Source organism: Lactuca saligna, chromosome 7, assembly GCF_052625555.1.
Source record: "Lactuca saligna cultivar CGN05327 chromosome 7, ASM5262555v1, whole genome shotgun sequence".
Classification (NCBI taxonomy): Eukaryota; Viridiplantae; Streptophyta; class Magnoliopsida; order Asterales; family Asteraceae; genus Lactuca; species Lactuca saligna.
The window spans coordinates 129260962-129333050 of record NC_136423.1 but is presented as its reverse complement, the minus strand read 5'-3'; the positions used below and the strand labels follow the sequence as shown (position 1 = coordinate 129333050).

Here is a 72089-nt window from a genome sequence, read left to right as displayed (position 1 = left end):
TGGAAAGTATTTTAGCTAATCAAAAATGAAAATTTTCTTTTAAAATTTGGGTCATTACACGTACATATCTAGAATGCCTCAATCCAACTTAGAACAAAGAAGTTAGGAAACACCAAAGTCTCATTATAGAACTGACATGGCTACAGATAATGTAAAAAGTGAATTTGAGTTAGATTTCTTTTTAGCTTAGGAAGTCAAAACAGAATTCATAGATGTCGTAAAAGAGAATTCATGTGTATATGTATCATCTAAATCTGACTTCACTAGAGGAAGTTATGATTTTTATAAAATTCAACGCAGCAGTATGCACACTGATATCGAATTTTAGATCGATGGATTGTTAGCCAAAAAATCTAAATGAGAGTTGAAGATCTCATTGTTAGGATTCCAACGATATAATCTCCATCAAAAACGTACATCGGATGTGAGAGTTATGTATTTTATACGAGCTTTAATAGGCTAAGCCTGTGTAAATAAAATAAAGTCAAACTTAGCTGACGAAATCTAAAGGAGGGTTGTAGATCTCGTTGGGAGCTTTCGGTAGATATAAAGAATGTCAAAAATGGAGCTCGTATGAAGGAGTTATGTGATTTTTGAAAATCTCAAAAAGTCTAGTGTGACATCCCCATTTTCACGGCCAGAAAAGACCGATTTTGTTTATGCTTTATAAAAATCAGAGTACCTTTTTTTAACTAAAAATGTATGGAATTTGTTCCCAGTAACATGATAAATTCGTTATCAAATCATTTCCGAAGAAATGTATTTTTATTCATTTAAAACATTGGGATGTCATCGTGAATACATAAACATAAGCATAAACAGAACTTACATTCGTTATCACTAGTGATCTATATCTCCTTAATCTCTCAGTGTAATGTGACTTCAAATCGATGCCTGTGATATAAACAAATTGAGTGGGTTAGGTTAGGAAACCTGGTGAGTACATAGGGTTTTCAACCTACAATAATATAATTATTATGTTTAATCATCAAACAGTTAACCCAATTTCCCATCCCTATTATCTTCTTTAATCTTAAGGATCTACCCTAAGAATCAACTATTTCTCATTCATTCATTCCTAAGGATTTTCCTACGGAATAGGTACGAAGTCCATCGTTGTCAATGACACAACTGTCAAGCACAACTGCTAGTTCTATCACTTTGGCTCAGCTGCCAGAATTGTGACATTCTATATGAGGCGCTTCTGCCAGTATTGTCCTTTAGATGCTATTGTCAAAGTTATCATGTTCTCTATTAGGCGCAACTGCTTATATTCTTCTTAGAGCGTAGCTGCTAGGATGTTTATCGTAGATCAACATCTACAGGTTGTGGTGCAGCTGCCCGTGCTCATCTATAGGGTACTAGGTCCATTACTGCCAATGTTCACCTATAGGGCACTAGGTCCATACCACTAATATTCCTCTATTTCAGCTTTCACCCCTCGTCCTTCATCTACCCATGTTTTAACCAACATATTTTGTAGATATAAAAATACTTATACAGTTTAAAACATTTAAAACATGTATAAAAATCTCTCACCCAGCATACACAGCAAGTATTCAAACAATATGCACACATAGCACATAATTTATATTAAATACTTCATATCTATGTGTAAGATGAAAGTAACTATGCACTCACCTAGTAAGGTGGTGAGTCGGCACTTGGACAACACTTCCTTACTCTTAAAACAATTATCCCTTGACGAAACCTAGTATCATTACCACTAGAGTTTAGTCTAACGTTTGACGAGACTAATTTAATAATCTAGCTATTATGACTATTATATAAGCGTTAAAAAATACTTATATAACCCATAATAATATCCCAAATACTCCTTAAAAGGTCCTAATATCATTACTATATTGAAACATAAGTTATACTAAAGATAGGGTAGGCATAGCTCACTTACAGCGGGTTTTCTCGAAAACCGAGCTTCGCTGGAGCAGTGTTCCCGAGCTGAAAGGCTCTTTTCTCAGGACTTCGGGAGCCTCGGGGCTTCCTTCGAGTGCTAGGGGGTTTACCTAGGCTTTTAGGGGGGGGGGGGGGTAGGGGCTTTGGAGAGAGAAACTAGAGAGAGAAAGAAGGGTTTCAAGGTGTGAGGAAGTGAGGGAACCCGACACCTTTATTTATAAGGGTGCTGATTGATGGACTCGCCGAGACTTGACTCAGACTCGCCGAGCTGGTGCATGTGGCAGCCTTCTGGTGGTGCCACGTGTCCAATTCTGGTGGTGCCATGTCACCCCCTATCGTGTATCAGCCTTCAAACTTAGAAAAATCATAATTCTCTCATACGAGCTCCGTTTTTCAAGTTCTTTTTTTCAACACGTAGGTAAAATTAATATCAGCAACTTTCATTTAGACTTCGTCGGCTAATTCTTGACCGATCTCAAATTTTAGAGTAGGAGGCGTTTAGATTGTTAAATGACCGCGAAGAATTCGTAACTCCTTCATACAGACTCCGTTTTTGTCTGTCTTTTTTCTGTTGAGTTCCTATTAATGATATCTTCAACTCCCATTTAAGTCGTGTGAGCCAAAAACTGCTCGAACTAAAAATCGAGTTTCAGGTCGTGCACTACTAAGCCAAATCTTAGAAAATTCATAACTTCCTCATATGAAGTCAGATTTGGGTGTTCTTTTTTTGTATGTTCTCGGTTTAACATATACTACAACTTTCGTTTAGATAGATAAGGCTAAAAGTCGCTCCATCATAAATTTACTATTTACGCTTCCCAGTGTTGTGCTAGTTTTGCCGTAAAACTTCGACAGGCCATAACTTCTTCGTTATAATTCGGATTTCGGTGCTCTTTATATGTATGGAACCCTTGAGACATATTCTACAACTTGGTTAAGATTATTTATTCTAAATAATATTTTGTCAAAATGTCATTTTCGACCCCTATTATCTCTAAATTGACTAGCTCGAATCTACGGGCGTTACATCTAGCTTGCGTGCGAAGGCAGCCACGTATCCCCAACCAGATCGTGCGATATGTCGGCACCCCAGTGGATTGAAGTCACCCTTATGTGTGGCGTACCTCCTGTTGCATGACGTGTATGACTTCAAACTAACCTATAAATACCAACTCGTTCTTTCACTCCTCCCCACACCCTCCAGTCGATATCTCTTTGAAATTTTTGATAGTTAGCCTATTTTTCTTCATTCTAGCCTACGACAAAGCCCTGCGACACCCTTGATTGCCCAGTTTGCCATAATCTTTGTGTACAAAGGACCTAAGTCAATATTCTGCCTGTTGAGATCCCAATTCTCTTCTATTGTACTTTGTAAGTGGGCTACACTTACTCTGCCCCTGTGTAATTTACAATTATAGTTGTAAGTCGTTACTAGGATCTTATAATTAAGATTTATCAACGATTTCAAGTTTCTATTGTTGGATTAGGTGTCTAAGCTCATAGTCTTGTTGGTTTGCCCTCAAACCTAACAATTGGACAGGATAATTTGTGGAGAAAGAGATTAATTTATTATGTGAATAATAAATTAAATAAATGGTTTATTAATGTGTTATGAAATTCATATATTAGTTAGAAATCATATTATTTAATTAATAATTAATCAAAAATTGATTGGAATTAATTTTGGGATTAATTGGAAATCATATTATTTAATTAATAATTAATCAAAAATTAATTGGAATTAATTTTGGGATTAATTGGATTAATTAAAAGTACATGGATTATTTGGTTATTTATTGATAGTTGAGAAACGAAGACTATAGAACCTCATGGAATGAGGTGGATGAATATCTCTAGGGTAAGCCTAGGAGATTTCATCCAAGGCACCTTGGATAAGGGGACTGGGTTGCTTGGTCACCAAGCAAATGAATCTAGGGCATATCCCTTAAGCTCTAGCTTTGGCACCAAGTTTCCTCAACTATATAACGATGTACCTAGCCCTTGATTTCATATATAACTTCCCTCCAAAAGCCTTGGATGGAATTTGTTCCTCCCACTCCTCTTTCTTATGTTATCCTCTTGCTAGTTTGGGCGTGATTCCATTAGATGCACCACACCTGTGGTGCTTGCTTCCAAGAGATCAACAAAGAGTAAGGATTATAGGGTTTCCATATTTTGATAATGGCAGGCTTATAAGGTATCCATATTTTGATAATTGTTAGTTTAATTTGATTAAAAGTGATAATTATAAAATTGGATAAATCCTATACCCTTATTTTTGAAAATTAAAGGGTAAGGATTATGATTAAATTGTTTGATTAATTAATTAGATAATGCTTAATTGATTTAATTTATTTAATTAATTATTAATTAAAAAATAATAATTAAATCATTATTGGTTTACTTTAAATTTAATTCATTAGATATTAATTTCGAAATTTAAAATACAAACCCTAGTATTTTGAAAAGTTTTAAAATACACCTTATACTATATGTAAAATTAAAAATTTAAAAATTACTCTATGTATAAGATTAATTAAGTTAAATATCTAGTACACATCATTCATAAAGCTAGTGTATAAGGGGGTATAAGGAAACTCCCTATAAAATGGTAGTTGAATGGGTGTGTACTCTCACCCATCGCTTTCTTGATTAGTGAAGGGTCATTAGCCGAACGGATTTGATAGGACAAATTAATTCTAATTAAAAGTATAATGATATTAAAAAGTACTAGAACGTTTTATTAAAATCCCAAATATAATTACTTTAGGAAAAATGTAAAAATTTATGCTAATCCATGAAAATGCACATCATGCTTTATATGTCGTTGATGCAGCATGTGTGGTTAACCGACACATCAATGTAAGATGATAAATAACAACGAGGTTGCCAAGCGGGTTTGCATGGTTATTCACATCTCGTTTATGATCCTCAGCATCCCAATCACAAAAGTGAGAGCATAATCTGAGCTTAAACATGTCATTGATAAGAATCAATGAATCTCAGAAGATCTAGGAGTTTCATAGGATTGGAATTGGTAAAATCCTTATTTACCTAAAATAGATTTGAATTTGATTACAACATCTCTCTTCAAAGTTCAAAACAAAAATATGGATCCTTGCCTTAATTTAAATTTATGGGTCAGAAATTAATGACTAAAATGAACTAACTTGAATTCTTTTTTCCTCCTATTTTAAAGTATCTTATGAAGATAGAAATGGTCATCGTCATTCTTAAGGAAATAGTTTTCCTCGATCTTCTAGAGATGGCCTTCCAATTTCAAGTCAAGGTGAAATTGTTTTCCCTTCCTTAGGAAATGATGGAACTAGACATCATCTTGGTTTCCTTTCATATCCTCTTCCCGTGACTCTCCCAACGTCACGTTTTTTCAAGTTGAAAGATACGAGATTACTTTCCCTATTGACATATAAACATCAAGATGGAAAATTTATGTATACACATGTTCTAAAAAGAAATTGTAAGAAATTGTACATTGACAGGTTGGATAGAATGTGTGTTATTTTCCTAAGGGAGAAAGCCATTGATTTGTTTTTCCTCTTGCTTCCTAAGTCATATGGTTAGTTTGTTAAAAACTTTCATATGAGGAATCTCGATGTGACCCTAATTGATTTGACAAAAAAAATTTATTTTTGATGTAGCCTAAATGATTAAGAGCACATTTAAAGTAGAAATGCTTATTGGGTCTAATTCCATGGTTTCCATGGACATTGTCAATGGTGACAATGGTGGTCCAAAACTGATTTCTCTTCCCAATGGAAAAGGGACCATCCATGATCAAACTGTTTGATCACATGGTAAAGAGAAATCTAGTTCTAGGATCATTCCATGTGTTGACCTCAAAGAGTCCATTTTTTTACACTACCAATTGAAAGGGACATTGGAAATGAAGCTGTCCAAAATATCTGAAAGATCATAAAGATAGAAAAGTCAAGTCATGTAACTCTACTTCAGGTAGATCCATTATGTGAATCCATTGTTTTATAATTTCATATTTGTAGACCCATAATAAATGATGTAATGATCATATTTTGATAATATTAAAGGAGCTAATAGAAATAAGGAAGCTTGAGCAAGGTGAGCTACATCTGATCGTGAGAAATGGACTTTGGTCACATGGTTCGAAGATCAAAATTTGGAGCTACTATTAAAGAGTTAGGATAATTTAATATATTTCTATTACTCTTCATAAATGTCTAGAAACATACTTTTCATTTTATGTGTTGTAAGGACAAGTTCCAAATTTCGTTTATTTTCAATAAAGTGGAATCTTTGTTTATCTGGTTGCCTTATTTATATTTCCTTACAATGACATTTTTGAAAGTGTTGGTTACATTTATAATATTGGTAATATTAATTGTGGATTTGATTCTTAGATGTCACTTGTGGTATTGTCATAATTGATCAAGTGAAAAGAATTCTCATCACCAACTAGACAAATACCTGGTGTTGTACAAGTTGCATTGTATAGTCTATTCGTATCTTGTTCATTGGAAAATTATGACTAATTCCTTGATCAAACGTTTATGTGAGTCAAGTGAAAGACTAATGGATCTAGTACATGTTGATATGGAGTATTCAGATCCACCAGAAAGGACAACAAATCTATTCATCATGATTTAATGATGTTTCCTTAAATATGGTTGTGTTTATAAGATTAAGCATAATTCTGATACTTTGAAAAGATTCAAAGAGTAGCAGAATGGAAAACAAGAATCTATTAGGAAAAAAGGATAATATATTCTCTAATATGAGAAGAAAGGAGAATGATTTAGTATCATGTTTTATGATCATCTTAGTAATTGCGAAATTCTATCACAATTGAATCCTCCAAGAACATCTTAGTACAATTGTATGACTACGATGAGGAATCGAACAATGTTCAAAATGGGTCGATCATAGATGAATCATACTTTGTTCCCATTAAGTTTTAGAGTCACACTCTAGTAACTACAAATCATATCTTGAAACTTTTTTTAAAAGAAGAAGGTTGAAAACACCTCAAAATATATGGAGTAAATTTTTTTTTCTTACTCTAGAACATATCGAATTGGAGTTATGATGTTTTTGTTAATCAAGAAACAAAAAGATAAATTGAGACCTATTCTATAAAGTCTTTTCTTGTCGAGAATCCACATGAACTTTTGAATATTTGCTTTAGCTTGTCAAGGAATATTCCTTGAGAGAAAACGCATATGTCAAGAAGTCAATGAGATTCATATTGATCTTAAGAGTTTCAAGAGTCAACCGACAATAAACCTTTTAGCTATCACTAGCACGCGACCTGAGGTTGATAACCTATCATGTTTGGTTGACCCATTCTTATTTGTATGTACTTCCAGTTGAGTTGGTAATGCTTATGAGTTCTTTGTTTTCATTTAAGTGCAAAAGCAAAAACCACATTGGTTAGTGAATGTACATTGATCAATATGGATGAGCTTCTAACAACTTCCCTTGTGCTACCAGAGGGCAAGAAATTTAAAATAAGTGAAGTTCAATCCATGAAAGGAAAGATAAATTTGAATTTGGTTTAGTCTTAAACTTGGTCTTATGATTATAGGTTGGAAATGGTAGATTCACATGGATGGGAAAGTATGCACCATAAAATCTAGATAGCAAAGTTTTCGATCTAATTCATGAGTATGATTGTGAGGAAATACTTTCGCCAATAGATTATAAGATCTGATAAAGATCAATGTTGATATTGTCTATGTTAATTGCATCCTTAAATTCATAATATGATTACGACGTCCCTTTTCATATTTCGAATTATCGGGAATGACAATGAATTTTTTGAAATTTCATGACATATATCTACTAGTTTTGAAAGGATTTGAACACACAACCCACTACTAAAATTGTTCAAATCCAAACAGAACCCATAACTAAGCACTAAGCTATAAACACCAATCTTGGTAACAGGTGACGATCTCCTATTGCCCATGATCAGGTTCATTCTCCTAAGGTCTATATCCTCACTTCTTCTTATCCCCTGCAAATCAGAAGAAATGAAAAAACCACATCCTATATCAAGGACCCAAGAATGAGATGATGAGTTTTTGGATAAGATAATGTAAATACTTGTTGAGGTTGGCTTCACTTTTCCATTCTTTATGTCTTACAAGTATTTGGGGCAGCTTCGTTTCCAGTGCCCCTTATCATAACCATAAAACTAAGTAGCCACTTTAGGATCAGAAGCGGGAGGAGCATCAGAATTGGACATTCCTTTGGGTTCATTACTTGAGGACCCATCATGGGACTTTCCACTCCAATTCTATTTAGGAGACCTTTCCTATTCTTCCCCTTTCCTTTTCTAATGTCCAAGATAGGAGCAACAACAATAGGAGTGGAGGCAATACTTTTTCCTTTTAGTTTTCTTTCATCGGTTCTCAGTAGGTTCTAAAGTTGAGCTAATGTGGTCTTTTGGTTGTTCAGATGATAAGTCAAAATAAACTTATCATAACAACTGGACAATGAGTGCAAGACTATATGAATAGCCAATTCCTCATCAAAGTTCACATTAAGCTTCAACAAGCATTCCACATATCGTTGCATTCATTGTACGTGGCTGCTGATGGACTCTCCATCTTTCATCTTCTTGGTAATGAGGGACTTTACTACCTCGTATTTCTCTTGATGAACTCATTGGTGGTACTTTTCCACCAAGTCCTTGTTCATCTCATAATGCCAGTAATCCTCGTAGAACCTCTGTAGCTCAAGAGTCATAGTCGCCACCATAATCCAAGCAACCTTTGTTGTATCATTATAGTGTTGCCTATAATCAGCTAGTTCTTCAGGAGTAGCTTTTGTTTCATAAATCTCAAGGAGTTCCTTTTTGAGCACATACTCTTTGTCCTCGAAACGTAGAGTAATCTTGATGATTTGTATCCAGTCATTATAATTTGTGCCATCAAGAGTGACCCTCGAGCAGATGTTCAAGAGTGTGAAGTTGTTGTTGTAGTTGGAGGAACCAGAAGCATCATTGGAAGTTGACATCTGAAAAAGAAGAAGGATAAGTTTTGGTTAGATAAGAATATTCCTCAATATAACACCCAAATGAAATATTAAGGTTAGGATCCAACTAGATATTACACAACTTATAAAAAGGATGCCATAATCTAATTGTGAAATAAATAAAGGTAGGTAAATGACAGTTTACCAATTTCACCACGAAAACAAAATTTTAAATGAATTTGGTTTTTAATGAAATTCCTAGATCTTTTGAGATTCAATGAACTATTTAATGGCATGTTTAATCTCGATTATGCTCTTCCATTTGTGACTAGGATACCGTGGATCACAAACAAGATGTGAATAACCATGTAAATTAGCTTTGTACTCTCAATGTCATTTATTATCTAATTAATGTGCCAGTTAGCCACACGCTCCATCAATCAATGATAATTTATGAGACACCCATTTCCACCCTTTATTAGTCCATATTAGTGTGTCAATTAACCACACACGTTCCACTAATGACTTATATAAAGTGAAATGTGCAATTTCATGGATTAGAATCAAACTCACATTTTTCCTGAATTAATTAAGATTGAGAATTTTATAAAACATTTAGTTACTTTATAATTTCATTATACTTATTAATGAGAATTATTTGTCCTATCAAACCCGTTCGGCTAACGACCCTCCACCAATCAATGAAGCGGGGGTGAGAGTGGACACCCAGTCAACTCCCATTTTATAGGCAATTTCCTTATACCCCCTTATAGACCGACTTCGTGAATGAGGCGTATTAGCGGTTCAACTGACTTGGCATATACATATCGTAAATATTAAACATTTATTTTTACATATAGTATAAGGTGTATTTTAAATATTTCAAAATACTAGGGTTTTATAATATTTTAAATTTTCGAAATTGAAAACAATTTAATTTAAATTTAGAAGAAATTGGTTTAATAATTACCATTAATTAAACATTTAAATATTTATTAAATCAAATAAGGATTAGCCAATTATGTTAATCAAATAATTTAACCTAATCCACTCCCCCTAAAATTTGAAAAACATGGGAGAGATATTCAAATTTTATAATTATCCAAATAATCACTTAAAGAGATAATTACCAAAAATAAGAAAACCCTATCATGAAACCCTGATTTTCAAAAATCACAAATCTTGAGGAGGAAGGAAAGGATTTCAGTCCTTTCCATATTTTCGAAAATCCATTGGCTTGGGAAACCCTAATTTTTCAAAACTTGTAGGCTAAGGGAAAGGGTTAAAACCCTTTTCCTAATTTTAGAAATCTAGGGTTAGGAAACCCTAATTTGCGAAAACCCTAAAACCAAAGGGTTTAATTGCCATAAACCCTAATTGATCAAATTTAACTAATTGTAATAAAATTCAATATAAAAAATCCAAGGCTCTGACACCACTGATGGGTTTTGAGCATAACAAACAATCCCTATGTGTGTATGCAACCCTAATTTTCTTGGATCTATGTTTTCACTAATTGAGCATACAAGTACTGAACATCAAAAAGAAAAAACCTATGAGGCCTTTACTATTTTCAAAATCTATAAAAAAAATATAGTAAACGTACCTTTAATTATTATGTGGCAATAACAATTTCAATCCAAGACTTCTTCAAGCTTGAGAGCAAGTGCCACAAGTGTAACACCTCTAATGGTTCACACCCAAACTAAGCATGAGGATGAGAGAGGAGAGAGGGGAAGAAGGCTTGATAAATTCGGATATTCTTCTAGGGTTAGGAGTAGCCAAAAATGTGAATGAGTATAGCCCTTTATATAGTTGACGTAGCTTAGAGCCAAAGCTAGGGTTTCAAGGAGGAAACCCTAATTCCTGAACTTAAGGCTTAAACAGCCCATGGACTTCCCATCCAAGGCCGTTGGATGAAAATTCTAGGGCCTTCCTATAATTTTTCATCCAACCCTTCTAGGGAGGTCCATGAGCCCAATGTCTCAACTATCAATAAATTGCCAATCAACCCCTACACTTTTAATTAATACAATTAATCCCAAAATTAATTCAAATTAATTTTTGATCAACTATTAATTAAATAATATGAATTCTAATTAATATATTATTTTCATAATACATTAATAAATCATTTATTTAAATTTATTAATCAAATAATAAATTCAACATCTTTCTCCAAAAGTCATCATGTTGAGTTGCTAGTATGAGGGCAACCCAAAAGGACTGTGCTACTATCAATTCAAGTACATAACAATGATAGTTATGGGCTTAGACACATAATACAACATCTTTATACCCCGGTCTAGTGAGGGGTTTCACGAATCATAATGTTTTGGGTGAAATGCAAGTGTATATCCTTGGATCTCGGGTTATGACTTAAGTATCAAGTTGGTTCTTAGTGGGAACTCACGTTGGGAATCACAAGTATTTATGTGCAAGGCCTTCATTTCATTAGGATATGAAATAGGCTATATGTATGCCAAGGGCATCAGTTGAAAGGGTTCAGAGCTAAAGGATGGTTTCAGCTCTGATGATAGATCAGGCTCTTATGATTGTGTTTTGGATTGGTTCTATCCTTGTAGGGGTCAGGAAAGTATGGAGTTTTGGAATTTCAGCAGTGATATATTGGTTTAGAAGTTTAAGGAAGCATTGTCTTGTTTAACACTAGAAGGTTTATCTCCCATCTCGTCTCGCGCTGTTCATTGTATTCTTGGAAATGTTATCATCAGGATGAGCCTTCGCTCGAAGGAATATCGGTCCCTTTGGTCAAGTGAAAGGTTATCGGTAGTAGTGTTTGCTCTGTGAATCTATTTTCTAGTGGGAACCTCCAGTTATCAGAAGTTGAGTAGTTGGTTGGGGGATAAGTAGAATGGAATTAACAATGGTTCGGTATGGGCGGTCTGTCAGGGAGTCAGGCTATCTCGAGACTTCAGATTTCAGGATTGAGTAGACGTGGTTATTTTGAATGGGATTGTTCTTGGTTGATAAAGGATTCGTGAATCTTTAAGATGGAGAGCCTTGATAGGGTTGGTTTCGGTTGCATTAGGAAGGTTGTGATATGCTCAGGGTTGTGGTCGTGTTGCTCAGGTTGTCTGACAGGCCAAGGATGGTAAGGAATGATTTCAAGGATAAAATCTAATTTAAGTGGGGGAGAGCTGTAACGCCTTGTTCTGAATTGTTTCCTATTTCAGGGTGGTGATCAAGGATTGGGTATTAGTAGACTTAGGACCCTTGACGAATTGAGATCTGGACTCATTTGGAGGTGGATGATGTAATTTAGATGATTCGGGTTTTTGGTTTGTGTTTTGGAGCCAAAGGGTATTTTGGTAATATATCAGCTCGAGCTTTTATGGAAATTAGATTTTGTTTGGGAAATTGTAAGACAAGTATGAGTTGATTAAAACATAGAGCTTCTCATTACCTTTTTATGGATATAAGGATTGTCGAAATCGAATTTATAATGAGGAAGTCATGGCCTTCAAAATATATTGGGGTTTAAAGGAAACCCTAGTACACGGGGCGTACCTAGGGAGTACACAAGACATACTGTTGCGAGGGTTGTTACATGAGGCATACACTTGTGTATGCATAGCGTACTAAGAGGTTCTAATCGTAAATGTGAGACCTCGTATGCTGGGCGTACGAGGAGTATGCGGGGGTATTAGGAGTTAGTGAAAACCCTAATTTATGGTGTTGTACCCTATATAAGCACTTTAAATCTTTACTGATGGCCTCTTTACTAGCCTCCAGGCCCCCAAAACCCTAGAAATCGTTCCTTAGCCTCCATTGATGTGTTTTTGAGCTCATTGTGTGCATCTTGCTGTGTTTTTGTTCATATTCAAGAAGAAGGAGTTTGGTGCAAGGTTGTGGATTAAGGAAGAGCTTGTGGATCCTGATTCTTTACTGCATTTCTAGCTTGTTTGAGGTATAAAGCTATGACCTTGCTTATTAGAAGCTTTGGTATATTTTTATGGGTTTTGGACCCTTTTTGTCCCTATGAATGAGATCTAGTAGTTTGTCACCACTCCAGGAACTAGGAGTTGCCACTCTTGGTGTTTTTGAGGTTCAAAGTCCATAAAGTTGGCACCTTTAGGGTTTAGAATCACCCATGCATGAGATTATGTCCAAGTAAAGTGTTATATATTGAATTTGGGTCCTTTTTGGGCATGCAAAGTCACCAATTCAATGACTTTATGGTTCTGGATGTTTATTGGGGATTAGATATGTGGTTTAGACTTATGGTCTTAAGCATTAAGTGCTTAATGAAGGGTTTTGCTTAATGGGGGAGTATATTGGGCATACAAGTCTGTACATATGGTGTACAAGCCATTTAGCCTGTACTCTTTGCATACAACTTAGTACACCCCGCTTACTCAATAGGATTGGACTTCGGTGTTTGGGCTTCGGTTTGGGCCATCTATTGGGCTTGGTTATTTTGGGCCCTGTTGGGCCATCATGTTTTGGGCTGATAATTATTTCGAGAAGGCCTACGAGGTTTTGGGCCCAATTTGGAAATTTGGGCCATGTTTGGGCCTTGTGTGATTATTTGGTTATTGAACCTTTTGGATTAGAGGTTGTGGCTTATGTCTTGGTCCAAACTAGGAGAAGGGGTAAAATGGTCATTTACCTTATTTATGGTATGCCAGTTGTGGATTGGAATTTAATTATTAATTAGATGTTATTTTGATATTCTTAGTTCGGGGATTTGTCGGACCAACAACCAAGATTTATTAGGGTGATTTGGTAGTGCGAGGTGAGTTTCCTCACTGTGTTTAGCAGGTTGAAGGCACCAATGCCGACCCATGAGCTGCTATGTTAGAATACTCATTGTCTGTGTGACACTTGTATGTATATGTGCTTATATGATTACTGGTCGGGGACTGATGGTTAATCTATATGCTATTACCTGCTATGCTTATATGAATTATATGTGGACAGGGCCTGTTATGCGAATTAGGGCAGGGCCCGTTATACTCATTGATCAGGGCTCATTATGTGAGTTAGGGCGGGGCGCGCTATACTCATTAGGCGGGGCCCGTTATGCGAGTTAGGGTGGGGCCCATTATACTCATTGGGTTGGGCCCATTATGTGATATATATGTATGGTATTTGGTATCTTGGGGAACTCACTGAGATTTGTTCTTACGGTTTTCAGTTTGTGTTTTAGGTAATTCGAATTTTAAATGGAAGAGCCTGGGATGATTACAGAGCACACACAACCGCGTTCCACATTTTCTTAATTTCCTCTAATAAGAAATGGTGATTGATACAATTGTTTATTTGGATTTGTATGATGATGTTTTGAGAATTTTGGTTTTTATTAATTTAAAAATCTAATTTTTGGGTCTTACTTTTGGGACATTATATACCACCACTCGCCTTTTAATAGTGTCTTGGTTTCACAAGTACATCCTTCTTCCGCAATTACGATCACACTCGACACTCGACATTGTTTTCGTATGGTTGTCAACTCATTAGGATTCCTGTAGATCTCATTGAGTCAATGATGTCATACTCCTTCCCAAGTTGTCTCAGTCGCGCTCTCTAGTTTTATCTCTATTTCATCATCATATCACCATTTCACTAATTAGTTCATTGTGCTTACATTCAACGTCTTCAATCACATCCAAATATTTACTATCATCTAAGGATGGAATTCATGGTTCCATTATATTATTTTCTCAATAAACTAGCTTGTAACATGAAGTTATCAATCATATGTTATAACATAATATTGTCCCAAATAACCAACTTCAACTAATTTCTTAATCATAAATTTTGAATTCTAATTCTTGTCTCCCTCTTGACTTTTTCCAAAAGTTAACTATATCCCCTTTTAGGTAATTGTTTGTTAACAACTTTAATAGCTCATTTTGTTTTATTCCTTGGTGTTTCTAACTCACTACCAATAATACTAAATGGATACAAGCTCAATTTACAACATGTATCAATTGTATCCCAAGTAATTTCTCATTTTCATACTAGATGTTTGACTTTGATGGAAAAGTCAAAGCTATCAAAATTTCCAATTGTATATTATCATGCTTTAAACTCATTCATGACTCTTATTTTACACGATGCATGTGTTCAAGTCCCTAGTTTACCCGAATCCTTACCACATTTTACAAAACCCTTTCATGGTTCCACCAAGTTCGGGTATGTATCATGTTTGTATAATAATACGAGCCCTATACTACCATACCCACATCATACATAACCGACCTTAACTTCACCACTAAAAGGATTTGATCCACTAGTTCAAATTGTCCATACACTAGTCTTAATTCCATCACTCAATTTAGAAGCACTCAATGTAGCATTCTACAAGTTCATCTAACTTATCTAAAGCTTCATATCATCTAGTATGACAATCCCTTTCTATCACTTGTAGTATAAGATTCTACCTAACTCAAGGCATAGCATCCTATGACTTATTCACACTTTCCATAACCAAAGTCTAAGACTAGGAGTGGAATGATCAAATCCTAATTCGGTTAAACTATGGCTCTGATAGCAAACTGTAACACCCCAAAATTTTCAAACCTTTTCAATGCTATGGTCTTAAAATCTTTTTGGGTATTAAATGACATTTAACAAAAATTGGTCCCATTAAGACATTTACAAACACCGGGTGTTACCATTAAGCATCATACATACCATAGCAAGCAAAAGAGATTTAGATCAATACAATAAACAAGGAACTTAAGAAGTGTCACTCCATCCTCTATCCTTTGACTTCTAACTTTTATTTATCATCCTCTCTCCTGAACTGAAACCTAAGATACATGGAATTAAAAGAGGTATATAAGACAATAATTTCTTTTGAGCTACGTGGGTTTGTGACCCAAAACATTTATCATATTTTCATCAAAAGTATTTCATCTTTGCAAAACATAGTTTTATAAAATAAAATATTTTCCAGCATTTTCAAAGAAAAACCTTTTTCATACACATCGTAAACATCATTTCATTTCAAAAGACATATTTTCACATTTCATTATCTTTTATCATTAAGGCCTCATTCCAGTATTAAACGGTTGCCATTTTTATACATAGGGTCTACATCCAATAAAGGAACAACACCCAAGTCTAGACCAAGGTAGAAAGAACAAATCAATCTATCAAGACATAATTTATATTAGGAAATCTATCTCACAAAGGGGAAGCTCCACCCCAATTGATTCCTTTAGTGCCTATTACAAGGTATCATGGCTCAGGCAGTTTTCCTATCACTACTTTCTGATTCTTGTCATTACTTTTTCATTACTTTCCATTACTTTTCATTACTTTCCAAGCTTTACACAGTTCATATGTTAGTATCAAAATACTAATTTCAATATTAAAGTATCTATATTTCAAACACCTTTTCAAAACAATTGATCTTCAAAAACATTCTTTGCTTTCAAAAACATTCTTGCTTTCATGGCATTCATTCAAATTATCCTTTCCAAAAACATTTGACACTTTCATTTAAAAACATTTCATATATCAAACATTAGTGTTTCATTATCATAAAATCATTTTTTCCATGTATCCTAAAGTGGGAAAATTCCAACACATACTTACCTTAATCACACATAGGTTAGCTAGTGCTCTTTTAGCTTCTTTCCGTAAATCAATCCCCTTCAAACACTACCTACACCATATATGGACATAAGTTATTAAAATGACCAAAAGACCCCTCAAAGGTTCAAATACTAAATTTTATTGCTTCATACTATTCCTCACGAACAATTATGAACATAGACAAAAATCACACGTAAAACAGAGTCTGTATGCAAAAGTTATGAAGAAAACAAGTATCTTCACAGTCAGAGATATCCATGGCCGTGGAAATTATGGGATGAATTTCCGTGGGCCGTGCTTTCACGTCTGTACACATACAAAACTCGATTTTTCTGAAAATAACACTTTACTTTGCATAGTTCTTGAATACCATTTTCCAAATCAATTTGTACCATTTGTTTAGGTTCTCACACATGATTAGAAGGTGTTTTATCAATCTAAAACACCCCACTTAATCCATTAAGTGCTCATTAAACTCCTTTTAAGAACATATTGGTTCTCATATTACATAAGAAGGGTTAAGTAGCCAATTGTTCAACTGATCATTCAAAACTTACAAGGTTTGTTCCTAATTTATTGAACACTCATATGAAAATTGTTAAGCATATAAAACAACCATTAATCTCATTGAAAATTTCCATTCTAACTATGGAATCCTCAATTCCATTCCATGTTCCAAACTTGCCCTTGGATTATAACAATCACTGGAGCTATATATTATCTAACATTCCTTAATGTTTATGTTTCACTAATATCTCTAGAGTGTCAATTCATGCTCATAAATGTCATTCACTTATTGTATGAGATTCATTATGTAATTATCAATAGATTTCCCAAAATACACTTGACCAATATTCTATACATCCATCTAAAGATTATTCAAGCCTTCTTGTTTTTTAATCCAAATCATTCAAAAGTATCCATTCATGACTATGAACTTCCATTACTCATTAAATACTTCAACTACAATGGATTCCATTGATTTCATCATGTTGTCCCTAAATCCATTTCAATATAAGTTTGTGCACGATTCTACCATCATAGATGAGTTTGACCAATTCAATTGGGTTCATTGTCATCAAAAATCATTTAGATCATTGAATCCATTCCAATTTAACATACAAACATGAAATCCCTAATTTGAATTTCTAGGGTTCATGAAGGTTTTCACCCAAATCCTCAAATCCATCAATATGATGATTGGATTGAGGTTGCGATCATCAAAACAACTCAAGGGAGGTTAGAAAACCAAACCCTAATCAATGAATCATATTGATTTCGACATTGGGGTTTACCCACCTCACAAAATCGATTTCTAGGTTGAAATGAAAAGAAATTATACCTTTCAAGCCTGGATTCCTTCTCTTCTTTGCTTAGTTGCTTAATTCCTCACTTGGAAGAAAACCTAGAAGTCCTTGAGATCAAAATAGACACATTAAGAGGTGGTAAGAAGCTCAAATACGTTTTTCTCCATATGGGGGAATGGATGCATCTTATTTCTCCAGATTTACAATTTGGTCCCCCAAGCTTGCTTGTTTTGGTCAACATTCACTAATATTCAATATTTTCGATTTCAACTCATCTTTTGACATAATATATCCTTCCCCATCCTTTATATAACTTTTATAGTCTCTTCCATTAATTGAGTCAACCCTTTAGTCAACTTATTTTGTCAACTTGACACTTTTGGCCCTTTAACCTTTTAAAATGTTATTATTTTTACGTCTAACTTTCTACATTTCATATAAACTAATAATATGATTATTCCTTAACGGATTAACTTTATAAATCATTTTTATTTTTTTGATTTATTAATTTAAGAACCTAGTCTTAAATTTTAGGATATTACAACTATATGACCATCATCAACCAACATCATTATTTTGCCTCATCATTCGCATATTCATCAACATTAACATTACGGTCATCCTAAACAACTTTACCTTTAGAACTATAATCACCCCCATGTATAGAGTCCTCGTAAGAAGCAACATGGTAGGTTTTCATATATAATAAATTACAAATTTGGTTACTTCCAGCACTGGAAGAACCATTGAAGAATTATTTTCCCCAGAAAATCTATTAGTAGCACTATTCATAACATTATTAACAACAAACAATTGTATTGTGTTGGGAGGTATAGTAGTAACAAAACTAAGAAAATATCTAACATCACTATCGTCAAGAATCTACATACCTATATTTGATCCAGTACATTGAAAAGATTGATGAATTTGATTTGTGTGTAACCTAGACTTCGAAGCAACCAACGTAACTAATTAACCTAACAAAGTTGATATCACTGGTTATATCTACACCAAAGAATGTGTAATCCGGAGCAAGATACTGCATACATATGTCGATACGCTGCCATTTCCCTCAACTAGAAACTGGAGCTCAAAAAAAATCGTATACGTACTCATTCTGGAACGTTTTTCGAAAGTATCGGACACACAAATATACTAAAAACACAATTGTATTGCATATTTGGAAGAAAAACATAAAAAAAACCCTAATTTTGTCTCTTCGAAACACCACTCCGGAATGTATGACCGTTCCGAACGTCAGTTTGGAATGTACTTTTCAAATCGGAAAGGTATGAAGTGTTATATTTCGGACCTAATCTCCACCAACTGGCAACCCCTCTAGAACAATATCATAAATACTCCGAAATATCGTGTTCCGGAGTGCACCTCCAAAACAAAACATCGTGCTCCGGAACACGATATTCTGGATTGAGTGGTCATTTTTCCAAAAAAAAAAAATTGTTGTTTATTTTTGTTAAAAAAAATGATTGTTTATAAGGGTTAGATTACTCAATTTCCTTTATTTTAAGGGTTTTCGCCTTTTTGGTGCATGACATATAGTAAAAGGATTAAAAATGTTGTTATTTAATACTTGACAGGTTTTGTATGTAATTTGGTTTTCTAAATAACAAACATGACCCATAATTTTGGTTTTAGCTCCTTTGCTAGGGTTCCGTAAATCCCCTATTCCGTCAACTTTAGAGCCCTTTCAAATCTTTCTCTTTGTAATTCCGTGATCACATCAAGCGGTATTCATTTTCCTCCTTCCTGTTCCATTTGATTATTTTGATTAGACGTATCTTTCTGATTTCTGTTGTAGATTTGATACAAATTTTGCTTGGAATGAATTAGAAATGTAGATTGTTTGTGATCGGAGTCTTTGAAAATTCTTCCATTTTGATCGTTAACTCGTGTAAAATTTGGGGATTGTTCTGTGAATGTGCTTGAATTCCATGTGCGTGATCGTGTGAAGAACTCATTTTTTCATGAACTTTTTTATAATTCGTGATTAGGGTTCTACATGGCAAGTTGGCAACTATGTCACCCAAGTCACTTCGATCAATTTTTGGGTTTGGAAGCGAATACAATCAAGTTTATTCCGTGGAAAGTTTCAGCGAATTTGATGTTCATCTCGACAATGAACTCAAATCGTTTCAACATCAAGTCTTCAGCCAATTCAAAACTCTTTCAGAATCACAAGATGACGAATTCCTCTCCCTCCATTGGCTATCCAACCTGTTAGACGCTTTCATTGCTTGTCATCAAGAGTTTAAAACCATTCTAACAAAGCACAAGGTAGATTTCACAAAACCTCCTTTAGATGAATCCCTTAAGGAGTTCTTGAATAAGAGTATCAAGTCTCTTGATATATGTAACGCTATTTGTTATGGGATTGAGAAGATGAAGTATTGGCATAAGTACTTAGAGATTGTTTCAAGTTCTTTAAATTCAAAACACAAGATTCTGATAAGTCAAGGGCAGTTTAGGAGATCAAGGAAAGCATTGATAGATTTATACAATATCATGTACGATGATAATAAAGATTCTAGATGGTTTTCTTCAAGCAAACTCAAATCTTTAAAATCAAAAGAACTCAATCGCGATAAATGGCTCTCAAAATCTCTTTCTTGGAGTGTTCCTAGTTCATGGTCAACAAGTAAGCAACTCCAGTCAATGGCAAAAGCACATGAAATCACCAACACATGTGGCCTCGCAAATGTTGTTTTCACCATGAGTTTTGTTAATTTTTTTGTTTTGTGGGTATTAATGGCTGCGATTCCTTCTCAAAATAAATGTCTTTACACTAATATATCCATACCTAGACATTTCTTATGGAGTACACCGTTTTCGTTGATTTATGTTAGAATCATGGATGAATTCAAGAAACGTGATAGCATGAACAATGTTGGATTGTTAAAGGAGAATTACCAGATGGAAAAATCCATTCGCTTTGTTGCAAACTTGGTTGACTATGGTCAAGAGTTTTCGTTGACTGAAGAACAAAGGGCAAAAGTGGAATTAGGAGTTAATGAAGTCGAATTGATTAATGATGCGTATGAGAATTGGTTGCGTCCATTGAAGTGCCAAGTGAGATTAGTGTTTCGTGAAATCATGTCCATTCGCTTCGAGGGTCTTGAGATCTTGACCAAGTCATGATCTTTAAGATCTACTATTGTATGGATCTCTTGAAGGTAATTAATTGTGTATATAATTAATTAGCTAGCTTTTTATATGAATAACATATGCTATCTTTTTGAGAGACCATTGATTCTTAGATGCTCCGAATGTAGTTCATATATGTCATGTCTTTTCTTTCATTCGTCTTTTGTTGATTCAAGTTTTGTGTTAAAATTTCCATTCTTTGTGATATAAGAAAAAGGGTGAACCATTAATGGCTGACTTGCGTAACACTAATGTTAGTGGGACCTAAAATGGTGGAACTGGTGGAAAAAGACCCACCATCATAAAAGTCGTGATCTTTATTGTTGTAAATAACTCTATCTATTTTCCACATACTAAGGTTAATTTTAATGTTATGGTCGGTTGAAATAGATAAGTTTTTTAGGGATATTTTTGATTATTAGGATGATAATGACATTTATGTCCGGCACACAAACAAGTGAACATGGTTTTTTTTTTTTTTTTTTTTTTGGTAAATTACTGAAATGGTCCTTGTGGTTTGGTCAAAATTATATTTTTGATCCTTAATTTTTTTTTTACACTTGGATCGTCCATGTGGTTTGATTTTGTTGTGTTTTTCGTCACTTACATACATAAAGTCAGGGATCAAACGTGCAATTTTGACCAAACCGTATGGATGAAAAACACAACAAAATTAAACTACAGGGACGATCCAAGTGCAAAAAAAAAAGTTAAGGACCAAACATGCAATTTTGACCAAACCATAGGAACGATTGTAGTAAATTACTCTTTTTTTTTTTTAAGAATAATTCTTGAATTCATAAGAAAGATTTACATAGATGTAGCAGGTAAACGAGCAACAAAATGTATCGCAACTTTTTTTTGAATGACAAAACTAATTCTTTTAAAACAACATCTATAGATCTTGAAGTCATAACTTTACTATGCATGATCCGTTGGACTCTATTGAGTAGCTTCACAGCTTCTGGCGCAAGTAAACTGAAAGTATCAAATGCAAATGATGTAAACGTATGTTGATTTTCTATGTACGTTTTTTTTTTATGTTTTGTCACTTTGCTTGATCTGGGTAGAGACCAAAGATCTTAAGTGACCGATCTGGCAAAACAACTCAAAAGATAAAGAAGTATCATTAATTTCTTCATGCTCGTTCCAAGTTCGAAGTACCAATTGTACAAATAATAATCCACTTCGTTACATGATTTCTTTTTCATATAGATAGATATAGGATCTATGGGGCAATTACTTAAAAGTGTATTTTGTGCTACAGCCCTTCCTATCTTATAGAAAAGGATCCCAAGATCCTAGACCAATCTTACATGGGATCGCAAATCTCAAATTTATCTATGAAGAACGGTTGCACTATAGTGAAAACTTCATTCCTCAAGCTCACAAGAGGAAACCCCTGTTAGATCCCTACACTATATTTAAAATAAATAAATAAATAAATAAATAAATAATAAAAAAAAAAAAAAAATAGTTTAGATGCACCAATCTATTTTTATTCATAAAGATGACATATTTTCTTCTATCATTATATTAAAAAAAAATTTCACTAAAATGACTGTGACTTAATATACCAAGACAACTAAATTCTCAAAATGTATCACATGTTTTTTCTAACAAAACTCTTAAGAACTTTAGCTAGTGAATTTATGAAGAACTTTAGCTAGTGAATTTATGAAATTACTCACAATCGAAAAACTTTCAAGGTAATATTCACTAGTTTAAGACTAAACGGTGTCCTACCTTATTTGCCGTCGGCATGCCTATGTGGCATTTAATGCTGACGGTAAACAACACATCAACCTTTTTTTTTTTAATGTTGGTGGCAATTTTTAATGGTAAACATTTACCGATCGCAAATTGTGAATGTACGAAGGTTTTGTTTTCATTCTAGCTATTGATTGGATATTGCAAAGTTAAAGTTTTATTTTTACTTTTTTTATTTTTTTATTTCAAAGGTAAAACGGCAAAAATGGTAGCTCACTTGGAAAGTCATTTTTTATTGGCCCAGGATAGAAGTATCGAAGCAAGGATAGAAATATAAAACCAGATGTCCAACAATGTACCACACTTTTATCATCTTACACTTTTATCATCCTAAAATAATCACCACATCCTTTAACCTAATATCTTTTTAGACTATTACACCCTTTAGCCTAATATGTTTTTAAACTGCGTTGAAAAAAAAAATCTCAAAATTAGGTAAATGATTTTTTTTTTAATATATAACTTCATAAAGTGTAACAAAAATGGTTAAGGTGTAGTATTTTTAAGTCTTAGACTAAAGGATATGATGATTGTTTTGCCAATGATAAAAGTGTCACATAAAGAATGATAAAAGTGTCACATAAAGAATTCAGGTAACATTTTACCAATTTGCCTATTTTCGCTTATAACCATGGTGTGGTGATGTATTTGTTTATAATTTTTTTTTTCAATTAACTTTTTTTTATATAAAAACTACAATAATACTAATTAAAATAAAATATAAATTTCATTTAAAATTCTAGAAAATTAAAACAACATGAAATTTAAAAAACTAAATTCTTGAAAATTTAGAAAAAACATAAAATTAAAAATACTTAGAAAAAGGTAACATTGAAATTTCATTTGCGTTGAAGATTCTATTTTTCCCGAATTGACGTTTTGACCGCCTTCGCCGTTTCTTGATCTTTGGGGTCGAGGTGCCTAACGTCTGATATTAGCAACGAATATTCCATGATTTGGACGGTTTCTGCCATATGTGTCACCAATGTTGTATTTAACTGTGCCATCATTTCCTCCGATTTTTTTGACCGCCCGTTTCCGTCCGTCGGGAAAGCCACTATCACAACATCGTTTAGCCTTAGGCTACCTGGAGTAGATGGCAAAAAGAAACGTGAGAACTGACATGTCAGCCCCCTTCATGCGTGAACACGGGCCCAACCTCTGGTGGGTTGGGTGTGACGTGAAGATGGAGACGGAACAAGACGCATGAATTGATTGGATTTCTTTTTTTTTTTTACCGTTGAACGTTGAATGTTACCGTTTGTAAAAATAAATAAATAAATAAATAAATAATTATCACACTCACCCTTATATATCTTTACTATCTTATAAAAGAAATCTAACTATTTCTAAAAATAGATTGATTATAATAATAATATTTTTTTAAGACGCCCAAATAATGAAGCTGATAGTACAAGTAACATTAATAAAATAATATTAAATCTTAACCACATTTTGAATTCAAATATTTATCATCAAATCTCCTTATATTTCTCAGCAATTTGATATTGTTCCCTCAAATCCCGGATTCATTCAAATTTTGAACCCTTTTAGATATCCTTAAATTTAGCATGTTGATTCAAATATCCTTTCAATCGCATATACCTCTTTGTTCCCTCATCTGCTATAAAGCCCACCGTCTAGGAACAAAAAATGACTTCATCTCCCAAATAACACCATAGTTTGATTATTTTGTTTTTGACATGTACTTTCTTTTGTAACATAACATTTTTGTAGAGGAAACATATCACCGAAAGAATTTACACACCCCGCCGCTTTGTGCGGGTACGCTGCTAGTATATATATATATATATATATATATATATATATATATATATATATATATATATATATATATATATATATATATATATATATATATATATATTGTTGAAGTATATCATGTTATCCTCTTATCTAGTTTTTATGTATTTGAATGTAATGCTTATCTCTAGTCTGTTTTGAAATCTAATAACTGTAATCTGATTCAAACGGATCTCTGATGTATAAATACCAACATTGTGATTAGTGAAAGGCAGATTAAAACCGGCTACAAACTTGTGTCGATTATTTCATGGTATCAAAGCAGGTTTGTACACAAACCTAATAACATGACAGGAAAAACAGGAGAAACACCTGGAGAATCATCGACTCCCAAAATTGAATCTAATTCTCCTTTCTATCTTGGTCCTCAAGACCAACCTGGTGATTACATCACGCCGACCAGACTACGTGGTGATAATTACGATGACTGGGCGGGAGATATCTAGATGGTTTTGGAAGCACAAAGAAAATTTGGGTTCCTGGATGGTACAATCACTGAAAGAACTCCTCCAGTCACAGAATCTGATTGGAATACCATTAATGCCATGATAGTGTCGTGGATTATGAACACGATAGATCCTGAAGTAAAATGCTATCTGGTGAAGCATAGAAACGCGAAGAAACTGTGGGATACGCTCAAGTCCCGCTATGCTATTGTTAACGGACCAAGAATTCAACAGCTCAAGAGTTTGATCGCCAAGTGTGAACAAACAAAAACAATGCCAGTGTCGGAGTACTTTGGGAAACTCATGGCGCTGTGGGAAGAACTTCACAAGCATGAATCGGTGATTACATGTACCTGTTGTAATGCTTGCACTGCTGGAACCAAACACGAAGAAAGAAGAAACACAGACATGCTCCATAAATTTCTTATGGGGTTGAACTCTGATTACTTCTCTAGCTTACGTACAAATATACTTTCGCAAGACCCGTTACCATCACTTGACAAAGCATTTCAATTGGTGGTGTAAGATGAGCGTGTAAGGACTGCTAATATGGACATTGAAGAAAAACCTACTGATGTTTTGGGTTTCTCTATTCGAACCAACACCAACAACAAAGGAAGGGGCGAGGGGAGAAGACAGACAAGTCATCTCTTATGTGTTCTCACTGCAAGAAAAATGGGCATGAGGCGACGAATTGTTTTGAGTTGGTTGGATATCCAGAATGGTGGGAACAGGATCGAAGTAAGCCCGATGGTGGAAGTAGAGGTGGCATATCTGGTGGACGTGGAAGAGGGTCGGCACGAGCAAACGCGTTGACTACAAACTATCATCATGGATCAGGAGGTAATACAGGTTCATCTCCATTGCTTTTCACCGCTGAGCAGTGGAAGGCACTCACAGGTTTGATGAGCACCTCAAAAATCCCTGAAGAACGATTTCATGGTACGTTGCAAAAGAGACTTTGGATAATTGATTATGGGGCAACCCATCATGTTACAGGAGATTTTTCTTGGCTTCATAATACTCATAAAATCTCAAGTTTGTTAGTAGGACTGTCGAATGGTAGAAAAGTTATTGCTACCCATGAGGGTAGTGTGCACTTATCTGACAAAATTACCCTAAAAAGTGTTCTTTTGGTTCCAAAATTGAATTGCAATTTGATCTCAGTTTCTCAACTGAATGATGATATGAAGGGTAGTACACTATTTAATTCTTACATGTATGCTATACAGGACCGGTCGAGGAAGCTGATTGGAACGGGAGTTAGACGGGACGGACTATACTACTTTGGAAAAGGCGACTCTATTCAGCATGTCTCAGTCAATCAAGCTTCATCCTCATCGACTCTTGAACTTTGGCATAGAAGAATGGGTCATCCCTCAGAAAAAGTGGTGAAATCTCTCATTCCTACTAGTAGTTTGCAGGGTAGTTTGAATAAAGCATGTGAAGTCTGTTTTCGGGCTAAACAATCTAGAGAAAAATTTCCTTTAAGTAGTAATAAAACCAGTAGAATTTTTGAAAAGGTTCATTGTGATTTGTGGGGACCATATAAATATTCTTCTAGTTGTGGTGCACGCTATTTTTTTAACCATAGTTGATGATTATTCGCGTGCTGTGTGGATATACCTCCTGATTGACAAAACTGGAAATTTTCAAATGTTCATGTCATTTGTTGCAATGGTCCATAGACAATTTTCCCAAAAGATCAAGATTGTTCAAAGTGATAATGGTACATAATTTAATTGTTTAATGAATTATTTTTCTACAAGAGGCATTCTTTTTCAAACCTCCTGTGTGGGTACTCCACAACAGAATGGTCGTGTAGAATGAAAACACAAACATCTTTTAAATATCGGACGAGCTCTCATGTTTCAAGCTAATTTGCCTGTAAGTTTTTGGGGAGAATGTGTGCTTACCGCCTCTCACTTAATTAATCGGACACCATCCCCATTACTAGACAATCAAACTCCTTTTGAGATCCTGTTTGGTACTTCGCCATCTTACTCTACCATCAAAACCTTTGGGTGTTTGTGTTTTGCTCATAATCAAAAAGCTAAAGGGGATAAATTCGCGAGTCGTAGTAGAAAATGTGTCTTTGTTGGATACCCGTTTGGCAAGAAAGGATGGAAACTTTATGATTTAGACACTAAAACATTTTTTTGTCTCTCGTGATGTGAAATTTTTTGAGGATATATTTCCTTTTAGTGATTTGTCTATTCATTCTAAAGATCAGCCACCTATACTTCATGACCTTCCCAATTACTTTGAGCCTCTGGAGAATGCCTCAAATGACAGCTCATCAACACAACCCATACCTGTTGATGAGTCCACATCGGTGTCCGAGCCCATTTCTACCACTAATCCCACAGTGAATCTTGAGCCCGTATTAGATCCTATTCCTAATTCACCATTGGTGACATCTGTTCCACCATCAAACACTAAACCTCCAATGGGAAGAGGGCACCACGAGAAATTTCCATCGGTACTTCTTCAAGATTTTGTTACTCACACCAAAGTAGTCAAATGTCCATCCCGTCCTTGCTCGTCTCCATCGGCAACCTCAGGTACTTTTTATCCTATTTCTCATCATATAACTTGTGATAAGTTTTCTCCTACATATCAGAAATTTATTGCTACACTCGTGGCTAGTCAAGAACCTAGATCATTTAAGGAGGCCATGCAACACGATGTTTGGAAAGCTTTTATGCGAGAGGAGATTTGTGCACTTGAAGATAATGGTACCTGGATTTTGACTTCTCTCCCACCTGGGAAAAGAGCCCTTGGTAGTCAGTGGGTTTACAAAATTAAATATCACTCTAATGGTGAGATTGAGCGATATAAATCAAGATTAGTCGTCTTTGGTAATCATCAGGAAGCGGGAGTTGATTATAATGAGACATTTGCTCCCGTCTCCAAGATGACGGCAGTGCGGGTTTTCCTAGCCGTGGCAGCATCCAAGAAATGGGAACTTCATCAAATGGATGCCCATAACGCGTTTCTCCACGGGGACCTTACCGAAGAAGTTTCTATGCGTCTTCCACCAGGTTTTCAAAGCTCTAACAAAAATCTGGTATGTCGATTACAAAAATCTCTCTATGGCTTAAAACAAGCTCCTCGTTGTTGGTTTGCGAAGCTTGTCAAATCTCTCAAAGCATATGGTTTTCGTCAGTCTTACTCTGACTATTCTTTGTTTACACTTACTCGTGGTGACACTCAAATTAATGTCCTCATTTATGTGGATGATCTTATAATTTCGGGTAACAACTCTGTTGCTATTAAAAGATTTAAAGGCTATCTCAGCAATTGCTTTAAGATGAAAGATCTGGGTTCTCTTAAGTACTTTCTTGGCATAGAAATGGCTTGAAGTCCCCAAGGTCTGTTTTTGTGTCAACGTAAATACACTCTTGACATTGTCAATGAAACATGTCTTTTGGGGGCAAAACCTTCGATTTTTCCCATTAAACAGAATCATAAACTTGGTAGGGCTCATGGTGCATTTTTAAAGAATCCCGAAGCTTATCGCTGACTCGTTGGACGACTGATTTATCTTGCTGTCACACGTCCAGACTTGGGCTATTCGGTACATATTTTATCTCAATTTATGCAGGCTCCTCGCATTGAGCATTGGGATGCAGCATTGCGAGTGGTCAGATATCTTAAGGGCACTCCTAGACGTGGTATTCTATTGCGTTCGGACAGTACTCTTTCTCTCAAGGGCTGGTGTGACTCGGATTGGGCGGCATGCCCCATTACTAGACGATCTCTCACAGTGTGGATTGTTTATCTCGGACATTCTCCAATTGCCTGGAAAACCAAGAAACAGCACATGGTTTCCCACTCTTTTGTCGAAGCAGAATACCGGTCCATGGCTGCTATCACATGTGAATTTAAATGGCTGAAGAGTCTACTTCTTAGTCTAGGAGTCAAACACCCTCAAGCAATTACTCTATTTTGTGATAATCAGGCGGCTCTACATTTAGCAGATAATCTTGTGTTCCACGAAAAAACTAAACATATAGAAGTAGATTGTCACTTTGTGCGTGATGCTATTGTTGACGGTCTAGTGGCTCCTTCATATGTTCACACATCAGAGCAACTGGCAGATATTCTAACCAAGGCACTTAGCAAAACTCAGTTTGACAAATTGGTGGACAAGTTGGGCATTTTTTATCCTTATGCTCCAACTTGAGGGGGGATGTTGAAGTATATCACGTTATCTTCTTTCTAGTTTTTATGTATTTGAATGTAATGCTTATCTCTAGTCTGTTTTGAAATCTAATAACTGTAATCTGATTCAAACGGATCTCTGATGTATAAATACCAACATTGTGATTAATGAAAGGCAGATTAAAATCGGCTACACACTTGTGTCGATTATTTCATATATATATATATATATATATATATATATATATATATATATATATATATATATATATATATATATATATATATATATATATATATATCAACCTTTTTTTTATCATTTCAAACACACAAAGATATTTTCAACACAAACACTTCACAAAAAAATATTCTTTCATCATGGATCCAAACCAAAATAAATATCCACCCCGAACACTCCAAATGATCCATTAACGAATATTGACTATATGCAATTGTTATCTTCTCCCATTCAACAACAACAACCTCTATTCACTAATCTTTCATACCACCCACACTACTACCAACAACAATAACCACCATAATTCATTCAACCCAATTTCAAGTCTTTCAACAACAACCTTCTCCGCAATTTCAACCCAAAACTTCACAACCATCTCAAGTTCCATTATCTCAATATCAACCCGTAAACCTCGACAATAATGACGATGACGAACGGGTCCAAGAAACACAACAACCAACACGTCGAAGGAAAAAAAACAAAAGACCCAAAAAAAAGAACTACCGCATGGAATGAAGACGAGGAGGAAGCTTTAGCGAAAGCTTGGATTTTCATATCACAAGACGGGGATATCGGCAACTCGCAAATGGGTCAAAGTTTTTGGTGTCGTATTTTAGACCACTTCCACGTGTTATTAGGAAACAAAATATAGTGGACTTACAACTTGACCAACGCATAATGGCGTGATTTAAGAGTGACTTGCACCAAATTTAACGGCGTATTTGACAAGCTTAAAAATATGTATCGAAGTGGTAGCAACGATTTCAACATTTCATCAATCGTGTTGTACTTATACAAAATTACTAACAATGGTAAACCGTTTGCCAACCAAAAAGCGTGGGAAGTGTCGAAATTGCCAAAAATAGGTCCTTTATCCGGAAACGGCACATTCAGGATCTACCACCGGTTCCAACAAAAGACCGAGAACGTCCGATTCGGACATTGGTGTTAACCTCGACCTCACTGATGAGTTCGACGCCACCGAGGGGGAGGGTCCACCAGACGTCCAACTTCGTCGACCACCGGGAATGAACAAAGCGAGAAAGGGGGTGTCTTCTAGCAGAAAATCAACCAACGAGGATGGATTAGCGGAGAAAATTGACAAAACTCTAAATGTTTTAGAATTTTTTTTTTGAGTCAACGGAGGAACAATATCGACGACAATTGGCACTCACCGATCTTCAAATTATAAAAAAGGTACCGCAACTGAATCTCGACCTAGAAAATTTAAATGCGTTTTTTTTTTTTTTTTTTTTTTTTTTTTTTTTTTTTTTGCAAATTCAACGAGAAGTTCTCGACAAATATCACGATTAGATTCTATGTTTTTTAGTAATTTAAGTTTAATTTTCTATGTTATTTTTAGTATTTTAGTTTTCATTTTTATGTGCTTTTATGTTTTTTTTAGTAAGTTAGGTTTAATTTTCTATTTGTTTAGTTTTTAAATTAATGTAATGTGATTTCATTTAATATAATTAATTTTTTTATTTGTTTAGTTTTTTAATATTTTATTATGTTTTAAATTATATTTTTACTTAATTTAATCATAAAAAAAAATAAAGATAATTGTGGAGTTGTGACCATTTCCTATGTGTAGTGGGTTGGTGAGCTGAATGTGAAGCTGACAAGACGCATAAGTGACACCATTTTTTCGGTGGGTTGATGGTGACTCATCCCCACAACCTTAGTAGGTTGCGGGTTACTTTTTCTAATAAAAACCTCATGAACCACCTTTTCTAACAAAAATCTCATGAACCTTGAGCACTTTTTTACTCCTATACATTTTCAAGAAATATTCATTTTACCTTTGACATTTTTTTCAACCTCGAAATATTATTAACCTTGTGGAAATTTCATGATTTTGATTTCTTATGCGAATTTCCAACTAATATTCGCAAAGTTTTCAATTAACAAAGGAACTTCGTGAATTCGTAGACCTTTTTCACAGAGAAAATGGTGATAAACTCTGAAAATACAGTTTTCAAGCTATATATTAAGCCACCTTATTAACTCTTAAAAAGGCTATGTGAATGCTTTGGGTGGCCTTCTCTATTGGGCCAACCCAATTCCATAATCAAATATTTTACTTAACCATTAACCATTGGATTATTTTTAGTATTTCAAGAAACAATCACAATTCATTTGGTTGAAAACTTAAAAAGACGATTAACTCCCTTGTACAAAGACATGAAATAAAAAAAAACAAGGTTTCTAAGTTTAGTGGATATGAAGAACATTAAGTATTAGTGAAAATACATATGAATTAGTCGAGGGTATATCAGCTTTTTGGCCCCTAACAACTATGCACAAAAGATAACTTGGTCACAACTTTTTTTACTCATCTTTTTCCACCGCTCTTTACAAATGGGTGAACCAAGAGAACAAGAACAAACCCTATGTTTTTCATTTTAATTTTAAACTTTAAAAATTAACAAATAAACCCTAATTTCACATCGAATTAGTTCTTCGAAGTACTCTTGGTGGCCTTCTCTTCTCCAAAACCGGCACCAGATTCTGCATTAGCTGTTCGTTCCACAACAAATCAATACCAGATAAAAACAGACCTTCAGGGCTTTTATGTCTTTTTACACAGTCTTAATGAAGGATTCATTATCAAATTTTGATATTAGGGTCAAATTTACTGAACTTTGTGAAAAATTGCTAAGGATTAATAAGGTCTTCTCATTTGGGTGACAGTGGAGCTACCAACAAGAGCATTCAAAAGGGGATTTTGAATAAATACATGACAATGATAAAGATAATTAGATAACTATCAAAATCATCACTGTTTTTATTTTCTGAAAAGGAAGAATCTTGAATTGATTTAAAAGGAATCACGATGATGGGTTTGAAAGTAAGTTTTGGTAGGTTTACAAGTTTATAAGGTGTGAAACTAACCTGTTTAAGCCTCTCCTTGTTCAGTTCATCCTGCAAGTAGATTTATCATTCAGAATCTATGAGGATGATGGTCGATGGATAATCAGAAAGTGTGTATCGAATTTCACATAAAATTATACCACTTCTTTTAACAATTTGGCATGTTCTTCTTCCAATTGAGTCACCAGAGCTTCTAATTCGACTGTGTAAGCCTGAAATTTGTACATAGATTTCAAATCAAAATACTAATACTACAAAAAAAAACAAAAAAGGTTTAGTAGATTAACGAGAAAATTAACCTGCTTTCGCTCCCTGGACCTTGCAGCCGATTCTCTGTTCTTGATCATCCTTCTCTGTTTCTGCTGCGTTGCCTTGTCAACTGGCGGATCTTCCACCACAACCTTCCTCTTACCTCTCCCACCGCCGCTTGTTCCCGCACTTGTACCAATCGCACTCCCAAATTGCATGTGCTGCTGAGGCATGACTTGAAACGAGGCTCCAGCTCCGGCACCGGCACCGGCATCGCCACATATAATCGGATTAACAACTCCAGCATATTCCGAAATGACCGCCGAGGCAGATACCGGCGGCAATTTCACTACATCCTCCTCCCTAACAGCTCCGGCCTTGGTCAGAAAATCCTCTAGAGTCATCTCTGGATCACCGACACTTCCATCCACGATCTCCTTTAACCTTTCATCCATCGTCTTTCCACCACCAGCACCGGCGGGAAAACTCCCTGGCGCCTGACGCGAATCCTCGTAAATGTTCTTAAGGAGATCGTCCATATTCATTGAAATTAAATTGCTGTTGTGATCGGTGAGACCGAATGCTTGATGACGTTGTAGATCCTGATTCGCCGGCGATGATGATGCCATCACCTTCGACGACGCCATACAAATAATTCAACCAATTCAAATCGAAAAAAACTAAATCAAATCTTCAGGGGTTTATAGTAGGAATAGAGGAATCAGTTGGAAGAGAAGAGTGGAGAGGGTGAAAAGGAGTACGACCGAGAGACTCGCCGGCAGTTCGGATGTTATACAAATACAGAAACCATTTTTAGAGAGAGAAGGAAACGGAGAGAGAGAAAATCGACTGTATGGACGGTTATGTCCTCGTTCGGCGGAGGTTAAAGGCGGAAATAGTGAGGGTACTTTTGTCATTTGGACATGAAAGAAAGCCGGCAGGGGATGGTCACGGGTAGATGCGTGTCCAAATTTTCTTTCTATGATTCTATAAAAAGAAAAAATAAATAGTTTGCTGGACTATTTTTTCTTTTAATTTAATTTACGTTTTTTTTTTAAAGTAATTTCATTAAAACCAGAAAATGACAAATCAGTTTCCAGCAATTAATTTTTAAGAAATAACCAGTGATCAGTAAAATGATCCAAATACCATGATTTTTAAGGATCATCTCATGTAAAAATATGTAGCGGTACTGGGTTGCAATTTTATTCAGGAATAATTTTATATATGTATTCCTTTTAAATTTTAAAATATCATATTTATTTAGTTTAATTTTTAATATTATATTTACCTTTCATAAACCTTCAAAATATCATATTTACCCAAATCATTTTTTATAATGTTTTTAATATTTTATAATCATTTTTATATATCATACAATTATTATAAAAAATAAGAAATTTAACCATATTATCCTTACGTCTATGATAATGGAATGCGAACTTCTAAATTGTTGGAATGTCGGTCTCTTAACAGACAAAAAGATTTATCTTTAACCCTTTCTATGAAATGTATATTTTGATTATTTAGTTTTTATTGTTGTTGATTATTATCATTTTGTAGATAAATGATATTTTAGATATTATCATTGATATTGTGATGTTTAAAAAGTGCATATACGATATTTTGATATTTAAGAATGACATATATGATATTTTGATGTTTAAAAAGGACATATATAATATTTTGATGTTTAAAAAGGACATATATGATATTTTGATGTTTAAAAAGGACATATATGATATTTTGAAAATTTATGAAGGGTAAATATGATATTTACAAATTAAGTTGGGTGAATATGATATTTTGATGTTTAAGAATGACATATATGAAATTTTTTTTTTTTTTTTTTTTTTTTTTTTTAGACGACCCATCAATAAAAATATGAGTTTTATTAAATGTATATCTGTAAAAATCTAAGTTTTAATATATATATATATATATGAAAGTCATCTTTAAAAATTTGATAAACTCAGCTTTATTTTTTCAAAAATAAGCAAGTAATGTTGTGTCAAATGTACTATACTTCAAAAAGCAGAATTTGTATTGTGAAAATTAGAATTTGCACTGCAAAAATGAGAGTTTCTATTATGAAATTAGAATTTGTATTGAAAAAAGTGAAATTATACCAAAATTTGTAGTGTACTTGATGAATCTTTTATAAGAAATCATTTTGTTAAAAAAAACTTTTCATCTTTATCTGTCTAATTTTGTTAGCAAAACTTTCCACATTCCTTGTCTTATTTTGTTAGAAAAATTCATTTTGCTTTTGTTAAGAAATATGACTTCAAACATTTAAACAAAACGTTTTATTGTTGCTTGTATTGGTGGGTCATGATTGTCGGAAAATAAAGGATATATACGTTTAATTGTTTTGTCAAAAACTTGTTTATAGAAATTTCATCAGATATAAATTTTCAAGATTTATTAAATTTGGTCAACCATAAGAAATGTTTGGATAACATACATAATATCAATTTGTCTTTCCAACCCAAGTATTTTATAAAGATAGTTGACAAGGGTGATGTTAAGCACTTAAATTAGATTATTCAGTAACTTTCAACTATTGTACATCTATATCTGGTGGATAATGATATGTAACAACAGTGTTCTAGATTGGTTTAGCTTAATGTTTATTAGAGAACAAAGATGGAATTTTGGGAAAAACTCTGTGCCACGACGTGGTGCAAGGATGCCTACGACGTAGCATGGAACAAATGTAACACATGTTTTATTGAGTGTCACAAAGTGACAGTAGGTTGGCCACGACGTGGTAGCCGTTATGGACCAAGCCCTGTAATTTTATGGTTTCCTCCCATATTTAAGCAATATTTACAGAGGATTAGGACATCCTCTGCAGCCTCCAACCCTCTACCTCAAAACCTTATTCTCCCATTTGAGAGTTTTGGTTTATTTTGATACTTTTGATGGTTTGAAGAAGAAGAAGAAGAAGAAGAATAAGAACAAGAATGTGTTTTAGTGCATTGATCCAACAAGCAAGCTTCATCGTCCTTCTCTTATGCATTCTCTAGACCTTTGTATGTGTCTAAGATCCAATATTTTGTTACTTGCCTCTAGATCTAGGCCATTTATCCCTTACTCTTCATGATATGGAAGTTTGGAAGGTTAGATTCCTTAAAGTTGGCAACTTTATAGATCCTTGAGGTCATCTTGGTGTTATATGTCCCCGATTTAATGATCCTTGGAGTTTTGATCCCATGCTTAAGCTTTGAGTACACATTTACCATGTTTTTGACCTAAAATGGAAGGGGCATGCATTGGACATGCATGTCCATAAAGCTTTGATTTTTATGGCCCATAATGTTTAGGAAACCCTTCTAGAAACTTTAGAGGAGTAACTCTATTGATTAAGTGCTTAATGGGTATTTGCATGCCTTAAGTTGCCTTTAAAGACTTAGGGCGTGAGATCTTAACTAACTGAGGTGCCTTAATGGATAAAGTTGGAAACTTTATCCATTAAGAACGTGGGAATGATCAGATCTGAGCTTTGAAACTCTTAAAGTTGTTGGAAAACAACTTAATAGGTTAAGTTGTTCAAGCCAGTCCCCACAGCGTGACCTTAGGCTGCCACACTGTGGCGACTGGGAAAGGTCTCAATTGTTTTGTCTTTACGCTACCATGACGTAGCGATTTGCTGAGATGATTTTTGGGCTGGTGAACTTAAGTGTTGACCATTTACTGTTGATTTGGTGGCCGGTTTGACTTTTAGAATTAGTGTTGGAAGGAAAGGAGGTTTAATTTTGAGCTTAGACCTTTCATGGGCCAGTAGTTTCCTTGATTGTTAAGTAGAGTTTTATTGTGGATATGTTTAGCAAGAGGAGCATTGATATCGACGACTCGAGTGGGTGGTTTATCTTGTCTTCAAGGTTGAGGTGAGTCTTATCAATGTACTCGTGGGTCAAAGGAACCAATTGTTGGATTAGTGTCTAAGTCCATAACTATTTTGGTATGTACTTGACCCGATTGTGAGCATGATTCTTTTGGGTTGCCTTCACACTGGTGACTAGACATGATGATTGTTGAGGAGAGAGGTTGGTTTGTTGTTAAGAATAATAAATTGGGGTATAAATATGATTTTTTTTAATATATTATATGAATAATATATTAATTTCGAATCATATTATTAATAAGTATTTAAACAGAAATTAATTAGGAATTAATTTCGGGATTAAAGGAATTATTAAAAGTATAGGGGCTGTTTTGTAATTATTTGATAGTTGAGACTTTGGGCTATTGGATCACCTTTATGTAGGCTTGAACAAAAATCCTAGAAAGATCTAGGAGTTTTCTTCTAAGGGCTTAAGGAAAGGAGTCCATGGACTTGCTTAGGCCCTAAGCTAAGGGATTAGGGTTTCCACCTTAAAACCCTAGTTAGCCTTAAGTATAAATAGCACCCTAAGGCACTAAATTCGGCCACTCCTTGGAGAAACCCTACTAGGGTCGAATTTTAGAGCTTCTTGCCTCCCTTCCTTTCTCTCATATTCATCCTTTCACCCAAAGTGTGTTTGTGAGCCATTAGAGATACTACACTTGTGGTACTTTCTTTCAAGAGTTAAGGAAATTCAAGGAACTAGTTGTTATTGCTATATAACAACAAAAGGTATGTATTATATTCTCCTTTATGAATTTCGAAAATTATAGGAGTATCCCAGGTTTCTTTTTGTGTTCATAAAGTTGTATGTCTAATAGTTAAAACATAGATCCAATTAGGGTTACATGCACACATAGGATTGTTTGTATAAAACCCATCAATGGTATCAGAGCCTTAGGTTTTTGTTTTCAATTAAATTTGATACAAATGTATGAATATGAAAATTAGGGTTTATGGCTAATAAACCCTGGAGGCTTAATTTTCGAAATTTGGGTTTCTAAACCCTAGATTTCGAAATTTTGGTAGGGTTTCCTAAATTTATTTTCCTTTGTCCCTAAGATATCGATTTTAGGGTTGTCTAACCCTATAATTTCAAATTTTGCCTTGTCCCCTAGATAGGATTCCCAAATTTTAGGGATTTGGATAATGCCATATCTTGTAATTATCCTTGATTCCTTAAATGGATAATTAAAGATCTTATGAATTATCCCATTCCATAAATTTTCAAATCTTAGGGGATATGAGATTAGCTTAAATTAATTGTTTAATTTAATAGATAATCCTACAAGATTTAATAATTTTAAATTAGTTGTTTAATTTTGGATAATTATTAAATCAATATTTTAATATTTAAGAGTTTAAAATTGAAAAGTTTTAATTTTTGAAAAAGTTAAATATGATTAAAATCCTAGTATTTTAAGAATATAAAATACACCCTTATACTATATGTAACATTAAAAGTCTAATATTATATACATATGTATGAGTAAAGAGTCAGTCTTACCGTTAGTAGGCCTCATTCACGAAGCTAGTCTATAAGGGGTGTTTAAGGAAATTGCCTATAACATGGCGATTGAATGGGTATCCACTCTTACCCACCGCACTCTTGATTAGTCGAGGGTCATTAGCCGAACGGGTAGGATTGGACAGAAACCTTCCATTATAAGTATAATGAAGTACAAAGTAACTAAATGCTTTTACAAATTCCCAAATCATAGTTATTTTAGGAAAAATGTGAAATTATATGCTAATCCATGGAATTACACTTCGTACCCTAGTCAAATGTTAGTGGAGCGTGCGTGGTTAACCGGTACACTAATTTGGGATTGACATTGGTGGCGAAGGGTGGCTCGATGTTTATCATAGATTAATGAAGCGTGTGTGGCTAACCGACACATTGATAAGGTGATAGTAGCGTTGAGTGCACCACATAGATTCGTATGGCTATTCACACCTTATTTGTGATCCTCGGCATCCCAGTCACAAATAGAAGGTCATAATCGAGATTAAACATGCCATTGAAAAGTTCAATGAATCTCAAAAGATCTAGGAGTTTTAATTCATTTAAATCGTCATTTACCTACCTTAAAATATTCTGCAACTAGATTACGGCATCCCTCTTCTAGGTTGCAGAGTATTGTGTTGGATCCTAACCTCGATGTTTCATTTAGGTGTTACATCAAGGTTTCTAATCAACTTAACTTGAATTTTCTCCCGTTTTGTAAATGTCTAGTTATGACAATCATGGTCTTCCCAAATTCCATGAAACAAGCTTTCCAAATGAATATGATGTTCCATGATATGATCGAGGAACAAGAAATCATGCTTCACGTCCTCCACCTCCTCCAATTATTCTCCCTAACCCACAAGTTTGAAGGCTTGAAAATTTCAAGATCACTCAATCCCTTTTGGCAAGTAAACACGAATATGGGAAACTGTGTGTGCACACGTCTTAGAGATGAAGTCACACATTGATAGGTTAAGGATGTTGGGTGTCGAGATTTCAGGTGAGTTGGCTGTTGACTGGGTTCTTTAGTCACTTCCTGAATCATATAGTGAGTTCGTTAGAGAGTACTATATGATGGATCATGATGTGACCCTCATTGATCTCACCTATTTGCTTATAGCTGCTGAATCAGCAATGATTTGGCATGCTGGTCAAGCAAATTTGTCTGGTGAATCAAACTCCCAAACTTCAATGGATATTGAAAATGGTGACATTGGAAATCCAGAAAAGGTAAACCCTGAGATAGTTCCTTGTGCCATTCCAAAAGAGTCCATTTGATTTTATTGCCAAAAGAAGGGGCATTGGAGACGAAGCTGCCCTATTTACCTGAGAGATCTAAGAGATGGGAAAGTCAAGACGTATGACTCTACTTTAGGTAAATTCCATTAACTAACTCTTTTAAGTTCCTATTCTAGATTATTAATACATTATGTGATAAGATTACATTTTGATGTTTTGTAGGATCGAAGAAAAGAGAGGAAGGTTAAGGGAAGAAGTGAGTTGAATCTAATCGTGAAGAAATGGATTTCGATCGCATTACTTGAAGATTAGATTCTTGAGCTACTACTTGGAGTTAGAATAAATTGCTAAGAATATGTAATAACATAGTTTTTCAATTGAATTGCATTGTAAGGACAAATATTTCCGCAATAAAATAAAATTTGATTTTATCTTATTTATTTATCCTTGCAATGGTGTGTATGAAAAAATTGATGTTTGAAGGTTTCTATTATTAGCAATAATGGATTTGATTCTTAATTAGGTTATTTGTGGAAGTTTCGAGAGTTTACTAAATAGGGAGAGTTTCTCATCACCCAAGTTTCAAGTGGATAGAAACTTGAAATCATGCAACGTGTATTGTATGATGAATGAAAAACTTTCACATTTGGGAAATTTAGACTAATTATTTGACAAAGTGTCAATTAAAGGACTAGGAGATAGAGTACACTAGATCGTACGTTGATAAAGTCTACCACAAGAGTGAAAAAGATATTCGTCATGATTTACTAAAGTTTAGTAAATGTTGTTATACTTATAAGATTAAGTATAATTTTGAGTTGATTGAAAGAGTTTCAATCAATTGCAGAACAAATAAGAAGAATCAAGTAGGCAGAAAGATAAAAGTTTCTCTGTTCTAAGAAGAAAGGAGAGTGCCTTTTATTGTGTTTTATGATAAGTCTTAATGATTAAGAACTATTTCTCAATTGGTCCTCTAAGTGAGTCTTAGTACATATGTATGTCTAAGAAGAGGAATCGAGAATTGTAGAAATGGTTAAATCAAGAAGTCAATCATAATTCGTTCTAATATCAAGTCTTAGAGTCAAGATTGTGACTTGAGTGAAAAGTCTTAAGTAGGTTTATAACACTCATCAAATGTGGAATTTGGAAAAGTTTTCTTATTCTTGCACATTTGAAATTGGTAAGTTGTGATGTTTTGGATAAGACAAAGACCAACTAGGACCAATTTTGTTAAGTGTTTTGTATTGATAAAGGCTACACTAACTCTTGAATATTTGTTTATCAAGAAAAGTTTCTTAACAAGAGAACCTTATATGTTAAGGAGTCAGTGGGAGTCTTAAATGTCTTGAAAAATTTCAAGAACAAATTCAAGAATAAACCTAGTTGATCATCACTAGCGCACGCCTTGAGCTTTATAACCTATCGTGACTGACATATTCTAGTTTTTGTGTCATTCCATTTGAGTTAACTATGTATGTGAGTTCTATGAGTTCTCATTTGAATGCATAAAGACAAGCACCTTGATCAATGAAAAGTACATTGATAGGTAAGGGTGAGCTGCTTAACAACCTGGAAGCAATGGTGGGCACGCGTGCTGCCATGAGGCAGGAATTTGAGATTGAACAAGTTCTGTCCATATGAGATGGATTTGTCACAAACATTGTCTTATGATTGTTGTTATGACAAATTTACATGGATAGGAACACATACACCATAAAATCTAAGTGTCATAAGGTTTCCCTCCTTCATGAAAATGATTGTGAGGAAATGCTTTCACTAAGAGAGATTTTAAGGAGATAGTAGTTGTGTAAATTGTATTCTCAAATTCGATTATGATTACGGCATCCCTCTTCATAGTTCGAATTGTGAGATTTGGCAATTACTCTGAACATTTGGGACTTAGTAACATAAGTTATAAATTTGTTTAGACACACATGTAAGCTTTCTAAGAAAATGCGTATGAGTTTAAGAAGCTTAGATAAAGGATTATCAAAGCATCTGGTATTAGAGATATGAGCTTAAGGAATTCAATAAGCATTATTTTCTAGAAGTTTAACTGTTTTTTTTATTACATGTCAAAGCTAGTGGGAGCATAAGTGTTATGCTTATATGATAATAAATATCATAATAGGGGGAGAATAAGTGTTATGCTTGTATGATTATTATGGTAAGTATTGCAAGTTAGCAATATTAATTATAGAAAACAAAGATTCACTTCGCAAAGTTGTAAGGGTTGAAAAGTTGTTTTGCTATAATTAAGGGAGAGAATATTATGCTTCATTTCAAATCTAAAGGCTTAGATTGTGGTATGTTAATAAACTTAGTCAAGGATACATAGTACATTCTCAAAATTTCTATTATGATTACGGAATCCCACTTCATAGTTCGAATAGTGAGAACGTGACACATAAAATATTATGGCAGAAGATTGATAAAGTATCATATCTTTATTTAAGACATTATGCATTGTGTCCCATACGCCTCAGGTACAGGATCGATTGCAAATGCTATAATATTTGATCGTTCTAAAATTTTCCAAATGCCAAGGGCACTAAGAGGGAAAAGGGACTAGAACCGGTTTTGACTAAAATAATTAAATAACTATCAAAGGACGATCCAAAGTTCGCTGATGATTGGTCGCTTGTGAGTAGTTGGAAGTATAGTAATGGATGGACCACATCGACATTATTTAGAATGAGTTGTCATATGGAAAATATGGAAAGGTTTCCATAATTGGGAGTTGGAAATTAAGAATTTATGTCTAGATTAGAAAACTTTATGCAAAAAGGAAGTTCAAAGGAATGTACTTTGAGTAAGAGACATCACATATATAGAATTGTTTTGTAACAATTTCTGATAAAGTACCTTGTGATTTCATTGGCCGAGTCTTTGTGACTTTTGTGCCGTGACTTTACAAAAAGATCATTGCATAAAATATTAGAATCTGACATATTCTAAAAGTGGCAAGAATTTGGTATTCTTACACTAATTATAAGGATTGGGGATTGTGAAATGAGTTTCATTGGAAAAGTTTTTCAATTGATCTATTTCACAAAGTATGGACCATAGGAAACCAAAGTGTGCATGCTTGGAGCATGGGACAACTGTGGTTATAATTCGAGTTATAAAGTAGATTATCTGAAACATTAAACAATGAATAATGAGTAATCAATATGGTGATTAAATAAAGGTGTTTTATTTATACTCACAAGTTTGGGGTCATATAGGATTAAGTATTATCATTGTGTTTCTCTTTGCATGTTTTGACTTCCAGAATAACTGGGTTATTCGAACCTCCATAATCAGTCATACGTTGGGAGTAGGTATGAAGGAAGACTGTCATGAATCTTTCTGTAGATTGTCTAAAGAGTTTAGACATAACACAAGTTTGCTGCAGAGTTCATGAGTCCTTTGATAAGATTAGAGTATTGGATTAAACCCACGCTCACTAAAATCACTTCATGGATTTTATCACGAGTGATTATGAGTCGATAATATTGTATATTCTTGAAACCGAGACATGTGAGTTGTTATTTGCTGGTCGGTTGCACATTGATGATAAGTAAATGCACTAGTAACTTGGTGTTATAAAACTTATTATTGTGTATGATTCGATGAGTGAGTCAAGCAAGCATTGAGTCGAAGTTTATCCGTTCCTTTTTCCCAAAGTGGGATAAAAGCGATATATGTGGGCCCCTCAATGATTTAGTGATGACACCCTAAGCGCTTGGCCAAGTCGGGACTAATTTGATGTCTTCAATTGTAGTCTGTTGTAAGTCATCATAAATCGGAAATCAGGAAACAACACATAGATTGAGAGAATGATTTCAATCCGTATCTCAAGTCTATGCGATATCAAGAATGGAGGAATATATGATCCCTTATCTAAAGAACACGCTTCTGATACGATCAGAGTTGACAGCGGCTTTTGAAAGCTACGATTATTGATCATGTTCTGAAGTCATACACAAAATAGTTATTAGACTTATCCAAGTGGGAGACTGTTGGATTAGTGTCTAAGTCCATAACTATTTTGGTATGTACTTGACCCGATTGTGAGCATGGTTCTTTTGGGTTTCCTTCACACTGGTGACTAGACATGATGATTGTTGAGGAGAGAGGTTGATTTGTTGTTAAGAATAATAAATTGGGGTATAAATATGATTTTTTAATATATTATATGAATAATATATTAATTTCGAATCATATTATTAATAAGTATTTAATCAGAAATTAATTAGGAATTAATTTCGGGATTAAAGGAATTAATTAAAAGTACAGGGACTGTTTTGTAATTATTTGATAGTTGAGACTTTGGGCTATTGGATCACCTTTATGTAGGCTTGAACAAAAATCCTAGAAAGATCTATGAGTTTTCTTCCAAGGGCTTAAGGAAAGGAGTCCATGGACTTGCTTAGGCCCTAAGTTAAGGGATTAGGGTTTCCACCTTGAAACCCTAGTTAGCCTTAAGTATAAATAGAACCCTAAGGCACTAAATTCGGCCACTCCTTGGAGAAAACCTACTAGGATCGAATTTTAGAGCTTCTTGGCTCCCTTCCTTTCTCTCATATTCATCCTTTCACCCAAAGTGTGTTTGTGAGCCATTAGAGGTACTACACTTGTGGTACTTGCTTTCAAGAGCTAAGGAAATTCAAGGAACTAGTTGTTATTTATATATAACAACAAAAGGTATGTATTATATTTTCCTTTATGAATTTCAAAAATCATAGGAGTATCCCAGGTTTCTTTTTGTGTTCATAAAGTTGTATGTCTAATAGTGAAAACATAGATCCAATTAGGGTTGAATGAACACATAGGATTGTTTGTATAAAACCCATCACCAATGTCGGCCCATTAGATTGTGTTATGTGTTGGGTAGTTGTCTTTGTGATAATTACATGAAAGACCATGGGGGTAGCCAATGACATTTGAAGGAAAGACCATGGGGGTAGCCCATAGCACTTGGATCATAGACCATGGGGGTAGCCCATGACCTTTCAAGGAAAGACCATGAGGGTAGTCTATGGCACCTGGTTGTAAGACCTTAGGGGTTGCCCATCGCATTTCAGGGGGAAAGCCATAGGGGCAGCCCATGACAACGGTATGTATGGTATGTGGTGTTTTGGGGAACTCTTTAAGCTTTGTCCTTATAGTTTATGGTTTAACATTTTTCACGTATTTTCGGTTTCAAAAGGAAGGGACTGACTCGACTGCACCTCATCCCTTGATGGCTTTTTACGAATTGGTTACTTTTGAGATATTCTGATGTTTGAAAAACACACTTTTACTTTATTTGGTTTTGGAACAATTGGTTGTATGACTTGATGTTTAAAATGAAATTTTTTATTAGCATTTTTGGGACGTTACAAGTTTGTATTGGAGCCTTGGTTTGAGGGATTTAGGTACACTCTCAGGTGTTTTTGAACTCAAACTAAGGAATTGGTAAAAAATTTAAAAGAAAGTAAGTTTTCTAAAAGGGTTCTTACAAAGAAAGAGGTGCGATGCGTCTAATCAGCTGAGCTCAAGTAAGTGATTCCTAGAATACCCATACATGTTGATATGTTGTATGATACGGAATGTTTGCATGCTAGGATAAGGCTGAGGATACCTTCAGGAATTGTACGATAGAATGGAGAGATTTGTGCTGATAGCCTTGGAGGAATTGGGTGCTATGTTAGAGTTGGAATCTATGTTGGTGGAATTGATTGATAAGTGTATGTTTGAAAATTCTATACGCTTAGGATCATATAGTGTGACAACCCGAAACTTTTATCATGAGCAATCAATACGTATATCAATATTTCACTCGAATTTATCATCTTATAGTGTAATTGTGGGTCCATATGAGTGATTTAGGCTTAGTATATCCAAGATATGAGTCTTAAGATGGATTAGAAAGTGTGTAACATCACAAAATTGGGCCAAACACACCAAGGAAGGTGTGTGCGGCCGCACACCCAGACGCACACCCGTTCCCCAGCCACACACTCCCCTCTATATATAGGGGAGGACCCCTTCATTCATTCTTTTCTTTCTTTGGTTTCACTCTACTTTCTCTCACTACTTTCTCTCTCTAAAAACTTCATCCAAGAACACTCTAAGGGCCTCAAGAACGTGAATTACTCCATCAATCAGCTTGTTATAGTGGTAAGACACTTGAGTCTAAGCCTAAAACTCATAGTGTGGCCACACACATTCAAATACTCTCCAAATTGAGGAGAAAACACCTCAAAATCAATATTTTGGACACAAATGAGGAGTGTACGGCCGCACACACCCTCTGTACGGCCGCACACTCCTGTGTGCAGCCTCACACACAAGTCTGGCCGCACTCCCTGGCCGCACACCCACTTTCATGGCCATACACCCACTCTAATGTTCATATTTGTCCTTGAACTTGCAAAAATCTCTAAGTATGGGACATAGAACACTTAGTTCTAGTAATTCCAAGCCTTTAGGGCAGTTTTCCATCATGATTTGTCATGAGATACCCAATCTAATACATATATGTGCAATATATGTTAATAGGGTCCACACACGTGCAAAACACTGGTTGACACTCGGTGCTCATAACCAATCGAAACTCGAATCCTAAGATAAACTGTGAGTTCATACCCCTACAGTTTTCCGAGTTTTTCATGTTTTCAGGGGGGATACAAGCTAAACATAAAGGTTTTCATAACTTAAAAACTGATGCAATTACAATGCTTTTCTATCAAACGTTTAGATACAATTATCCCTTAGTAATATGCGGAGTATAAGGGATGTTTTAAATTCATAATTGCATAGTTTTCAAAACGATACACGAGCGTAACAACCATTCAAACTATAATAGGTATAGTTTGGGATTTCATTATCGGTTTTACAAATTCAAACTTCATGCAGGTCAAACATATAAACTATGTCAGATTTATTTTATCCATTAATACGAATACAAACTAGAGTATCATGCTAAATAATTATTTTATGTATAATTATTTATACTCTACACCATTACAAAGGATTTTGAAATTGAGAACGATCGAACAAACATGTAAACTAGTTAATACAAGATTGTGAGACTATCTTCGTTTTGCCGCTCGGGGTACCAATAAATCCTCATCGGTAGTATAACCAGAGTCCCCTGGAGGGAGAGCGTGAAATTTGTGAATAGATCTATTCGGGACTGACAATCCCACACCTGAACTGTTAGTTACAGTTAGGCGGGCACCCCTGGGGTGACAAATTTTGTAATTGTACGATGCCTGAAGAACGTTAAGGATGTCACAGGTCAAACTAGTATGGTTATATAAGTCACAATAAGTATAAACTAATCTTTGTTTATGAGATTTCTTTCTTCTATAGTTTTATTTTAAGTAATAAAACTACCTATCTACTTACTGGAGGGTATTCGAGGGACATAATCTATAGTTTTATTTTAAGTAATAAAACTACTATACATACTGGTGGTAACCAGGGTTTCCAAACGATCATACATTTCATACTGGTGGTAGCCAAGGTTTTCAAACAGAACATATTTTCATACAAAAATCAACAAACATGTTAGAAAATATTGGATTTTCTTGGTAAGCATGCATACATATTTCAGAACTCGGTAACAACGGTTTTCAATACAAACGATATGTACTTATAATGGAAAGAAACTATTTATACAAACTCACCAGCTTTATGTTGATATGTTTTCAAAACCGCTTGTATTCTCAGGGCAACGATAGACAGGTACCTACCCAGATTTTGGAGAAGACAGAGCATTTTTGGAGTCTCGTCTTTATCTTTTGTTATATAATATGATGTACAAACTATGTTTTCAAGCAGATGTAAATATTCATAATGTAATGTAATGGTTGTGTTTACTTTGATTACTATGATATGATTGTTGTGATACTACGAATGACGTCGCCTCCCCCAGACGTTTCCGCCGTTGCTTTTCTGATGGTTCGGGGGGTGTGACATACAGACCTAGAATGATTGGTTTAGTTTTATTTCCTGTTCCTTGCCTGATTGTGGTCTTAGGGTAGAATCATTTATTCGATGGTCTATTTGATCACATATTGTGTATAATTTGCATACATAAGAGAACCGAAAATGTTAGTGGATGTTCCTAGCATGTTAGTAGCAAGTGAGTTTGGGATGTCCTTTGATTTTTTATTTGGCTTTCAAGTGTTAATTACAAAAATGTTGCTTGCTTTGTGCTTTGTTGGACTCTTATTGTCACACCCCAAAACCAGGAACGACATAAACGTTCTGGGGTGGAGGACGTCATGTATTGTATCACAACAATGTAAAGTAGTAAACAAGCAACAACATCATCCATTGCATTAATAGTATAATTTTAATTACAAGTGTGTTCTTTCATAGAATAATACAACATAATGAATGTTCAAAATAAATGACGAGTCTTTACTGCTCCGTCTTCACAAAACCTGGTTGGCGTACCTGTCGATTTGTGACCTGAGAATACAAGTTATTTTGAAAGCGAGTATAAGCAATAAAGCTGGTGAATTCATAAGTATTAATGTGTTTTTGATTTGTAAAACTGTGAACTAAAGACTTGTAAACATTTGGAGAAAAGTTTGTATAAGTATGAAAATGTTTGTAAGTAATTGTAAACGTTTGAAAACCCTAGAAAATCCCATATTTCCTACTAGTATAAAAAGTAGTCTTCTACCAAGACCTAACTGTTTTGAAAGTAGCCTTCTACCAAGACAGACTGTTTTGAAAGTAGCCTTCTACCAAGACCAGACTTTTTTGAAAGTAGCCTTCTACCAAGACCAGACTGTTTTGAAAGTAGCCTTCTACCAAGACCAGACTGTACGACTATTATTATTATATTCTAATCTACCTCTTTGATTATGTGAATATGACACATGGTAAAGGTATTAATAATATATTAACTGGATTTTTATCCTTTTGCAATTGTCGTATGTAACGTGTAAGTACTATAGTGTTGTATTATAGGAACTACTGCTGTACTAACTACCTTAAACCATATTTATATTAAGGTATTATCTGATTAATTGTACCATACTATTGACTAGAAAACATGACAATGTAGGTCGTAAAAAGGTATGACATTTGGCACCCGCAGATCTGCAGGTCCGGCTGTAGCTACTAGCTAGCAACAAGGTGTAGGATAGTTAATCCAGTATAGATCTATATCCAAACTCACACTCTCCCTCTAGGAGATTCTAGCTACAACTCGGGCCATGTCAATGAAGGCATACTCAGATACAGTGGATCACATTTATGTTAACGTATTCTTGTAAGCGTATCTATGCAAATGTATTCATGTAAGCATATTCATGAAATATGTAATGTATTAGTATAGAATCATGAATGAATTGACTCTTGTGTGATTCTTTGTACTTGGAATAGTAAGTAGTATCTCCTAACTATACCTATTATAGTTACTAGTGACGTACAAGTATAACCGGAAGTATGCCTTTGCTACCCAAAGGTACTGAACTAACTAATGGAACCTTTATGTCTATATATGTATACATGATATATAATTAATATTTAGACAACATTCGGACGAGCAACCGATGCCCTAAGGCCACATCCCAACGAGGAAAAGGAAATAAAGCGAGCCAGCCGTCCTAAGTCCTTTAAACATTATTTATATAACTATACATATCTAGGCATGCATTTGATAATATAAAAGCGTAAAAGAAGTTTTGTAAAACCTTTGAAAAGTTTAATACTAAGAAACGATGACTTGATGTCAGTTTATAAAACGATTGAAAGTATTTTGTTTGATAAGACAGTTGAAGTATGAGGAAAACCTTTGTTTGAAACACATTTGTAACAGAGTTTGAAAGGAAACTTACAGTGTGCAAGACAGTTTGATAAAGAGTTTTAAACATGTTAAAACGTTTAAGAAAGTCATTTAGAGAAATCTGTTTGGTAAAACAGTTAACGTATAGTAAATCCATTTGCATGCTAGTTATTAATCACATGTGATTGATATAATAACTAAACATGATTTAACTTGTATTCCCCCATAAAGCATTTATAAACATTTAAAAACATTTAAAAGGTTAATTAAGGGGTATGAACTCACCTGTAATGAGTGAAGTGGATGGAAATGCCGAGTATGGTGCTAGGTATCAAGTGAGAACTTGAACACACACGCGGATCATATGTAACATGTGGTGATACATAATTGTATCCAATTAGTTATTTAATCGCTAATTTAGTAAGTAAAGACACTCTAATGCATGAAAACACTTTGCTTCAAGTGCTAGGAGCGCTACGGGTTGCATCTAAGGAGTGTATGGTCTCACTATGCAGTTTACACTTCAAATGGTCACCCTACATGTGTTTATGGTTGAGGGACCATTCCCCCCATGAGTTTACAGCCGTAAACTCATGGGGATGGTGTATTTGAGTGTTTAAAGGTCTCATGCCTCACAAAGAAGTGTCCTACGGTTGAATCAAGGGCTTAGGAAGTGGTTAGGGCTCGAAATGGCACACTTTTTGGAGTTTACGGTCCTTAGACCACCTTTGGGAGTTTATGGCCGTAAACCCTTGAGTTTATGGTCGTAAAGTCATGGTTACTCCCACCATTTCGTCCTTTGTTGTTTCTAGTTCATGCATGCTAGGTTCTAGCCTATTGTCCAAGAATTAGAAGGTGTTAGGAGCATCAAAACACCCTTTGGGGGTGTTTACGGTTTTGGGAGATCCCCAAACCGTAAACTAATGTTCTTAGGGGGTTTTGGTGTTTAGTCCATGGATTATCAAGTATACTAAGCAAACAATTAGCTAGGAGGAGTATAATTACTTATATGAAGCTTATAAGAGTGTTTAAGACCCAAGAACACTAGTGTGTGTTCTTGGTGGTTTGAAGAATGCTTTAAGATCTATGTAAAAATTGAAAATCCATGGATGAAATGATGTATAAACACTAGATTAGGTGTTGTATGAACGAATTTAGGAAATAAAACTTACACTTTTGGCGGATTTGGAAGAATAGTCTTATGATACTTGAGAGAAAAAGCCTTGTGTTCTTGAGGTGGGAAATGGGAAATGAGAGAAAAATGGTGTAAACTCATGCTATATGCATGAGTCCTTGGGGAAAAGGTGTTTACAGCCCAAACACCAATTGTTTGGCCGTAAACTCCTAGCTAGGGTGTTGGTTGTTTTGTTTGATACACCTCACTAATAACGACACTTCCTTTTATTTAATCGTTTGACGAACAATAATATAAAATAAATTAAAACACCAAACAGACTTAAATCCGGCCAAAAATGTACTGAAATGTTTTTGACAAGTATTTGAAGTGTTTGAATGTACATGTTAGAAAATTGCAGGTTGTCACATCATCCCCCTGTTAGAGGGAATTTCATTCCGAAATTAGAATTTAGGTAAGGAAGTAGGTAAGAATAATCGAGTCAAGAGGTGGGGATACTTCCTAATCGAATGATTCTTGCACTCCCAAGTGAATTTAGATCACGGTTGGCATTCCAGTGAACCTTTACTAATGGGATGTGGCGTTACTTCGTCCACTTAACTTCTCGGTTGATGGTCACTATGGTTCTTCCACGAAGGCGAGGCTCTCGTTGATCTCGATCTCGTCGAGTGGGATTACGAGAGTCCTGACGAAAGGTACGTTTTCAAGTTCGAGACGTGAAGGGTAAAATGTATGTTACTGAGTTCGCGGTGTAGGTTGGGTTTGTGAGTTATGGGGCCGATTCTGGCAAGAATTTCGGAGACCCTAACTATTTTGGATTTAGCTTCCCACGCTTTCCGTAGCGTGTCAAGCCTTTCCAGAGTTAGACTTCTGAAAGGATTTGGCCTTTCTCTTGGAATTCCAACGGTTTCCTCTTCTAGCTTCTCTTCCCAGTTAAGGGCCACTCCTTTCTGAGTCAAAGTCGTAAGAGGTTCTATAATCCGCGAGGAGTTCTGAATGAACTTTTGATAGTAGGTCAGTGAGACCTATGGTGAATTCTCGTAGGCATCTTTGGTGCTAACAAATTCTCAACGATTTTGATTTTTAGAAGGGTCCTCAAGAATTCCCATATTACTGGTAATGTGTCTTAGGAATTCGACTCTTCAAATCTAGAACTCGTATTTAGAGACTTTTCGCAACGTTTCCCTGATCGTAGTGTTTCCATGGTTTGTTGTAGATGCTCTTTATGATTTCCTTCTTACTACGAGAGTAGATAAGTAATTCATTTACAAGGACAATGACGAACTGATCTAAGCAAGAATGGCGTACCCTATTCATTAAGTTTATGAATATTACGGGCGTATTAGTCCTATCCGAGGGGTATCACTATGGACTCGTAGTGTCCGTATCGAGTTTGGAAGATTGTCCTCAGAACACCCTTCACTAATAATCGTAACTGTTGATATTCAGATTTCAGGTCCATCTCTGAAAGGTACATCGTTCCTTGCGGTTGGTCAACCAATTCATCTATGCGAGACAGAAGGTAATGATTTCTAATCGAAGTCCTATCGGGGTCTGCACCATGAGGACTTCCCCAGGTGTTACCCATCCTAGTACTTCACTCGCCCAATCACGCTTAACTACGGAGTTCTGATGGGATCCGATGCATTAGTGCTGGTATGATCGCAACAACTGAAGTCTATCTTCTTGAAGAATATGACCGAAGTTCTCCAGGGTGAGAAGCTTGGTCTTTTCATTCCATTGTTGAGTAGTTCGTTAAGTTGTTCGAATGGTTCTCGTATCTCAGTGGGTGTTATACCATAGGGCGATCTGATTGCAGGAGTCGTATTGGGTTCTAAGTTTGTTCGCGTGACGATGCGATTACTCGTAGTCTTGGGCAGTCTCCATCCTGAAGTTCATATTAGAAGTCATACATGGTTCATCAATCACAGTCTCATGTATATGATTTGTATATAATTAAGATTGAAAAGCGATTACTCGTAGTCTTGGGCAGTCTCTATCCTGAAGTTCATATTAGAAGTCACACATGGTTCATCAATCACAGTCTCATGTATATGAGTCGTATATAATTAAGATTGAAAAGGTAGTCGAATAAATGATTCTTCTCCAAGCTCACATCCTAACAAGGAAAAGAAGTTAAAGTGGAATCATCAATTCTAAACATATAGAACCTTGATTATATACCATCCCGATGTATACATTCTTCAGTGATAGATCAATCGTATGGGTCTTTGGATTGAACTTGACGTATTGTACGAGTGGTACTTCGGGGAGGTTTGCTGAGGTTTCTTCGAGAAGGTTATGAAACATGAGGTACTCTATGCATGAGTACTTCGGAGTTCTGGAATGACAGCTTCACTAGAAAGTCTATTTTGGAGAAAGAGATATGCGCATGAACTGGTATTGCGAGGATCAAATGGACTCAAGTTGTATGATAATATCAGGCATACTTGAAAGTAAAGACACTAGATTTGAACATAAAGGCGTTACAGAAAAAACACAACATTGCAACTTTTAAAGGAGTTACAGTACTTTAGAGTAACTACAGGAATGCTGCTGCGAACAAGGCATACTACAAAAGGCAACTATACGCAGCACGAGGGTCCCTTAACTGACGAGATCTCGCAAAAGATAAGGCTCAAGTTGCACTAGTTTTAAACATGTTTTATGGGTTTGTTAAAATGAAACGCCTTAATTACATTAACGTGGGTCCGGAGTAGTCTCTCCTGTGGCAGCGATCCTTAGTATTTTCCCATCTGCGTCGGAGTTCTTTGTTATCGGACAATCCTTTTTTAGGTGTCCAATCTCGCCACATTGGTGGCATGTCTGACTTGTACTAGCAGTGGTGGTGGAAGTGAGGTGTCGAGTCAGAGTTATGTGGACACGTTTGTTTTCTTTGTTCATCCACTTTGAAACTTTTCTTTTATGGGGTCCGGTCTTACAACTACTATCGTGTGCAGGGCTGATCCTGATATCAAGGACTTGTGAAATGGGTCGTGCCAGTGCTCCACAACTACGGTCATGGTGCCCTACTTTGTGGCAATTGCAGCATTGCATTTCATGACAAGCCCTGTTATGATGAAAGCTACACTTGTTACACTTCGGAAGTTTTCCTTCGCATGGTCTGATCGGTGGTTAAATGACACGAGTTTCCACTTGTTGGTGTTGCATGGAAAGTCTTTGGGATCGCTTGCGCTCCTTTCGGGCTTGGAGATTTCATTTATTCTTCTTGGTTTTATGGATTTGCAAGTTTGTGATTGTTGTCATTTGTTGGCTTCCTGGATTGGTACTACAATCGGAATTGTCGACTCCTTTTCCAGTCTTGTTCGCGTTCCAGAGTTGATGTGTGCAAGGAAAGTTGTCACAACAACTGTTACCGCGGCTTGTAACATAGCGGCATCGATACGAAGGATAAGGGTTTCGTTGCTCGGTGGGCTATTTCTGGATGATGACATGATTCTGTAATACGAAAGAAAAGGGGTTCATGATTTATTACGGTTAAACCTGTATCATTCTGATTCTGACTAAGAGATGAGTTATTATACATGAAAATTTAGCTTATACACGTTATGATATAATCAAGATTGGGCGGATAATAAAATGTGTGATTCTACTATAGTTTCACATCCCAACGAGGAAAAGAACTAAATTAGAAATCTCACATTCTATTGTCTACCATGTCTTCGTTATATATAACTCGGGAATGTATAAGCGAGGAAAGTCATAATAATAATCTTTTTACGAATCCTATTTGATGAACTAGAATTTCTAGAAACTGCTACCATTGACCGTAGATGTACTTCGATCATTCAATTAAAGAGTAAGAGTATGTTCTCGAAGGTTTGACCTACATCCCTATTATGCAGTCCTAGTACGGAATAGAAGTGTGTTCACGAAGGTTTGACCTACATCCCTATTGTTGAGAGAAAAACTTTGAGTCACACTTGAACAAAAGTTAGAACAAGTATTTAGCGGAATAGTTAATCTCAGAGGATCTATAAGCTCAACAATAATATTATGTTAGATTGTTAGAAGGTTAGATAGTTAGGTGCAGAAAGTAAAGAATAGTAAATGACAACAATTGTTATATCAAGTATACACATAAGTTGGTTGATAACATGGAATGCATTTAAACCAGTGTTAGTGAGTGAGATCAAACTTAGTGATTAAGTCACAAAGACTTTCTCTGAGGAGTAATTGTAATCTGCTATGTAACAATAAGTAATATGGATGAGTAAGAAAGAGATAGAAAGGATAAATCCAGAGAAAATGTATTAGAGTGTAAAGATGCGTGATTGATACAAAGGGCATGGTCTCTATTTATAGAGACGCAAGAGTTACAACAAAAGTTCTCTATGAGTAGCCATGCAAGGTACACTGCACTTGTTTTGAAATACTTTGGCTATGAGAAACACTTCCTCCCGTTTCATGTTGGGAAAATCTGCTTGGGTGTGAATGTAGTCATGTCCCCTTCGGGTGAGAGTGTATTGGAAGAATTTTGCCTTCATAAATCTTCGAACTTTGTAATTCACAACTGCGGAAGGCCAGTCATTGGACCATATGCGCTCTATGGGGGAGGCATGCTTAGCATAGACTTGTGCAAGTCTCTCAAACTCCATAGAGAATGTCTTAGCTTCGGGAGGGCTTTGGTCAAACTGCTCAAATACCGTGAAGTATCTGGCATTGGGCGAGATGGGAATATCCCAGTAGCCATCTGGAGGAGGTTTTGCATATGTGAGGTGGGGAACATAATCTTCATCTTCCAGCCTCCGGTGGGGATTGACCCAAGAATTGGTAAGTGTTTCATCCATGACCGTATCAAAGCCACTTAGTCTCCAGATCTCTTCAGCAAGTTTGTCTGACCTCCAGTCTTTCTTTTTTTGAGCTGTGGCAGGGCAATCGGTTGAGCTTGGAGAAGACAAGTGTTCTGCAAGGAGTTTGAAGTGTGGGGGAGTTTTAGGTTTTTCTAGAATATGAGGTGGAGAGTGATGAGATGGTTGCAGTGATGGGATTTTCTCAGTGATGATGGGAGGACTCTGATGTGGAGTTGGGATTTTCTCAGAAATAATAGGGGAGATTGATGTGGTGAGATTGAATGATGAGAGTGATGGACTTCTTCTTCATCACTTCCCCCTCTTGAGGAACGCATCCCCGGAGATTACTCAAGCCAAGAATGAAGGCCATCAACCTTAGAGAAAACTTCTTGGAATTGGGATTTCATAGCATCAGCCAGCTGCTAATTATTTGGAATAGAAGGATTTAAAAGAAGGTTGTGTATTTCTTCGACCAGAAGAAGAATCTCAGGACCATGGAAGTTGGTAGTTATTAAGCACTGCAGCCGGTTGATTGTGGATTGAAGAACAGTGATTGCAGACTCATAAGCTGAGTAAGTCTTAGCAATCAATCTTTTAGAATTAGAGGCTTGATCTGAGATGGCTGCCTGAAGATCCATCTTGACTGCAGTTACCTCAGAAATGAGTCGATCAGCAGTGGCCAAAAATTCCTTGTGGTCAGCTTTGTTATTATTGTCAAGGGATCGGATTCCCATTTCAACTTTCAATGAGATACGCTTAGTTGCCAATCTTTCACGTTCTTCTAGTCGCTCAATCCTTTAAATAAGCGACTGCGGTCCTAGAATATCATTTGGTTGCGGTTGAGTTGGCTTCAGCACAGCCAGGATTTGATCAACTTTGGCTTGGATGGATAAGAACTCTTTCCTGGTCACTGCATTCTTCTTCTTCTTTTTCTTAGGTTTAAAGGTGGAATGGTGGGAGCCACTTGATTCTTCACCTTCATCAAACATCATAAATTCATCATCTGTAGGAGAGGGTTTGTTTACCTCTTGAATGTCGTCATCATCTAGACCGAAAGTGGGAGCAGAGCTGATTTCGATCTCGGGTCCTTCATCTTGAGATGCTTCAAAGACAGTAGCAGGAGGAACTTTGGATGCTTGTTGGGCAGCTGCATCTACCTGTTGTTGTTGAAGAGATGCAGTCATTTGATCCATCCAGCTTTGAACTTTAAGGATGGTGGCTACGGTATTGGCATTGCTGATAGCATTTGCCCAATACTTAGCCACGACTTGGAGTTCTTGTTCTTTCTGTTGTTGTTGCTTGATTTGCTAATCTTTACGGGCTTGGAAGGCCCTTCTGAAAGCTTCATACTTCTTAATTTCAGCTTTGGTAGTTGGTTGATACCGACTCCAAGAATCACCAGAGTCACCAGCATCAATTCCTTGAGTTCGCACCAAGGTGTCCCTTGGGTTCACGGATCCTTGCACATTAGTGCTCACCGTGCCTAAACCACCTAAAAAAGATGTAAGCAGAGTAGGATTTTCTGAGCGTCCTTGGTCTCCTTGACCCGTTGTCAAGTATGGCCTCAACTCAGTTCTGGTATGGGCAGAAGAAGCGCCCTACGGATGGGAATGTGTTTTTTGTGTTTGGGTGACAGATAAAAGGATTGAGTTCAAATCCTCAGCAAAAAAAAAGTGCAGTCGGGAAGTCCTGGAGACCCTAGGGCGAGAACCAATATCATCCCTTTGGGGTGATATTGGGCGGTTGTCTCCACGATGTGATGAGACAGGCTCACTTGATGAGCTTGAGTGGAATTCGATGGCTGCATTGAATGGGTCTGCGGCAACCCCAAGGACTATCGGAGCCTGTTGAGAGGCTGAGGTATCGGTCCGGTCACACATTTGGCTTGTGGTAGTGGTTTTTCTCTTTTTGAGAATGGCAATGGGTTGCACATCCTCACCTGAATCACTGTCAGATACAATGATAGTTTTTGACTTACGCTTCTTTGTGGGTGCGGTTGCCTTGGGATCATTCTTCTTGGGAGTTGGGGGTGTTTTCTTGGATGCCAACGTTTTTCTTCTCCCAAAGACATTGGAAAGAGTGGCAGAAGAAGGGACTGCGGTACCTTCAGGAGCAACAACTGTGGATGGAAGAGGCGGGGTAGGTGGGTATGGGTCAATACCCTCTGTAGCCTCTATGTGGTCAGAGACATCAGCAATCTCAAGACCAAGAGTTGTAAGAATGTAGGTTGGGAGTTTGAGGATAGGTCCAAAGGGAGTTTGATCAGAGGAGGGAGAGTACCTTTTAATATCCTTTGTGATGAAGAAATTGATGTCGTTTCCCATGTTGATACCTGCATCTGAATGAAGATCAGAGATGCATAAAGACCAAAACCTATCAAAAGTTAGCTTGGTTGGTTTCTCCTTAGGACTTTCCTTGGGAATGTAGTAAAGGAAATCGTCCCAAAGGATTTGGTCGTAGTTGATGTCGTGGCCGGTGAAAATAGTCCATACAAGTTCCAGCAGTTTGAGACCCATATTATCTATGCTCCGATTCTGCCGGAGAGACTGCGGATGACATAGTGGCATACGTATTGCCACACTGAGGGCACTTGGTTCTTCTTGAATTCGCCGATACCCTTAATCTTCTTTTGCTATCCCATATGATAGAGAGCAGATGTGATGTCGGCCATTGAAGGGGTGAAAAACTTGATGGATGGATGAATCAACAGATTGATGGCATTAAGAAACTTCTCTTTTGTCAGTATAACCAGGGAATCGTCAACTAGGATGAGATGAACTTCTTGGAGGTTGTTGAGTGGTCGATATGCAGAAAAAGCGCATTTGAAGAGTGTAGATATTGGAACCACGTCTATGAAAGCATCGAATGGACCATACAACGGATGATTCTTTAAAAACTTGATCATCAACTTGAGTGTGGCATTGTGTGAGGAATAATCATCGCAGATTGCTCTGAAATTACTGGAAGCAATCGTAGGGGAATCTGTGGGGTTGGAGCTTCGTGATCCATAGGGAGTAGTTGGTTTCTTTGATACACCTGATTTCACCATTGTAGAAGATTGTGAAGGTAGGAGGATTAAAGAAGCTGTAATTGTAGTGAGATTTGAGGGTTTGTGAATTCTGAAAGCATAAAATGTCAATGGAGAAGACAAAAGGTTTATAGGATAGGGGATGAACTGTAAAAGGAATTTACCCTAGGTAAAAAGATAAGACTAAGGGTCATTTTTGGGGGGAATCTCTTGAATTAAGATTTAATCTTAGCCACATAAAAAATGAAATGGTTTCTAAAAGATTTTGAGGATTTTCTAAAAGGGCTAACATTTAATGAAAAGTCAGATGTGCGACATTACGTCTGGAAAACGTGTGGAGAGGGAGTGGAGGTTGTAACTGATGGGACGTTATGGGTAAAGGAAATGACAGGTTTGGGAGTGTTTATGGAAAACAAATATTTTTTTCATCACACCTAAAATAGGCCTGACACACTAGGTTTAAGAAAAAGGAAGATGAAAGTTTCTTAAGGAATGTTTTTTTTTTTTTATTTAATGTTCTATTTAATGAAGCATCATTAAATAGCACACCCTTTGTTTTTTTTTTTTTTTTTTTTTTTTTTTTTTTTTTTTTTTTTTTTGAAAGGAAGTGAGATTGCAGATGAACTCATCATTACGGATGGATCTTTTGCCATTGCGAATGATTACTATAGAAGAAACTGAGAATAGCACTTGTAAAAGGATTAATAATAACAAACAAAAAGAACCAATGAGAGATAAGTATAATATCTGGCTGCGGTATATAACTGCAGTACACAGGATATCCTAAAACCATTTATTATAAATATCTTTCATTTAGAACCGCAATGGAGACCATGAATGGTCTGCGGTGGCTATCAATTTTGGAAGAATTGAGGGTCCGGATTCATCATTCCTAACATTTGTAAGAATACATTGAATTTGGTAGAGTCAAGTGCTTTCGTAAACACATCAGCAATCTCTTCATGTGTAGGGACAAAGATGAGTTCAATGTTACCTTTCATAATGTGGTATTTGATGAAGTGATACCGAAGTTCAATGTGCGTGGTCTTTGAGTGATGGATAGGATTGTGAGAAATCGCTATGGCATTCTCAGAGTCACAGTAGATTGGTATCCGCAACATTCTATACCCGTAGTCCAGCAGTTGTGTTTTCATCCATAACACTTGTGAGCAACAGCTGGCAGCAGCCACATATTCAGCTTATGCGGTAGACAATGACACACAACTTTGTTTTCTCGAGGACCAACTGACTAATCTTCCACCCAAGAATTGACATCCACCAGAGGTGCTTTTCCGATCCAGCTTGCAGCCAGCATGATCAGCATCAGTAAACATTTGAAGACTAAAGTCATTGCCTGCAGGATACCATAGGCCAAGAGACTTGCTTCCTTTTAGGTATCGAAGAATTTGTTTGGCTGCGGTCATGTGAGACATTTTCGGATCAGCTTGATACCTTGCGCATACACCCGTTGCAAACATTATATCCGATCTACTAGCAGTGAGATACATGAGAGACCCAATGAGGCCTCTATAGGTATTATGATCAACCGGCTCTCCTATGAGGTCAGCAGAGATCTTATAACCAAATGCTATGGGAACCTTAGCTGAAGAGCAGTTATCCATTGAGTATTTCTTCAGCAGCTTAGAGGTATATTTTTCTTGATGGATGAAGATTCGTTGAGAATTCTGTTTAACTTCGAGTCCTAGAAAGAAGTTAATCTCTCTATTCATGCTCATCTGAAATTTGTTAGTCATGAGCCTAGTAAAATCATCCACCATCCTCTGATTTGTGGATCCGAAGATGATATCATCCACATATATTTGTACAAGCATCAGGTGTTCACCCTTTGATCTTCTAAATAAAGTGGGATCAATTACTACTCTTTTAAATCTGGATGAGACAAGGAATTCAGATAGAGTCTCGTACCATGCTCCTGGGGCTTGCTTCAAGCCGTAGACTGCCTTTTTGAGTTTGTAGCAGTAACCAGGAAATTCTACACTTTCAAAACATGGAGGTTGCTGAAGATAAACCTCTTCCTTTAGTTCCCCATTAACAAATGCACTCTTAACATCCATTTGATGAACTTTGATGTTTTTGTGAGCTGCGTATGCAAGAAAGATTCGGATGGCCTCCATTCGAGCTACCGGAGCATACGTTTCATCATAGTCAACACCTTCGAGTTGACTATATCCTTTTGCAACTAGTCTTGCCTTGTTTCTAACTATGGATCCGGATTCATCGAGCTTGTTCTTGTACACCCATCGGGTGCCAACAATGGTGTGACCTTGCGGTTTTGGAATTAGTTCCCACACACTGTTTCGTTCAAATTCTGCAAGTTCTTCCTGCATAACAGAGATCCAGTCGGGTTCTAATAAGGCTTCTTTGATTGATCTAGGTTCAACCGAGGACATGAATGCTAAGAAGTGGCAGTGATCAGATAAGCCTTGTGAAGATCTGGTTTGAACGCTTGCGGATGGATTGCCAATGATCTGACCGAGTGGATGGTATTTTTTCCAAACATGAAGACGTGGTTGAAGATGATCAGCAACTGCGGTAGACGAAATATCTTCAATGTTAGAAGATTCAAAAATAGGTAACGATAGTTCCCCCTGAACTTGAGAACAGCCTGCTGAGCCTGCGGAGTTGTCTTGGATTGTTGGTGATGCGGTAGAATGAAGTGGTTCCCCCTGGGCTGCGGATGGGATTTTTTCTAGAATTGAAGGATGTTCCCCCTGGATTGATGGGATAGTCATATTTCTTGGATCAGATCTGGTATCAATAGTTTCTATGTTTTCATCATCAGAGTCAGACGAGACATTTGATGGTTGAGATACCCTACGGATGGACGGAGCTGCCTCAGTTAGTACTGGAACCTTGATCGTTGTAGTATGATCCATAGTGGAGTTTCCCCCTCAATTGGCAAGGTGGAAGTACCTAACGACACACCATCAAAAGGCATAGGACCAAATACTTCAGCATGTAGTAATTGAGCTTGCGGTGAGACCAGAACTTCGGATAACTTGGCAGTCTCTAATGGATCAAAAAGATCATCATAGTTAACTTCAACTATATTTAGAGGACTCGAAGTATCAGAAATATCAGATTCAAGAATTGATTTTGTTTCAGAGGAGGGAGCAACACTGCAGACATAGGAATCGTCAAACCTCACGTCAAAGCTTTCAACTATTAACCTTGTACGTTTGATTAGAAAGCGATATGCTATCTTATTGGTTGAATAGCCTAGGAAGATGCCTTCATCGAATTTTGGAGCAAACTTGTTGAGATGACTTTGGTTGTTGATCACGAAGCATCTGCAGCCAAAAATGTGGAAGAAGCGAGCATTTGGTTTTCGATTGTTGAGACCTTCATAAGGAGTTTTGCCAAGACGTTTGCAAAATATGTTGCGGTTCTATACAAAAAGGTTGTGGCCACAGCTTCGGCTCAGAAGTACAGAGGTAGATTGGTGAAATTGAGCATAGATATGGCTGCCTCTACCAGAGTTCTATTTCTTCTTTCAACAGCACCATTTTGTTGCGGAGTATAGGGAGTTGAGAAGTTGTGACTTATACCTTTGGACACTAGGAAATCATTTAGAATATAATTGGTGAATTCTGTGTCGTTGTCACTGCGGATGCATCATACTGGCAGCATGATTTGAAGCTCGATTTCCTTGATGAAACTGATGAATACCTGTGGTGTTTCTGACTTGAGTCAAAGGAAGAAGACCCATGTAAAATGTGTGAAATCATCTACTATAACCATAATATATTTCTTGTGGTGAAGACTGGCTACGGTAAATGGACCGTAGAGATCGATGTGAAGTAGTTCCAATGGTTCAGAAATGGAAGAATCGATTACGGATGGATCACTTGCCTTTGACTGCTTACCACACTCACACGCCGTACAAAGTGTGTCATTGTGGTACTTCAGAATGGGAAGACCACGGACTAGTTCCCATGTGACCAAGTTGTTGATGTACCGGAAGTTGAGATGAGCGAGCTTGCGGTGACAGAGCCAGCTCACTTCGGATACAACTTTTGATAGAAATCAGAGTTGCGGTTTGCCAATGATCAAAGAGACGTCCAAGGGGTACATAGTACCTTCGGATCTGGACTTGATCAAGCAAGTACTTCTATCATTCGTCATTATGTAACAGAATTGATCATCAAATTCAACTCGATGGCCTGCCTTACATAGTTTTCCTACACTTATAAGATCGTGCTTCAGAATTTCTACATAAGCAACCTTTTGAATTGAGAAATTTCCAGTAGTAAGAACACCATAACCTCGGATAATCCCACTTGCATTGTTTCCAAAATTGACATTACCCCCATTGCAAACTGGCCTGAAGTCCCGAAGGTATTCCATCCTTCCGGTCATGTGCAAGGAATAGGCACTATCGATCAACCATTCTTCGTCTTGATCCTCCTTGCACAAGGCATGCAAAATTAAATGGTTAATTTGGGCACCCAAGCGAGTTTGGAGCCCAGAGTAACGTGCTTGTTTTTAATCGATGCATGATACGAGGTTGCAGGGACATGTTTCAGGTCAACTCTTAAACCTAGTCCTGGGTGTCTGAGATTTTTTAGAGTGTTGTGAGATTGAGAGTAGTGGCGAGTTTTTTGAGGAAAATAAGATTTGTCATGAGGATTAGACTTTTGATACTGATATTGACATGCATATTTTTTTGTCATTTTCCCTGACATTACGCTTGGACTGAGTTTTTGTAGAAAAATAATGCTTTTGTTCAGTCCGAGGTTTGTAAGATCTGACAACTTTGTTTGTGTGTTTTGAAAAAGTGGAATTTGTAGGTCTAGCATGTGTGTTGACACGGGTAGATCTATTGTGATGTGATTTCTTAAGCTTTTGATGTGACCTTTTAAGTGTTGGAGTTGGCAAAATGCCTTTACATTTGTGAGCTTTTGAAAGTGATTTTGAACAGGTTGGGGTAAGCAAAATACCCTTCCATTTTGGATCATCTAATGAGTAGAGTTGAAAACCATTGGTTCGAAAAGACTTTTCCCTTTTTGAGATTGTGTCAGATGATTTCTGAGTAGATTTAGAAACTATGACATCCTTTCCTTTTGCTTTCTTTGAAACAGTTGATTTGAAATGATAATTTGAGAAGGAAAGTTTTTCCGGACTTTTGGACCTGGGAATTTTAATAGAATTCTTTTGTTTTGAATAAGTTTCCCGTTGCTTACCGCGGGAACGAAATTCCTCTTTGAAAACTTGTTTTGCTTCGGTTTTAGGAGAACCGCAGTCAGTGATATTTAATTGTGGTTTCCTCAAATCTTTTGAAGGTTTAGAAAAACGGGGACTTGATTCATCCGAACTGGAAAGATCGGGTTTTTGAGAACATTGACCTACTTCAAAACTTTCAATTGGTAATTCACGATTGATTGGTTCAAGAGTCACTAAACTTTTGACTGTGGTCTATGGTATATTTCATTGAACAACCGCAGAGTAAGTTTTAGTGAGAATTTTATTGGGACATTTGACACTAGATAGTGAGACTGATTGTGGATCATGACTGCAGTCAGAGATACTGCGGTCAGACTGCAGGGATGGGAAGTTCGATGAGACTTCAGGATTCTCAACAACAATTTCCTCATCAACTACAGATGATGTCTCAGAATCAGGATGAATTGTATCATCGACAGAATTAAGAAATTCAAGGAGAATTTCCTCGATGCCACAGTTATTACTCAGATCATGGAGTTTACCAAAATGAGTTTGAATATCCTCAGGAAATGTTTTGTTATTGACTGAAAACAGAAAATTGCGGTCAGTTGGGACATAGGGACGTTCAGGGGTGAATCGAGGTTAGGAATCCACTGCGGTTGGATATCCATTTGACCAACCCCTGTTGAAGGTATTATCAACATTTCCATTATTAACTAGATTCTCAATGGCTTCACTTTCATTAAAAAGTTTTTCAATTAAAAGACTTAAGCGTACAATTTCACACTGTGCTAAATCTCTCTGATTCAAAGCTATCTCTAGTTGTGTTTCACTTAACATTCTAGCATCCTTCTCTAACATCAAGTCTTTTTCTAACATAGCCATTTTGAGTCTCTTGTTGTCCAAACATCCTTTAACATGGAACATCTCTTGTGATGCAATGTTCTTCTCATCTAAGGCTTTATTGTAGTCTGAAAGGACGGCAACACATGTGTCATTAAGTGTGTCTATGAAAGGTTGACAGTCATGCATGCTATAATTTAAAGACTGAATCATAAGCTTTACATGTTCCACAATGTTGAGGGTTCCATCTTTTTCCATATAATAATGGTTTTTCTTCAGTTGAGTTGATTCGTCTTCATCAGCAGTTGCTACCATACATATCTTGCCTTTCCCATTGTTGTGGTTATCTTCTTCTTCATCTCTGGATGACCACACTTGATGATTTCTTTTCACTTGAGCAACGTAAGATTTTCCTTTTTCTTTTTTCTTCCAATTCTTGAGCCATTCGGAGATAGAAGGCTCGATCTTTCACAACATTTTCCTTACAGTCTTTGGCAAAATGGTTCTCTTTGTTGCACTTGTGACATATTATCATATCGCTTTTGTCTTCTGAAGGTGTACCAGAGTCAGTAGAGTGAGACTGCGGTGGTGCATCTTTAGGTTGATTTACCAGAGACTGCGGTGGAGGATGAGTATTCTTAGTGAAATGAGAGTTATTGTTTTGGAAGTTATGGTTAAAAGGTGGTCGGGTGTATTGTTGGTTTTTACGAAAGACAAATATATAAAATTGGTCCCTTTAGTATTCAAAAAACTTTGGATGGAGTCCAAAAAATTTTCAACTTGCATGGAAGGTCCAAAATCAAAGTTTTTTTGGGTTTTTGGTCCTTGATACACTTAAAAGATGATTTTACCCTTTTCATTTCTTTTCTCTATTTTCTTTATTTATTTTGATATATAAATAATGAAAAAAAAAACTAAAATCTCACCTAATCCTCCTCCTCCTTCTCTCTCTCTCTCACATCATTCAACCACCATCACCGCCACCATATGCTTGCCGGAACCCTACATCATACACCATTGATTACCCTATCATCAACATCCGGTCACATTAAAACACCACCATAAACCCACCATTTAACATCTGATCTGATCATTATCTCTAATGATAATTTTCATTAAAAGATCACTGATGTCGTAGCAATTCCAAACTGGTTTATGGTGATCATTTTCCTTACTAGACAGCTAAGAGCTCATATATCAGGAGTTGATCCCTATTTAGTTCTCCTAATTTATCACCTATACATTCTAGCTTCATTCATGAATTCCTAATTTCACTAACTTGTGTGTACCGGATTAAAGAGATTTGTTTTTAATTTGTGTTTCAGATTAAAGAGATGGTGCAGAGAAAAAGGAGATGGAATTGATGAAACCCCTGAAATCGAACCTTGGAAACCCTAAAATCGAACTTTGAAAACTCTAAAATAGGGCCTTGAAATCCCTCCGGTTGTTTAGGGATAGTAATTAACTCGCTAAAGAGCCATATCACCACCACCATCTTTCATCAAAATATATGAACTGAAATTGATTGTCTTACCCTCATCACATGGAAATACAAATACAGGGGAAGACACAGAGAAGGAGATACTACAAGCTCTTCGTCAAGAAATTGAGACATTACATAGCTAATGTCATATCAATTTACGGTTGTCTTCACACTTCCATATCACAACCCAACACCACCACCAACAATTGCAATAACAGGGAAAAAAGAAAACTGATATGGAGAAAGAGGCGAGAGAGTAAATGAGAGTGAAAGTGGGAAGGGAGGTTACTGGTAGGGAGGGGTAAGTGGTTTTTTTTCTTATTTATAATTATTTAAGGGGATGAGATTTTTTTATATATATTTAAATACAAAACAAATACATAAAATGTAAAAAGAAATAATAAGGTGTAAAATCGTCTTTTCAACTTTTTTAGGACCAAAACCAAAGGAAATTCTTGATTTTGGACCTTCAATGCAAGTTGAAAACTTTTTGGACCCTATCCAAAGTTTTTTGAATACCACAGGGACCAATTTTGCAGTTTTGTCTTTATGAAATGAAGGTGGTAATCTGTTGAATTTTTGGCTAACAAGGGCTATGGCATTCTGAAATTCTTCTTCTTCGTCATACTCTGAGTCTGCTTCATATGACTACGGTAGAGAGTCATACGAGGTGGGATGTGTTTGAGATGATTGTGCTAATAGATCAAGTGGACCCCCGAAGTCTGAACATTCCTTGAGTATGGTGGACTCCTGAGCTTGTAATTCTACATAGAGCTTATAGAGGGACAATGAGTGAATCTTCCTATCTCCTTGAACAATCATTTTGGCTGTTGTCCAATGTCTCCCCAAACCATTCAAGAATTGAAGGTTTGTTTCATGATTTCTTCTTACATTACCCGCATTGGATAGTTTAGTCACTATCAGGTTGAACCTTTTGAAAGAGTCTTCTACGATTTCATCCGCATGAGCTTTAAAGTTGTTGAACTCATTGAGTGCAGTAGTAAGCTTTTTGTCTTGAGCTTGTTCGGTTCCCTCGTATAGATTCTTGAGCACTTCCCAGATTTCTTTTGCGGATTTGCAATTTATGATGATATCGAAGTTGTCAGGGGCAACTCCACACGATATCTCACAAAAGGCTATTGCATCGTTTTCCATTTTGTCGACATCATCCTTGGTGGGGCGGTTCATGACTGGTTGACCTCCTCCTAGTCTGACAGTGGCGTCGTCGGTTTGAGCGGGTGTAAGAACCAGAACATGTGGTCCTTCTCCAACAGATCGTCATATGTCTCTTCCAAGTCTTCTTAATTACCTTTCCATTCTTTGTGACCAGTGATGATATTCATTTGCAACCAGTATTGTAGCTCGATTTGAACCACCAATACCGTTGGAAACATTCAACGAAAAATCTTGTGCCATTTTTAGGTAGAGCTTCAGTGGTATAGAAGGCCTTTTTTAAGAATCAGAATTCCGATATTAAAAAAGCAACCACTATGGCTCTGATACCAATTATTGAGAGAAAAACTTTGAGACACAATTGAACAAAAGTTAGAACAAGTATTTAGCGGAATATTTAATCTCAGAGGATCTATAAGCTCAAGAATAATATTATGTTAGATTGTTAGAAGGCAAGATAATTAGGCGCAGAAAGTAAAGAAAAGTAAATGACAACAATTGTTATATCAAATATACACATAAGTTGATTCATAACATGGAATGCATTCAAACCAATGTTAGTGAGTGAGATCAAACTTAGAGATTAAGCCACAAAGACTTGCTCCGAGGAGTAATTGTAATCTGCTATGTAACAGTAAGTAATATGGTTGAGTAAGAAAGAGATATAAAGGATAAATCCAGAGAAAATGTATTAGAGATTAAAGATGCGTTATTGATACAAAGGGCATTGTCTCTATTTATAGAGATGCAAGAGTTACAACAAAAGTTATCTATGAGTAGCCATACAAGGTCTACTGGACAATAGAGATAAAAGTAATAAGACAAAAAAGACTAAGTATAAAATCAAGTTTGCTGATCCTTGGACTTCGGTTACGGATGGCTGAAGTAGAGAATCTTGGCTGCGGCTGCGATGCTGCCTGCGGTAGGGAGAAGTTCAAGAGAGTCACTTTTAATGATTCAACACCTATGATGCAGTCCTTAGTAAAGAGTAGAAGTAAGTTCGTAGAATGGTCTTAAGACGTTTTTCGTTCATGCCGAGGTATTATTGGTTGGTGGATAATATGATCCAACCTTTAAAAGAGACTTGAAAATGATTCCGGAGTTAAATTACTATAGTCCAAAGGCCTGACTAAAGCAAGTTTGCAGATAGACTCCAATGAAGGTATGATGAAAGTATTTGAACAAAGAGTGACATAGAAGTTAGTCGACTGTCAATATCATCGATGTTTACGATGTGATAAGTTCGGGAAAATTGACCTTGTAGTAGGTCTTACATCACATCTGGAGTCGAGAAGTCTTTGACAGCATAAAGACCTAACTAAAGTACTTACAGTACAAGGTAGTCACATAGATAAGTGCAACACAGAACATAGACAGGAACACGGTTCTTGAAAACAAAGACGGAAGTAAAGTATCTCCTACAGGCGATGGTCACCCCTATGGTGAACCCTTAATTCAGCCAGTTGATGTTCTATATCAAGCAGGTATCTTTCGAACACCCTCTGGCGTACTAGGAGCTTTATGAATTCGGCTCGGGTTTTAGCTAGTGCTTGCAGCAAGGTCTCATGGTTTCTCTCAGATCTCTCACTTGTGTGTTCGAGGCTATTGGTGCAAATGGTATGCATTATTTCATTGGCATTAAACTCTTCGATACGTTGGAGAGCCGTCCTGCCCTGAATTTCGTTTCGGGCAACTCTATGGATCAGGATTGGTAGAACTCTATCTGCTGAGCTCCCTTCTTTTATGTTGTAGAAGCTTCGGTCTCGATTAAACGACATAGGTTGATCTTGACCTTCGCTCCATGTTTCCAAGCATTCTACCCAAGGAGGCATCGGGCCATTAAAAGTCGAACGAGGGTTAGGATTTGGAATAGGAGCTACCGGGGGTAGGTTCTCAACCTCGGGTTCAAAGTAGAGGGAAGGCTAGTTAAAATGGATGATTATGGTCCCAAAACTAGTGTATGTGTTCTTCGTGTTCCTCACTAAAATGGATGTTTTTAGGGATCAAAGTAGAGGGAAGGCTAGTTAAGGTATTGTATTTACTAATCAAAAGGAAGAGTTACTTACTTTAATGAAGATCAAGGTGAAGATTTGGATGGCACTTGAGAGAAAAACGTGTTCCAGCTTTGAAGGAGTGTAAAAAGTGTTCAAAAATGGGTAAGGGTCATATATATAGGTGGGAGTGTGTGGCTAGGATGGGTGCGCGGTTGCACACACCTGTGTGGGGCCGTACACTCAAGTGTGCGGCCGCACACTCCATGCGTTGGATTATTTGGCCCGAGTTTGCTTGATATGCATCGTGTTATCCCATTTCTAGTCTCCTACCTTGATTGTACTAGGTTTAGAACACTCAAATAGATCCTAAACAATGTTATAAGATAGCAAAACGAGTCTAACTTTGATTGAATTAATCTATTGGATAAGATAGAAATTTCGGGTTGTCACATCATCCCCCCGTTAAAGAGAATTTTGTCCTGAAATTAGAGTTTAAACAATAACTAGTTACAATCTAACTAAGCGAAAAGATGAGGATATTTCAGTTTCATCTTCTCCTCGCGCTCCCAAGTGAATTCAGGTCCTCGCTTGGCGTTACAGCGAACCTTCACTATCGGGATACAGGTTTGCTTCGTTTGTTTGACCTCCCGGTCCATGATCTCTACAGGTTCATTCACAAAGTTTAGACTCTCATTGATTTCGATCTCGTCGAGTGGAATTACAAGAGTCTCGTCGGATAGGCACTTTTTCAAGTTCGAGACATGGAAAGTAGAATGTACGTTGCTAAGTTCGCGGGGTAGGTTGAGTTTGTAAGCTACAGGGATGATTCTAGCGAGAATCTCGAAAGGCCCTATGTATCTTGGATTGATCTTACCACGCTTTCCGAAGCATATCAAGCCCTTCCATGGTGAGACTTTCAAAAAGACTCGGTCTCCCACCTAGAATTCCAAAGGTTTCCTTCGTTTGTCTGCGTAGCTTTTCTGTTGGTCTCTAGAGGCTTTCAATCGTTCACGAATCTGAACGATCTTCTCTGTCGTTTCCCGAATGACCTCCAGACCTGTGAGAGTGTTGTCAGGAACTCGTCCTTTAGCTAACAGGGTGTCGCCCACCTCAGCCCAGCACAGAGGGGATCTGCACATTCGGCCATAGAGGGCTTCAAATGGAGCAGCTTTGATGCTCGTGTGATAGCTATTGTTGTAGGAAAACTCGACAAGGGGTAAATGAGTATCCCATGCCTGTCCAAAGTCGATCACACAGGCTTGCAACATGTCTTCGAGTGTTTGGATAGTTCTCTCACTTTCTCCGTTGGTTTGCAGATGGTAGGTTGTACTCATGTCAAGCCTGGTTCCAAGGGAACTTTGTAGTGACTGCCAAAACCTAGAAGTAAATCTACTGTCTCTATCGGAGATAATGGATATAGGAACACCGTGCATTCGTACGATCTCCCGAATGTATGTTCTTGTAAGCTTCTCCATCTTTTCAGTTTGCTTGATAGGCAGCAAGTGTGCGGACTTGGTCAATCTATCAACGATGACCCAAATGGTATCAAGTCCACCAGTTGTCTTGGGAAACTTGGTTATTAAGTCCATAGTGATCCGCTCCCACTTCCATTCTGGTATCTCAGGTTGCTATAGTAAACCGGAGGGTTTCTGGTATTCGACCTTGACCTTAGCGCAAGTAATAAATTTACTCACAAAGGTAGCAATCTCTACTTTCATGTTAGGCCACCAGTATAACTTTTTAAGATCCAGATACATCTTATCTGAACCTGGGTGGACGGAATATCTAGTTTTGTGCACCTCGGTCATGACCAAGTCTCTAAAGCCACCGTGTTTCGGTGTCCAGATCCGGTCCATGAGATATAAGGCTCCACCACTCTTGACTTCCAAGTTCTTATCCATCCCTCTAAGGGATTCACCTACCACGTTCTTAGGTTTCAAGGCTTCGAGCTGGGCCTCCTTAATTTGTGTGGACAGATGTGAAGGGATAGTCATGGTCAATGATTTAAGCCTTCGACCAGAATATTCTTTCCGACTTAGGGCGTCTACTACTACGTTGGCTTTACCCGGGTGATAAAAAATGTCGCATTCGTAGTCATTGAGTAGCTTGACCCACCGTTATTGTCTCATGTTGAGCTCCTTCTGATCGAATATGTGTTGTAAACTCTTGTGGTCTGTAAAGATAGTGATTTTTGTACCATACAGATAGTGTCTCCAGACCTTCAGAGCAAACACAACTGCTCCTAGCTCAATATCATGTGTGTTGTAGTTGACCTAGTGTGTCTTCAGCTGTCTTGAGGCATAGGCGATGACCTTAACTCATTGCATCAGAACACAGCCGAACCCCTGGTTGGATGCATCACAATATACCATGAAGTCTTCTATCCCTTCAGGGAGGGATAATATTGGTGCGGTGCATAAGGCTCGCTTCAGCATTTGAAACACTTTTTCTTGCTTCTCTTCCCAGTCAAAGGCCACACCTTTCTGGGTCAATGTTGTAAGAGGTTTCGCAATTCGCGAGAAGTTCTGTATGAATCGACGATAATAGCCAGCGAGGCCTAGAAATTGACGAATTTTCGTAGGCATCTTCAGTGCTAACCAATTCTAAATGGCCTTGATTTTGGATGGGTCCACGTGGGTTCCCTCTTCGGTAACCACGTGACCTAGAAATTCGACTCTTCGGATCCAAAATTCACATTTCGAGAACTTCGCATAGTGTTTCTCTAATCGTAAGGTTCCTAGGACTTATCGCAGATGATCTCAATGTTCCTCCTTACTTCGAGAGTGGATCAGTATGTTGTCAATGAAGATGATGACGAACCGATCCAAGTAAGGACAACATACCCTATTCATTAAGTCCATGAATACTGCGAGTTCATTGGTTAATCTGAATGGCATCACCACGAACTCGTAGTGTCCGTAACGAGTTCGGAAGGCAGTCTTTGGGACATCCTCCTCAAGCGCTCGTAACTGGTGATATCTGGACCTTAGATCAATCTTAGAAAAGTAGCTCGCCCCTTGCAGTTGGTCGAACAAGTCATCTATGCAAGGTAGAAGGTAATGATTCTTGACCATGAGTTTGTTGAGTTCTCTGTAGTCGATATACATACGGAACGATCCGTCTTTCTTTTTAACGAACAAGACCGATGCTCCCCATGGTGAGAAACTAGGTCTGATGAAGCCCTTGCTAAGCAATTCGTTAAGTTGACCAGATAGCTCCTGCATCTCAGCTGGTGCTAATCGGTAGGGAGATTTGGCTACTGGGCTAGCTCCTAGGACTAAGTCAATTCTGAACTCGACTTGTCGTTGCGGAGGTAATCCGGGTAGTTCTTCTGGAAAGATGTTGGGGAAGTTGCGCACTACTGGGATGTTCTTTAGTTCTTTCGTTTCTAGGATCGTATCGACAACGTGAGCAAGGAATGCACGATATTCCTTACGTAAGTACTTCTGTGCTCGAATATTTGAGATGATACGAAGGCTCGTGTCGGGTTTGTCGCCATAAATGATAAGAGTTTCGTTAGATGGAAG

The 72089-nt window shown here is 36.5% G+C and overlaps 3 protein-coding genes and 2 pseudogenes across 4 annotated transcripts; 3 read left to right on the top strand and 2 right to left on the bottom strand.

Moving 5' to 3' along the window:
• The first annotated feature begins 19799 nt into the window (after positions 1-19799).
• Positions 19800-20918, top strand: LOC145007226 (protein ROH1D pseudogene; annotated as a pseudogene).
• A 4046-nt stretch (positions 20919-24964) lies between these two features.
• On the top strand, positions 24965-25489 carry LOC145007225 (uncharacterized). Its single transcript, XM_078966199.1, has one exon. The coding sequence runs from the start codon at positions 24965-24967 to the stop codon at positions 25487-25489; it is 525 nt and encodes a 174-aa protein (XP_078822325.1).
• Positions 25490-25617: 128 nt separating this feature from the next.
• Positions 25618-28328, top strand: LOC145007224 (uncharacterized). Its single transcript, XM_078966198.1, has 2 exons — positions 25618-26412; positions 27153-28328. Exons 1-2 carry the CDS (start codon positions 25618-25620, stop codon positions 28326-28328), a joined length of 1971 nt encoding a protein of 656 aa, XP_078822324.1.
• Positions 28329-31559: 3231 nt separating this feature from the next.
• LOC145005886 (bZIP transcription factor 12-like) lies at positions 31560-33443 on the bottom strand. Of its 2 annotated transcripts, none has more exons than XM_078965001.1 (4): positions 32543-33443; positions 32384-32455; positions 32265-32294; positions 31560-31880 (listed from the first exon to the last, which is right to left on the bottom strand). In XM_078965001.1, the coding sequence occupies exons 1-4, from the start codon at positions 33137-33139 to the stop codon at positions 31815-31817; spliced, it is 765 nt and encodes a 254-aa protein (XP_078821127.1). In that variant the 5' UTR covers positions 33140-33443; the 3' UTR covers positions 31560-31814. The 2 variants fall into 2 exon arrangements, with proteins under 2 accessions (XP_078821127.1, XP_078821126.1); XM_078965000.1 differs by having other exon boundaries at positions 31560-31889; positions 32543-33437.
• An 18151-nt stretch (positions 33444-51594) lies between these two features.
• Positions 51595-51713, bottom strand: LOC145007826 (5S ribosomal RNA; annotated as a pseudogene).
• Positions 51714-72089: the final 20376 nt, after the last annotated feature.

Coding starts and splice junctions, on each gene's coding strand:
- LOC145005886 (XM_078965000.1), bottom strand. CDS start 33,139: ATGGCGTCGTCGAAGGTGATGGCATCATCATCGCCGGCGAATCAGGAT. Junction 32,456..32,542: donor GGTCCAGGGAGCGAAAGCAG/GTTAATTTTCTC, acceptor TACAAATTTCAG/GCTTACACAGTCGAATTAGA. Junction 31,890..32,264: donor ACAAGGAGAGGCTTAAACAG/GTTAGTTTCACA, acceptor TGGAACGAACAG/CTAATGCAGAATCTGGTGCC.
- LOC145007224 (XM_078966198.1), top strand. CDS start 25,618: ATGTGTTCTCACTGCAAGAAAAATGGGCATGAGGCGACGAATTGTTTT. Junction 26,413..27,152: donor GTTTGAATAAAGCATGTGAA/GTCTGTTTTCGG, acceptor AAATTTTTTGAG/GATATATTTCCTTTTAGTGA.
- LOC145007225 (XM_078966199.1), top strand. CDS start 24,965: ATGGTTTTGGAAGCACAAAGAAAATTTGGGTTCCTGGATGGTACAATC.